This window comes from Rosa chinensis, chromosome 6 (assembly GCF_002994745.2).
Source record: "Rosa chinensis cultivar Old Blush chromosome 6, RchiOBHm-V2, whole genome shotgun sequence".
NCBI lineage: Eukaryota > Viridiplantae > Streptophyta > Magnoliopsida > Rosales > Rosaceae > Rosa > Rosa chinensis.
Genome location: NC_037093.1, coordinates 44615429 through 44687517, shown reverse-complemented (window position 1 = coordinate 44687517; position 72089 = coordinate 44615429). Strand labels below are relative to the sequence as shown.

Below are 72089 nucleotides of genomic sequence, written 5' to 3'. Positions count from 1 at the left end.
AAGGCACCAAGCCCTAGAAATGCTCGGTTTTGGTTTTCACCAAAGCCTAATCAAAACTAAGAACCTAGTGATGGATATGCACAAATGAGTGGAAAAGTTTAATGCTTGAGGGTTGATTTTAGATTAACAAAAAGATAATGAACGTAAAGCAATTAATAAAAATGCAAAGAAATTAATAAAAGTGTAACCAAATAAATGGGAATGTCGGGTGCTAGGGAGGTTCCTTTACCAAATTTCATGTGTCGGAAGCTAATCTAATGTAGATGCATATTTCCTATTTTGGCGGTAGTCGTATCCAAGGCGGTTCAAGGCTCAAGGACCTAAATTCCCTTTCATGGTATTCCTACTCCGGTTCAAGGGCCGTAGGGACTCACTTGGCATGAATTAGAGCCGGTTCAAGGGTCACTAATTCACATCAAGAGGCGTAGAGATCGAGGAATTAGACTACTAAACGACCCGCCCGCGCAATCACGCAACGGGTGTAAATCACCATGCTTATAACCCCTCGAATACGAAATTGAAGGTTTCTAGCTTAGGAATTAGAGGGAGTCAAGCCCCTAACTCCATCCTAGACATGCTCAAAATACACACCCTAGAGTTGACTAGGCTCCTAGACATGCATTTTAACCCAACAAAAATAGATATAAACATCCATCATATGAAAATTGCATCATTACATTAAATTAAACATCTTTTACACAAATTTTGGGTTAGGGACACAACCCTAAAACCCAACAAGAAAATTACTCACAACCCATAATTATAGACATCAAAACTACAAAATTCAAAGAGAAAAGAAAAGAGAAGTGTAGGAGAAAACAATGATAGCCACAATTAGCTAGAAAGCCAACATGACTACTCTTAAATTATAACTCCCACAATTACCCAAATCTTGAATCTTGTAGAGGTTGAGCCATTTGATAGAACCTTGAAGCTTTGTGTGAGAAATTCTATTAATACCCAAAAGAAAACTAAAACTATTATGAAAAATGGAGAAGGAGGAGGAGAGGAGAGAGAGCAGCCCAAAGGGGCTGCCTCTGTTTGGTATATGCGGCCACTGTTCTTGTTAGCTCGAGGAGAATAGGTCGTGGGCTATATATATACTCAAGAGAGAGGTGAGAATCGGTTAATAATTGAAGTGGCTGGTCTGTTTGATAAAGGAAGAGATGAGGTAGGCACGTGTCAATCAATGGGTGGATGGCTTCCTTGGTTTGCGACACGTGCAACCTAACAAGAAGCATAATTGGAAGCATAATTAGAAAGGCTGCAAAGCTGCTTCGTGCTTCCTTTATTTAATCAAACAAATGTTTAATTAAATAAATGTTTGATTAAATATATATATATATATATATATATATATATATTTTCTCCCCTTAGTGATCTCAGGACTTTCGCACACATCATCATACTCCCTAGATTGCATTGACCATGGTTGACAGTGTCGACAATTTAGCCCCTTTGTCGGAATACTTCAATTTACACAATTTCGCACCATTTTTTCTCGATTTCCGCAATTCCGCTTATTTTCTACAAAATAATAAAAATGGGTTAATTACATATTAATTAACTTGAGGATTAGCTTAATTCTAGTATTTAAAGTGCAATTATGCGTATAAAATGCATGTAATCAATAGCAATTGGATAGACTGGATCATGGAGTGCATCACTTCAGTTTCCTTTTCCGTTATTATTAATGGCAAACCCAAGGGTTATTTTTGCCCTACTAGGGGTGTAAGGCAGGGTGATCCTCTTTCCCCATACATCTTCATTCTTTGCATGGAACCCCTAATTAGGCATCTAAACAGACTGTCTGCCAATTCTAGCTCCCATGTTGGGATCCTTTCCTCTCCTCATGGGCTTAAGATTTCTAACCTTATGTTTGCAGATGATTGCCTTATTTTCTGTAGAGCTTCTAGTAAGGCTGCTAGAAACGTTTCGAAAATTCTAAATGATTTTTCCTCTGTTTCGGGACAAAAAATCAATTTTCATAAATCCTCTCTGTACTTCTCTCCTAAAGTCCTCTCGGGAACAAAACATGACATTGTTAATATCCTAAATATTCAACACAAAAGTACTATTGGCAAATATCTCGGGGTTCATAATATCATCTTTTGGAAAGATCCAATTAATGCTAAAGAATTGCTTTTGAAAATCTCCAATAAGCTTGCAGGTTGGAAAAAAGGTTCCCTTTCAAGAGCAGGGAGGCTCACCCTTATTCAAGCTAACCTTTCAGGTATGCCTAATCACATAATGTCTTGCTTTAAATGCCCTTCGAAATTAACAAATTCAATTGATAAAGCTTCTAGAAATTTCTTCTGGGGCTCCAACTCTAGTTTTAACCCTATTGCTTGGCACCAAGCTTGTACTCCAAAACGTATGGGAGGGTTAGGCATTAGACTTTCTGCTCTTTTTTTTTTTTTTTTTTTTTTTATGCTCATTTCAATAATGCGGCTATTGCCAAACTTGGCTGGAAAGTTCTCACCCATCCGAGTAACTGGTGGGTTAAGATTGTTACTAAAAAATATCTTAAAAATAGATCTTTCTTCCAAGCCAAGAAAAGGCAAAACTGCTCTTTAGCTTGGAAAGGCATCTTAGATAGTAGAAACATCATTCTCAATGGAATGAGATGGATTATTGATAATGGTCATACTGTTAATTTTTGGACTTTTAACTGGATTTTTCCCTTTCCTCTAGCTAACCTTCTTGATGAAAATCAAACTACTTCTATTAATTGGAATGAAACAGTTAGCGATTATATTTTGGACAATAAGTGGAATAGAGATAAATTGTTGTCTCATTTACAAACGGATGTTGTGGATCAAATTTGTGCATTGCATATTCCTATATATCCCCATGAAGATGCTTTTCTCTGGGGGCCCTCACCAAATGGCGCTTTTACTATTAAATCTGCCACATGGTTACAAAATGCAAATGTAGAGAGCCATGTTCAATCTCCTTTGCTCAGGAAACTCTGGAATTTGAACTTACCTCCTAAGGTGAAGGTCTTTGGTTGGCTTCTCTTACGAGGTAGACTTAAAACCAGAAGCAGATTGCACAGGTTTGGCCTCATTCACTCTAATTTATGTCCGTTATGCAATGCTAGTGAAGAAACTATTGACCATTTATTATGTCATTGCTCTATGTCAAGATTTGTTTGGAACCAGGCCAACTGCACTGTTTTACTTAATGCAAGTAGCCTGCACCAAAGATTAATTGATTTATTCATTGATGCTCCTTATGATGCCAATCTCTTTGCTAAGCTCATTTCTTTATGCTACCACATTTGGAAAGCAAGAAATAACAATGTTTTCAGGAATGAAGCTTTCTCCTCCCCTTCTATAGTGGCCATTGCGGCTTCCACTTCTCAAGATTTCCTTACTCATAATCCTCTTGTCAAGCGGCCTCCAGATCAGCGTGAGCACATCAAATGGAATCCTCCTCCTCCAGACCATGTTAAAATCAACTTTGACGGTTCAGTCATCCAACAAAATAACAATGCAGCTATTGGCTTTGTCATCAGAGACAGCTTTGGATGTCTTGTTATTAATTGTGCTAAACGCATTGGGAAAGCAAATGTCCCTCTGACTGAAGCTGTTGCTCTCCGGGAAAGCCTCCTAAAAGCTCAAGAGCTTAACTACACCAACCTGTTGATTGAAGGGGATTCCCAACTGGTCATTCACTGTGTTATTGGGAAGACCAACACTCCTTGGCATCTTCAATCTATCATCCAGGACATCAAACAGTTAGCATCCAACTTCAATTTAGTCGTTTTCACCCACACTTTCCGGGAAGCTAATTTTGTGGCAAATGCCCTTGCCTCCATAGGCCATGGATCGAACGAGCTCATTTCTTGGACTAGTCGCTTTCCCTCAAGTGTTAGATCATCTATTAGCTTTGATCTATTTGGCGCGGGTTGCTCTAGAGGAGCCTCCCTTTAGCTTGTTTTGTTAGTCTTTTCGTATAAAAAAAAAAAAAAAAAAAAAAACTGAGAACTAGGGCCAGCTGACAACCCCACACTCAAAAGATAAAGAAGTTTTCTTTACTTCAAAAAAACCTAACAATATATTAATGATAAAAGATTGATCTTTCCAAATCGTGTGTCAGTGAACGTACTCTCCTAGCTTAGCCTTCAAATATTATCGGCACCCAACACGGTTAGGAAATATGAGCTCAGTGATTTGGCCGGAAATGAAGCATGCACGTTGTTAATATCCGTAGCAACTGGCCAGTGGGAACTGCAAAGATTTATTTCGTATCAATCTCTTACTCTATCTACTCTTGTTATTATCAGAATCAAATTATATATACACCAGTCTTTGGACTGTTGAATTGTTCAAACCTATGTTTATGTTTTTAAATTCATACAGTCAAAGCTGTAAAGAATATATCTGAATACAACGGCCAAAAAACTGGAACAAAACGAAGAATAATTAACACTGCGCTCTAAACTTTTCTCCTAGAATCGGTAAATGTTTCAATTGCATCATCATTTTTCTTGTACTATCTCTGGAATCTGAAGCAGTGCTGCTTCAATTATAGAAAATAACAAGCAGACAAGAACAGGAAAACAAAGAAGTAGCTAGCTGCTAGAATCTTTGATTATTGGTATCCATGCCGATCTAGCAATCACTTGCATATAGTTCAGTTGATTTATAATATTGCAATTTGTAGTTTTCCATATAGCCCATATGAACAATTCAAACCATTGAGGCAGTAGACTGGGTAGAGAGTGGTTTAGAATTAATAATAATATATAGTGGGAGATTGGTTTGGATTTTGCGTTGTAAAACATAATCGATCTCCCTTGAACCAATTTTGATCAATTTCATTATTGACTTTCATTTCATATCTACACGTTTTAAGTTGCACATCAATGAAGCCAGGTATATCTATAATTTTTTATACACAATAATTTAATAAAAGTATATGAATATAAACGTGGTGATCGATCAAGATAATAGTTCAATATATTGTTTCCCTCAAAATCATCTTGGCCGAAATGAGGGCCGAGGGAGTTGTGGTTGAATCGTCATCCTTGAATGTCAACTCGCAGCCAAATGGCTAAGCGAGGTTCTAATATGTTTGCGCCTATAACTGACTTCTTAACAACTGATTGTAGGCCGAGGAAGGAACCCTCTCGGCCGTTAGGTTCTAATGCCTCTATTGCAAGGACTTCAGTTAGGTGTCAACCCTGACCGGGATCTTCGATCACGTTTACTTCTTGAGTGAATTCAAAGGTTCGGGTGACAAGCGAAAGATCTATCGGGTGAAGGTACTCGCAAATCACGGTGAAGACGCAGGTAAAATGGACTCGGTTGTCAAAGTGTTGTGAGGTCGTGTGTGTGAACAGCGAATCACATCGATCAGATCTGGATTGACAAGCATAGATCAATGGACGAGAATTCTACGTTACGAACTACTCCTAAGTGCAAAAAAATAAAGTGCATATAAAATAGAAAACAAAAAGTAAAGTGCTTGAGTGAAAGTAAGAGATTAGAAATGAAAATGAGTTATGAGAGTTGGATAGAAAGGCAAAGTACTTATGAGAATAGCAAGAGAAAAGTTTGAGTAAAAGTTGTATATTGATTTGTTTGTATGGTGCAGGACCTTTTACAATGAGTTACAAGCCAATATATATACAGATCAAAAACCCTAGCTAACTTGTCCTCTAAGACGTGGAAATTCAAGTAGGATTCATCTCCCTTTTCTGGATTGATCCATTCATAAATATTATGATTTGGCTGATATTTGGAATCTTCAAAATTGAAATTCTTAATTGACTCGAACTCTTTCCTTGTGAGGATTTCTTTCTTGAACGGACTCCACGACCGATGTTTGTCAGTTGGGTTTGGCCGAGCACATATATTTAAACTCCTTCTTGGCCCGTCTGTGTACTATGTCACTCATTTGAACTCTGATTTCCCAACCATGTAACCATGTGATCCACTTTCATCATCTTTTGGGTCATTCGACCCAAAATCTCAAACCTCGGCTGAGTAATTGAAGGATGCCTTTATGTCAGTCGTACAACTCAAAATTCTAATCTCAGTCGAGTGACCGAACAACGCCCAATCATATAACTCAAAACCTTATTCTCCGTCGAGTGACCAAGAATTTTGATTTCGGTCGTACGATCTAAACTCTATATTCTCGGTCGACCCAATACTTATTTGGCTAATTTTTTTATCTTAGTTAAATGACCAATTAATTCTATTCTCGGCCGAATGATCGAGTGACTTCATTCTTGGCCCTTACTTAATCTCGGCCAAAACTGTCTCTCATCCAAGAGCTAGAGCTTAGTGAGTCGACGTGGAAAAAACAGGTGCAAACATATATACTCTTATTTAAAACATTTGATTCGTGCCTTTTCTTTCTAAATGACCATTTAATCGATCATACATTCTGTATGACAAGGACAAAGAGATTTAATAAAATATCATAATTTATCTTTCTCAAAAGTTGCATTATTGAAGACAAGGACGGTGCTAATTAGGATTTATAACTGTAATGATTAAAAAACAATTAATAAATATACTGGCCTGGGGTCTAGTGATTTTAGTGCTCGTTCACTCCTGTACCATCGTAGGAATGAAGCATGTTTTGCTTATATCTATTACACTTCTATATACCAACTAATTAGTTATAGCTACAGTTACATTTTTCTTCACAATATTAGATCGGAGTTATGCAAGTTTATATATGACATCTCCAAATAAGGTAGAGACGCATGTAACGTCAATAGAAGAGCGGATCCAATACATATATGCTTAGTATACTAGCTAGCTGGTATCACATATAATTGAGGGGCATCGATGAATTTAGAGCTTGTTAGTCCTAGTAAAAGTAAATGCGCCAGCCAATTCAGACTATAGAGGCCGGGGTTGTTGGCTAACCACGAATAAGAAGCCATAGACTTTTCTTAGTGATTGTCGGATCATTTTAAAGACTTGCGCTTGGAAACTACGTTCAATGAATATATGTTTGACGATCCATGTAAACAATATAACATGTCATATTGTCATGTATCTGTTGCTCCACAGATATGTAATGAATTTAGTAGAAATTAGCTCTGCAAATTGCATGCATTAATTTCTTGTCTACTTTGATTTATGAGTCTGGCCAACAAGTGTCCGCGACTATTTTCAAACTATTCTTCTTTGGTTGGCTAGCTAGCTCACTCATCGGTCTCATCCGGCAATTTTTTAGGTTCACTAAAATTTCGCTCATCCAATTCTTTTTAGAAATAATATATTTTAATTATTTTTACACTATATATATATATATATATATAGGGAACTTCTATTCATACCTCCAAAATTGGCATTTGTACCTCTTTCTTTTTTCAAGTTATAATTGACTTTGTCAAATCATGTCAAATTACTAATAAAGATACAAACATTTCAAAAATAAAATAAAGAGTTTCTTCTTACCTTCAAGACAGTATGTAGTCTTCAACTTGGAGAAAATATTATTCTCCAACGTAAAATCTACAATATACATCAAACTCTATGGAAGAATGTGACGATTCAGTAATTGAGCATAACATCATTTTGGTGTCTTAGCACAAGGTATGGGTTTAGAAGTTTTATGTTCTTCTTTCACTATCTTGATTACAATGGGTCTATTTTTTTGAAAATCAAGACATCTTTAGCTTTTAGCGTTTTGCTTTCAGGCTATTGAGATATCCCAGATATAGACCCCATCTCTTTTCATCTCCCACGATTTTCTTGTTCTTTATTTTTGTTTTGTGCATGAATTCTTATATGTATTTCTACTATTGTGAAATTCATAAGATTTTTTTTATTGTCGTTAAGTGGGTGAAAGGTTAAGATTGGTGATATGAATAAAATCTTCCAAAACAATGGCTTTTATTGATTATATTGGACAGTGGGCATTTTAGGAAAATAAGGGAGGTGTAGATAGCATATTGGTTATTTGTAATAGCAAATTACCACTACCTACACTTTTTTTTTTCATAAATTACCATCAACAGGCCTGTTTTTTTAAATTCCCATGAGCTAGTGTGTCGGGCACATGCGCAAGCAATACCTGTCAGATTTATTTCATTTTTGAATTATTTCTATTGACAAGTAAATTACGAATCTGCCCTTGTGGGTTTGATAATGTGAATTAACAGTGTTGAATGTCAGTAGCATTATGAAAAAAATAATATTTCTAGAAACAATACATTTGAATAATAATTCCAAAAACTATTTATACATATTACAATATGAAACTTGAACACTATATCATTTATCTCTGGCTTTGCTGCATGCTTTCACATACAAGTTGCTTTGAATTTCACATCTTCTCATGGTGAAGAAGTTTCTCCAGCAGAATTTTCAAGAGTACTGACCCTCAGTAGTATACTGATCTCCAGTAGTATACTAGCCCTATCAGTAGTGTACTGATCCCCAGTAGTATACTATGGCCTTCTTGCATTTTCTCACATCAGCATTGCTTTCATTAGCTCCATCCTGCAAGTCAACCGGCAACATAGAACATAAGGGATGACAAAACACAAAACTAAAGCATTGCACAACACCAACAATCCCATAAGAAACTAACATAAACACAAAACTAAAGCTACTGACCCTCAATACAAAACTAATAATCATACTATAGCTACTGAACACACAATCCATTATAGCTTACCCATGCCAAAACATGTGACAACATGAGGTTGAAGGTACTGACCCTCAGAATTTCTCAACCAAAATTTCTCAGCTAAAGCTACAAATTTCTCTACTAACCTTCAATCCCTAGTATCGTAGAAGCCTCGCCTCAGGGGTCACGCCCTCGCTTCGTTGTCTACCTTCGCAGCCTCCCGTCGCCGGTTTCTTTGCAGCCTCCCTTCACCGGCTGCTTCGTAGGAGCTTGGCAGGCTGCTTCGTCACCTAGCTTCGCCTGAGCCCTAGATCAATTTAGGGAGGATCTAGATTTTGGGACGGTTTTGATTTTGGAATCTGGATTTTGGGACTGTTTGGATTTTGGATCTGTTCTGATTTTGGGAGAGTGGCATGTTTGGTAATTTTTGTAATATTTGAGTGTTTTTCTTTAGGATGGGCTAACAAGCTATTGCGGCCGCATGAGATATTAGTTTTAGACTTTGCTATTGGTAAATAATAGTGTCATTTTGTAGTTATTGGTAAAAAGCTCTATTTGTAAAAGTAAATTGGTGGTCTATTAAGTAGGGAGATCCAAATGTCAATTTTGGAGGTATGAATAGAAGCTCCCCATATATATATATATATATATATATATATATTTAAAAAACTTAATCGTTCATGTTTCAAATGTGTAATTGATTCTAAAATGTTACAATAAAATGATCTTTGACAAAAAAAAAATGAAAATAGTTTAACCATCAAATGAATGGTTCATCCTAATGAGTTTACGACCTTCAATTGATTGATTTCCTTCGTTATAATGATCTTTAAAGGATAATTTATCAAAAACAGTTTCAAATTATGAAAATGTGAAACTAATCTTAAATTAGAAATACATCAATTGTTGTTTCTAACTAAACTTACTCAAATAGAACTATGACGAATAATACAAGCACCAATTTATTTATCAAAACTTGTGCTATAAACCGATAATTGATATGGTTTGTCATATTATTTGTTATATGATCCTTAATTATTATTATTATTATTATTATTAGTGTGTGTGTATATATATATATATTTTGGTGCGGAGCTCTGCTTAAAATCTGAAAAGCTATACATTCATGCACTTCTAATCTAAAATCAAACTATATAGGAAAAAGATTAATCATCGATGAGGTACTAATCTCCTTAAAGATTTTTTTTTTTTTGGACAATAATCGATTAATCGTTATAAAAATTTATTATTAAAAACATTGGTAACACACTTTTAAAATGGACACTTGACTATAGGGGTCATCATGGGCCGGGCTAGGGCGGGCCCTACCCTAAATTTTAGGGCTTAGGGTCGGGCCGGGCCGGGCCGGGCCTAGTCAAAGTCAACAAAATTTAGGGCCGGGTAGGGTCGGGCCAGGGCTTAAATATGCTAACTCTTACCGGCCCGAAAAGCCCGATCCGTTAGGGCCGGGTCGGGCCGACCCTCAAATAGGGTCAAATAGGGCCGAAATGGGCCAAAAAAGGGCCTTATTTTGTTTAACAAAAAAAAAAACATTATTTTTTTCTTCTCAAAATATGGCTTAATGGTATATATTGGTAATAAAAGACTCATTGTTTTTTATTGAACATATTTAATACACACACACACACACACACACACACACACACACACACTTGTAACTTATAACATGACAATGCTCATATACATCTACAACAGTAGTAGGTATTGTGTAAACAAATTATGCCGATCTGCATTAAATAAGGCACCAAACGGAGCGGTCAACACTTTGTATAAGCAAACTTCCATAAGGGGAGCGGCACCTTTTGAGGACAAACATCCCCGTATTTTGACAGCAGGTGATAGACCCCCTCCCCATGAGAGTGTGGGAGCTGATAGATCAAAAAAAAAAAATTGCAAATTCTCGGTTATGAGCATATTTGTGTTAGGTTTTATTTAGAGTATGGAGTTGACCGGGTCGATAGAGACCCAACCGAAGGTGGAAGTCACTGAAATTTTTACCACTACCATATATTCATATACGGACGACATCCAACGGTGCATTTTAAAAAATTCCATTTCGTCTCTCATTTTGCTCATGGAGGATAACAAGCCTAATAAACGAGTTATACTACATTAATAGGCATATAAGGATTATATGTGATCCAAAAATTCTGAAATGGAAATCGACCAATCTGAAATTCTCATATGTTTATACAACATTGATAGGTAATTAGGTATTGTATAAAAAAATTAGGCCGATCTGCCATGAATAAGGCGCCCAACGTAGCGGTCAACGCTTTGCACAAGCAAACTTCCCTAAGGGGAGCGGCACCATGCGCGGACAAATGTTGCGGAATTTTGACATCCGTAAGCAGTGGCGGAGCCAGGAATTTAGATTCACTGGGGCACAGAAAAAAAAATACAAAATATTATTACAATGGTAATTGCCCTTGATGAGATTTCATATTTTGAAATCCTTGCATGATAGTCTCATTATCTATGCTAGTAAAAATGTTTTTCTCAATATATGAAATCAATCAAGCAATCATCAGGAAACTCGTGTGCTCGAGGTTGACAAGGACCTTTTTGAAGATAATATCTGCGTACTTCATTTTGAACATTAGGATGATAAGTTGAAATTGGAGGATGATTTCCATGATCAGAAGGATATTTTTCATTAATTTCGGGACAAGGCTTCTCTAAATTACTATCATTCTTCTTTGTTTTTTTGTTTTTTTTTTTTTTTGGGGGAGATGAATCTAATGAGGTATTTATACCCGACGACTCCTCTGCACCAGGATTTTCTTTTCGAAGTATCTTAATATATTTGAATGAAAAATAGAGTAGTAGTAAGAATCAAAAGAAGTGATTACAACAATACTCTTCACAAAAGAATTGATTGAGAATCGTCAAGTGATGATATATATATATACACACACACACACACACACATACATACATGTTATTGATGTAATAGAATATTTTTTTTCATCCTTTTTCTATTAGACTTAAAAAATCTATAAGTAATGAGGAAATAAGAATCATTAATTATAATCAATTTTATTGTTGATATCCAAAAAATTGGGAAAAGAAAAATATAAGATAAATCAAACATGGGGCCCATGTTTTCTTCCTCAAACAATCCCAACAATGAAAACAAAGAAGAGCACGTGAAGTGCTATCTGAAAGTGAAAAAAATAATATAAAATAATATATTAAAAACCTAATATTAATATAATACTAATATTATGTGTATATATATTTAACTTTTTGATGAAAATGTGAGTGGGGCACGGGACCCACTGGGCCCCTGCCTCCCTCCGCCTCTGTCCGTAAGTAGACCCCCTACCCATGAGAGTGTGGGAGCTGAAAGATCGAAAAAAGTGAATTGCCAAGGACCGGTTAAGAGCATATTTGTTTTATGTTCTATTTAGGGTATTGAGTTGACCGGGTAGATCGAGGTCCAACCGAATACGGAAATTGTTGAAATTTCTACCACTAACATATATTCATATGAAAACAACATCCAACGGTTCATTTTAAAAAATTCCATTTCGTCCCCCATTTTGTTCATGGAGGGTAACAAGCCTAATAAACTAGTTATACTACATTACAAGACATATAAGGATTATGTGCGATCCAAAAATTTTGAAATGAAAATCGATCAATCGGAAAATTCTTATATGTTTATACAATAGTGATAGGTATTGTGTAAAGAAATTAGGCCGATCCGCCGTGAATAAGGCACCTAACGGAGCGGTCAACGCTTTGCACAAGCAAACTTCCCTAAGGGGACCGGCACCATGCGCGGACAAACGTTGCGGAATTTTGCCATCCATAAGTAGACCCCCTACCCATGAGAGTGTGGGAGCTGAAAGATCGAAAAAAGTGAATTGCCAAGGACCGGTTAAGAGCATATTTGTTTTATGTTCTATTTAGGGTATTGAGTTGACCGGGTAGATCGAGGTCCAACCGAATGCGGAAATTGTTGAAATTTCTACCACTAACATATATTCATATGCAAATAACATCCAGCGGTTCATTTTAAAAAATTCCATTTCATCCCCCATTTTGCTCATGGAGCATAACAAGCCTAATAAACTAGTTATACTACATTACAAGACATATAAGGATTATGTGCGATCCAAAAATTTTGAAATGAAAATCGATCAATTGGAAAATTCTCATATGTTTATACAATAGTGATAGGTATTATGTAAAGAAATTAGGCCGATCTGCCGTGAATAAGGCACCTAACGGAGCGGTCAACGCTTTGCACAAGCAAACTTCCCTAAGAGGAGCGGCACCATGCGCGGACAAACGTTGCGGAATTTTGACATCCATAAGTAGACCCCCTACCCATGAGAGTGTGGGAGCTGAAAGATAGAAAAAAGTGAATTGCCAAGGACCGGTTAAGAGCATATTTGTTTTATGTTCTATTTAGGGTATTGAGTTGACCGGGTAGATCGAGGTCCAACCGAATGCGGAAATTGTTAAAATTTCTACCACTAACATATATTCATATGCAAACAACATCCAGCGGTTCATTTTAAAAAATTCCATTTCATCCCCCATTTTGCTCATTAAGAAGTTAACATTACATTGGTAAAAAGGTTTCAACTCGATCAATTGATTATTTTTAGTTATGTTGATTACTTGATTTATTTCAAAATTGGTATTACATGAATATATTGTCCAATTTGAAATAATAGCTTTGTAATTATTACAGTTAATTAGTTAACAGTAATTATTGGTAAATATTAAAATACCCGTAAGATTATATTAAAACGGCGGCGTTTTTGCCGAATTAACAGTTAATTCTTAAAAAAAAATTATTTTTTTCTTCTCAAAATATGGCTCAATTTAAAAGACTCATTTCCTAATATGGCAGATTGAAATAATTTTCTACACTTCCATAGTTTTATACATATAACACATGTAATAGAAAATAACAAAAATAAAATATAAATTTTAGGGCCGGGTTAGGGCCGGGACGGGCCTAGCCCTTACGGGCTCAATCGGGCCGGGCCGTAGGGTAGGGCCGGGCTTTATTTGTGTGACCCATACCCTACCCCAAATAAAAAAGGGTCGGGCCGGCCCGCCCTAATGGAAGGGCCGGGCCGGGCGGGCTTAGGGCCCAAGGGCCATATGATGAGGCCTACAGTACTCTCATGGAGGATAAAGATACTGTGAACAATCCACACTGCATATTGAGAGTGAGAAATTGCCAAGAAAGAGACTTCAGTAGGTGTATTCATTTGACTAATTTACTCATTCATCATACTGATAGTGATGATGACTGATCAATGGCCCTGTAGGCAGCTTCCCACAACACAACCAACACTATATATAAACATCGGTACCAGCTGTTTTCATTCACACTCAAACCCAACACAGGAAAACACAGATAAACGAGTTCAGTCTTTTTTCCAAAGCTCACTCCTTTCCCTCTTCTATCTCCTCCATCCGATCCCCCGGAGGGTTGTTTAGCATCTTCCTCATCCAAAACATAATGGACGTCAGAAAGCTATCCGCGATGGAGAACACCACCAAGGCAGGCAAGACCATGAAACAGAAAGTCAAGTTTGTCGTGGACGAGGAAGTGGCAAAGGTTTCAGACACCTTGCCTCTGCCTCTGTACATAACCAACGCCGTCTTCTTCGCTCTCTTCTTCTCCGTCGTCTACTTCTTGCTCACTAGCTGGCGTGAGAAGATCCGTACCAACACTCCTCTTCACAACATAGATCTCTCTGAGATTGTTGCCATCCTTGCTCTTATAGCCTCCTTCATCTATCTCCTCGGCTTCTTCGGCATCGATTTTGTTCAGTCCCTCTTTCTCCAGCCCAGTAATGACATCTGGGCCGCCGACGATGACGAGGAAGAGAATATTCTCAAGCAGGATGCTCGTAAATTTCCTTGTGGCCAGGCACTTGATTACTCGATCCCAAAAATGGCTCCAATTGCTTCTCCTAAATTCGTCCAAAAGGTGTTTGATGACAAGCCAGCGATCCAGACCCCTCCACCAACCGCAGAAGATGAGGAGATTATCAAGGCTGTCGTTGCTGGAACTATTGCTTCATATTCACTAGAGTCAAAGCTAGGCGACTGCAAGAGGGCAGCTTCTGTTAGGCGTGAGGCATTACAGAGAGTTACAGGCAAGTCTTTTGAGGGTCTGCCTTTGGAGGGCTTTGATTACGAATCCATTTTGGGTCAATGCTGTGAAATGCCGGTTGGGTATATTACCATTCCTGTTGGGATTGCCGGGCCTTTCATGCTTGATGGAAGAGAGTTCTCTGTCCCTATGGCCACAACTGAAGGTTGCTTGGTGGCTAGTACCAACCGTGGTTGCAAAGCTATTAACTTGTCCGGTGGAGCTACCAGTGTGCTATTGAAAGATGGAATGACCAGAGCACCTGTTGTCAGATTCAACTCTGCTGAAAGAGCTGCTGAGTTGAAGTTCTTCATGGAAGACCCTGCCAATTACGAAACCATTTCCATGATTTTCAACAAATCAAGCAGATTTGGTAGACTTCAGACAGTCAAGTGTGCAGTGGCTGGGAAGAACCTCTACATGAGATTCTGCTGCAGCACTGGTGATGCTATGGGGATGAACATGGTCTCTAAAGGTGTTCAAAATGTCCTTGACTTCCTTCAGAATGACTTCCCTGAAATGGATGTAATTGGCATCTCTAGTAACTACTGCTCAGACAAGAAGCCTGCTGCTGTGAACTGGATTGAAGGCCGTGGAAAATCTGTGGTTTGGGAGGCTGTAATCAAGGGAGACATAGTGAGTTAGGTGTTGAAAACCAACGTGGCGGCCTTGGTGGAGCTTAACATGCTCAAGAACCTTACTGGTTCCGCCATTGCTGGTGCTCTTGGTGGTTTCAATGCACATGCCAGTAACATTGTTTCAGCTGTGTACCTCGCCACTGGTCAAGACCCAGCTCAGAACATAGAGAGTTCTCACTGTATCACCATGATGGAAGCCATCAATGATGGCAAGGATCTTCACGTCTCGGTTACCATGCCTTCTATTGAGGTCGGTACAGTAGGAGGAGGTACCCAATTGGCATCGCAGTCGGCTTGCTTGAACTTGCTCGGAGTGAAGGGTGCCAACAGAGAGGCACCAGGATCAAACGCAAGGCAATTGGCCAGTGTTGTAGCTGGTTCTGTTCTTGCCGGAGAGCTTTCTCTCATGTCTGCTATTGCAGCTGGACAGCTCGTCAAGAGTCACATGAAGTATAACCGATCAAACAAAGATGTTACAACTGTTGCTTCATTTTAAGAGCTAGAAGAAACTTGTGACCCTCAAGAATTTTTGTCACATATATCTCTTTGTAAATTTCTTCCAAAATGTGGACAATTCTGAGGTTCATCCTCTGGTGAATGAGCATATTCACCATCTCTTACGATTAACGCATAATAATTTTATAATTTTATAATCCAACCACTCATGTTGTATAACACAATACAAAGATTAGCTCTGTAAAAAATTAATTAGATTGAAGACCTTTTAGTTATTCATTTCTATGAAATAAATGGACGGTTTATCATAATAGTAGTAAGTGTTGTTAGAATAATTCATTTATTTGATTCAATTAGATAACTAAATGATTTCCGATTCGATTGATTTTTTAGAGAGATGATCTTTAAAAACTGATTTAAGATATAGACCGTTGGATTATAAATTTATTAAGTAAAAGTATGTTAAGCGACAGTAGGGTGAATATGCTCGTTCACCCTAGGGGTGAACCTAAGAATTGTCCCAAAAATGTAATCTTCTGTCTCGTGTTAATGTCCAATTCTAGTGGGTTTGCACTCGTGTTTCAGACCATACCTATCAAGAGAACGCGCCTCACGCGCCAAAGAAAAAAGAGAGCAGATCTAAGGAGTTGGCCCTCCTGGCCGAGCGTAGCCGGCGATTCTGCCGCTGCGTCTCGGTCCGGGAGGGGTTTTTAGTTTTTTCTTAGTTCCTTCCGGAGTGCACGCCGTTTTGCTTCTATGCCGGCGGCTGTTTGCCTTAAAGGGTTGGTGCTGGTGTAGGAAGGAGGATAGAAGGGGTCGGTTTGCAGATCCATCATCGCCGGCGAGGGAGGGTCCAGATCGGGTTTGGAGATGTGTGTGGCTGGGGGTGTTTTCCCCGATCCGGTGTTTGTGTGTTCGGATCGGGCTTGTCTGGGTGCTCCTCCTTTGGCTTGGAGTTTCTTGGTGATCTGAGGTCAGATCGATCCGGCCGGGTTTTGGTGAGGTGTCCCAGGGGTTGTGTGGTTGCTTGGAGTGGTGGGGCTGTGGTTCTGGGGATGGTGACCTCGACGACGGTGGTTTGTGTAGACTGGTGGGACGTCTCGATCTGCAACAAGGGGAAGAACGGCGGAGGTGTTAGGGGATGGTGGTCACGGTGGTTGGGGGCAATAGTTGCTTGCCTCGTTCCTGGGGCGGCGATCGGCTTGATTTGATGCTGGCTACAGATTACGGGTCTGTGCTTCTTCGGATTTGAGTCTGATTTTGCTATGGCACAGGATGGCTGTTGCATCTCCGTTTTTCTAGTTGTTTTTTTAGTTTTGTGCTTTTTCTGTTTTGTCCGATCCTTTGTGGTCGATTGTTTATGTCTGTTGGTTTTTTTACAAGACACCACTGATGAGTGATGACAGTTTACGCCTACTTCCATCTCGTGCTTTCACTACTCAAGAGGAGGAGTTGACTCGACCATATGTTAATCCTTCTTGGGTTCAGAGTCACTACCCGGTTGGTATGCTGACGGCCCGTACCAATGTTGTTGGCAGTTTGTCGGTTTTTGAGTCATCTTGGTCTGTGTGATCATCGTTCCAGCCTCATGGTGTACCGGAGGTTTAGCTCCTTTCGGAAGTCCTTGTTCTGACCTGTTGGTCTGACGTTATTAGTGGGTCAATTGTGGCTCCTGTTTGTATCGTTCATACCACTTGTAACACTTCCGTATGAATGAAATCATTTGATCAAAAAAAAAAAAAAATTCTAGTGGGTTTATGCAGTACATCAATCTTTTTAAGGCAATAAGCCCTGTAAAAAAGATACCTAAACCTTGGAGAAAAACACAAAAAGATGGAGTTATGAAAATATTCACATTATCTTCCTCAAGCATAAGAGGTTGCAGCCCCGTCATAATTTTAAAAGAGAATAAAAGTAAAAATGTAAAACTTAAGTCCAAGATAAAGTCCAAAACTAAGGGAGAATATCACAAATAGTCACTCAACTTTTACCTGTTCGACACTTCGGTCACCCACTTTTTAAATATATTACTTTAGTCACTCAACTTTAACTCTGTTATTCACTTTAGTCACTTCGTTAATATTTTTTTTCATTAAAAAAAGTTATTTGCAACAATATAAAGGATTTTTTCGAGCAACCAATTGTGAAAAATTAAAAAATCTGAACTGGAATGAATGGGAGAGGTGATTAAAGTGAGATAAAATGCTCATTCGGTGACTAAAGTGATTGACAGAGTAATAGTTGAGTGATCAAAGTGATATATTTGAATATTAAGTAACCAAAGTGTCAAATGAGTTATAGTTGAGTGATTATTTGTGTAATTCTCCCCAAAACTAAAGCACAAAGTCTCGCCCAACTAACCACTTCCCCTAGAGTTTTGTTGTCACCGTTAAGAAACCCCAACATGGCTGCAAAATTAATAAGGATCTAGTATACGATCTCTACTATTGTCATAGAAAGACAAAGCTGCAATCGCTTCCACTTGCGATCGTCTAAGGGGGACTGCAGTTCCTGAAACCCTAGCAACTACTAGGTCAAAAAAAATATATTACTAGAGGTTCAATATTTTGGGACAATGTACCACTACAGTTCAATATTTTATGTACAATTTGTTAAAGATACAAGCTTTATCTGTTGAATCAAATGCTAGTTCACAATCCACACATATTAGCACACCCCAAATTGTTATTAACTTTTTTGCATAGAAAAGATAAAAAATTACTGGCGAACCTGTTACGACCAGTACCCAGAGTTACCTGCTTATTGGACACTTGGACTGTAAGTGAGCGAAATCTTTACTTTTACCTTTATTTCGAACATTTAGGAGGAGCTCCAAAGTTGATTTTTCTTTTGATTCATTTTTTAGCAAACTTCCTTCATAAAAATTATAGAGCACATTCAACCAAATTCGTAGACATTTGGCATGCAAAAATGGGTGTTCATAAGCAAAAGTTATGGTCGATAAAAGAAAATTGTACATCAGAGTTTTCAAGACTTTTATTGGGGACCACTTTGTATGGGATGGTACACCTAGATAGAGACGTTCTGACCCGACCCGAATAGAAACCTGGTAGGTTCCCCACCGTTCAATCACCCTCAGCCACCGCATCGGTTGGAAATTGACCTCCGCAACTCCGCTTCATGCTGCGCCATCCTATGCCCTAGGTTCACATCAATTCAAACTCGGGAAGAGAATTCGAATCCCTAAAGCAGCTGTAGACCTGCGACTGCTAACTCGACCAAAACTCCTGATTTCGCCCACCTCTAGCGAAGAGACCGCCTACATTTTGAAGCTTTTTTTTTTTTTTTTTAAGAATAAGGGATTAGGCGATATTAGCTCCTCGGAGGCAGACGATGTAGGGAACTTGTCCCACCCTCAAACCCGAAGGCGAAGGGTCTGCCCCACTCTGGGAACCCACCGCCCGTCCTCCTATTCAATTTATTAATAATAAAGAGAAAAAATACAAAGTCCAAATAAAGAAGAAAAAAGTCGACGAAAGAGGAGAGAAGGGGAACTTCCCCCTCATGTACAATTCTAAAAGAAAGAAACAGTCATGAAATTAAAAGGCTAGCATCCAAAATATGCCAAATTTTCCCTTGCAGCTTCATGTTGTTGATCATGTAGCTAACCTTGCGCACAACTTCCTAGAAATATAAGCCTTTGACAAGGCGTGAGCAATAATAACAAACCAACAGGATCATCTCGGCAACCATAATAACTTCCTTCATCATGCCACTTGCAGGCATTAAATAAGCAACCATTTAAAAACAATAATTTGGGAGTCCCAAAAAATCAGCTTGCAAGTACCTGTGAAGCTCAGTAGGAGGGCTAGCATACCAAGTAAACGAGTCACTTGAAACATCTAAATTTGCCATCTTGTCCGCTGTTGCATTCCCTTATCTAAAAATATGAGTTCTACGAAATTGCATTTGTTGAATTTTCTTCAAGCAGTTTTGCCATCTCACTCTCAAGTCCCATGGAGGAGAGAAAGACTTGGAGGAAATAGACGCTATCACACTAATAGAATCGCTTTCCAACCACAGAGTAAGCAACCTCTAGTGAAAGCAACTTCAATAGCCACAATAACCGCATAAAGTTCAGCATAAAAATATGAATTGCAACCTAGAGATTGGCAAAAACTCCCTAAAAAAACCCCAGATGCATCACGAAAAACTCCCCCACAAACTGCAGGACCAGGATTACCTTTCGCCAAACCATCGGTGTTAACTTTAACCCAAGGGAAGAGAGGAGGTTGCCATAGAACATGGTGAATCTTGGGCGCTTTACGGGGCTTGGGACACACCCCAAGGGAAGATAATAGTCGGGAATCAAGAACACCCCTATAGTAACCAGGAACAAGAGAACCAAATTGTCGAATCCATGCCATAATTGAACAACACAATGTAGAAAAAATAGGGGATCGATTATCAAACCTGAGCCTATTTTGCGCCTTCCAGAGTTCCATGAAAGTAAGAAAACCAGCTGCTAACCACAAATTATAAAGCTGAGGGGAAAAAGCCTTATGACAAAAATCAGCCCAGAAATCCAACAGAGAGCCACATATAGGAAGTGAGGTTCCAAATTGAGCTGCCAGCCATCCCCAAAGTCGTTGGGAAAAAGAACAATGTAAATTTTGAAGCTCTTTCAACATCTAGCAAACCTTTCAAATATCTTGCATCGATTTGAAGAGAGGAGATGAAATTGAACCTTTGAAATTCTAGGGTTTCTGATTTCTTTTTTATGTATTTCCGACAAATTATTAGCTTAGTTTTTGACTTTGCCGTCATTTGAGGAATGGTTGTGTGTGTTGAAACACTAGTATAAAAATTGAATCAGACGACGGCTAAAAACTGTCGTATGATACGGAGCTAACTGTCGTATATCTCGCTGCCGTCTGATGAAACATGATTTAGAGAACCGTCGTCTGAAGAACTCGGCATCCATGTCGACAGGCTCTCGACAGCATTAACTATTGTGTGAACTTTACTCAGACGACGGGCAACTTTAGCAGCCGCTGTGTGATTGCGATTAAGAGGTCGCTTTATTTTATAGCCGTTGTGTGACTTTTATTCAGACGACAGTTTTGTGATAGTATCAGTGATCATGACAGTTTTTATTTTGTGGCTATTGTGAACATTGTGTACATACGATAGCTTTGTGTGTGGTTATTGTTGTCCTAATAGAGTGATTCAATGCATTATATATGCTGGAACTGGAATAAAAAATGACCAAATTAACAGTAACTGATCAATATATAGAAGAAATTATTATAATCCACATCATGCTCCAAAATGGATTGTGCAAAGGTGATCTTTATCCACAAAAAGAGTACATCTAATAGTACTCTCCTAGCAATATACATCCAGTAATTTACTTAAAGGAGCTTTTTGCTTTTTACTCTCTTAGCACTAATTCTCTAGGAGCTTTTTTCTCTCAACCCAACGAGCATCCTCAGGCATCAAGTAGTTCACCCAGTGATGGGTACTTCCTGCGCTCATGAACTTGTCAAGCATTTGCATAATACTATCATGGAGAACCGTGGTATTGAACCTATCAGTTAGCTGCTTTCTGTATATGAAAGTCATCCAAGATAATTGGTAAAATTTCTAAAGCTTCTATATATTCCAGTATAATAAACTTATTGCCTATAGATTCAAAGCCCAGAAATTGACGACTATTAATGGTAGAACAAACCTTACCCATTAAGAACTTCTACTGCTGCTGCTTGGATATTCGAAATTAAAGCAGGCATGCCATAACTGGAGAGGTAATCAGAACTTGCTAGAAACTTCTGCTGGTCATCCCTATCAATTAGATAAGCATCCTCCTGTAAACATACATACAAAAATATCACATTAAATACGAGAGTAATTTCAGGTTCACTTTGTAGAATGCACTAGGCCAAAAAACCAAACAGACAACGGACCAAATTCGTTATGTGATTTGGACGATTTCCATTGTGTATCGGAGCGTTGTGTGATTAAAAATCGCACAACGGTGGAAACCCGTTGTGTGAATCACAAACAGACAACACTTATTTGGTTAAAACCGTTGTGCCTTCTCTCGGCAGATGGCAGCCATAGTTGCCGCGCAGTCATGCTGCACATGTCATTGGCATCATTCACACAACGAAAGTTATTTTCGAGCCGTTGTATGAAAGGCAATCAGACAACTGCATTTTATTTTATCTGTTGTATGAGTTATCCTCTCACTTCACTTTTGGAAATTTTATTGTTGTGTGTTAGTTTTAGATAACGTATTCTAGTTATTACAGTTGTGTGATTGTAAATCAGACAACGTATGTTTGTTAGAACCGTTGCATGTTATATAAGGATTCATTGTGTGAACATCCAAATTGTTACTTCAGACAACATTATTAACTTCAGAAATTCTGTTGTGTGATAATCGTCTTTTCTAGATTTTGTGCATTGATAATAATGCTCCATTTTACCTAATGAACAGTGACTAACTGTAAAGAAAAGACATTGGAATCTATAAAATAAGTAATCCAACTCATACTATTTGAAGAAACGCATTCAAATGTGAAAAGGGAGAATTTCTCAATCATCCAAGCCAACATTGAAAGAAGAAAAGCATTCAAATGCATGCCCATCTACTTGGGACATCAAAAGCTGATACAAAAACAAACTATTTGTTACAAAACATGCCACACAGTGCATGAATATTGTGCCAGCAGAGAAGCACAAAAATAATGCTTTCCTTCAGCAACAACCTACTTCCTCTTATGCTTTCCTTTAGCTCCTACACATACCCCTTCACGACATACTTTGCCCATTCATTTCGCATCATATCTATGTCTGCTTGAGTATATTGACTGTTGCCTCTCCTCTCCCACTGCATGGACATAAAAGAGTCAATATAAACCAAGTTAAAGTGACTACATTTATAAACTACACTTGTACCTTTCTTGGAAACAATGTTAGGTCTTTATCCTCAATGATGTCTCTCATGTAATTAGAATTTAACATAGGAAAATTTACCATAGTATTTACTCCGCATTACCACAGATTCAATTGGAAGAGAATCTCAAACCCAACTTCTACTTTTTTTTTGGCTAGAGTGACAACTTATTATACTGTTTTAACATGTCCTGTTACAGAGCAATTATAAACGACAATACAAACAGATGTGAGATACTTGATAAAGGTTCCCTATTTTAAAAGAGTGCAAGGAGAAGTGTCTCCAATTTGAAGCAACTAAATGTGCTTACTAAAGGCTCTGTCTTTATGTCCAGTGCACCATTCCTCAGAACCATCAATGAATCACAAGCATCGGGAAAACCCTTAAACAGCATCTGTGCAGATTACCACACCAATATTACACTAAGCGATAGTCAAAGTTAGAAAGCCGTTAAGTAACAAATTGAGTTAATTGCAGTGGTTGGTCCATGCATATTTGTTCTATCTATTAACCACCATGAAATGAGAAGAATAGACCGTCAAGGTCGGTGTCAATATATGAAAGCTTATAAGATGCCTAGGGTATATTATTAATTACCATCGATTAAAGGGAATAATACCGAAGACTAAAGATAATGCCTAAGGATGCCTTCCTATATAGAAAAAGCAGTCAAGAAACAAAGTTTTGTATTATAGATAATTAGATATCCAAAGACCAAATTACTAGGCTAAAGTTTCTAATATAGTGCATAAGCTAATCAAAAAAGATATTAAGAATTCCACTATACTACCTTCAGCTTAATGCACCATATGTGCAAGTTGGAGATGGCACAAGTATCAAGGTACAATGGAAAGCTGATCTATTTCACATTTAGAGCAGACAATACCTTTTGAAGAGATTTGTTCTCAGCAATGAAACATTCACCATAACGATCATCAATGACTCCTTCATAGACCCACCAATAAGAAGTTTCATTTCCAAACATTGAGATCAAACCCACCACAGATCAAATGTACCACATACAGAGCACAAAGAAGGTAAAGGTTGATAGAAGAAATTCTCAGTTTGTTTAATTTAAACAATAACAAGCATAAGATAGCAATTAATTGTCTAACCTGCAAATCCTCGGAAAGAGCCTCTGAAACTACAAGTGTAGCAAACGGTTCAACCAAGCAGAAATTGGAGAATAGAACTGTACAAGTGTTAATAGAATCATAAGAAACAAAAGATTGAGATATTTGACAAGACAAACAAAGCATATAGTAAATAAATAAATAAAAAAGAAAACAGATTGTTTGATGCAGATAATTGTTTACTTAACTAACTTTCTATCATAAAACTGTAAATTGGATGTGTTTGACTAGTCGCAAATCTATGAACTTAAGAAGTTTGGAACATGTGCACAATTATTGAAATATGAGGAATAACAAAAAGCAATATCACGGAGTTTCGGCTATTTGGCTCTTTCTAAATTATCTCAAATGAACCATATTTATCTTGCAAGTAGAAACCAGAAATCACAAGGTTATGATGACGCTTCATTCAACACTTCTAACAAATTCAAACGGAAAAGTTCAGAATCTTGCTCATATAGTACTACAGTCAAGAACACAAACATCTAACTTCATTTATTCGCAAGCAATCAATCATATAATGCTGGAAACAAATTATTCACTGGGACATCTAATAAAAACAACATCAAAACAAAGGTCATTTCCAATTAATCTTGGACTTGGACTATTTTCAAGAGCTGCCCAGCCACCAAATCAAAAGTCAAGTTCATTGGAGCTCATTTCGCAGCTTGGTAAAATGCCTAAGCCAACACCCAAATATGCTTAACACCTCAAACAACCAATTATTCAAACTTTGCAAACAAATCCCAGCTAAGAACAAGAACATGTTCAAGAATTAGTACTACCTTGACATTAGTGTTTATGAGCCTAATTGCTTCCTCAGCATTAGTAAGAGCATGTCTGTAATTACCAAGCTCCTTCGATAACATCAACACATCACAGGAAGTCAGGAACCACGCTACAATAACACAACCAAGTTGAACACACCCAGATAATAATAATCAATCACTGGAACAATCACTTCACCAAACACCATACAACTGTTCTAAGACAAAGTCAACTCAAATACACAAGCAACCCACATGGGAGACGCAACAAAGCATTTCAGTAATTCAAATCTCGGTACAAAAACCCAGAAATACAAACACGAAATAAAGAACATTACCTTGATGGAGACCTTGCTCTTCACTTGGGTTTCCAGAGCCTCACTCATAGACTAACGCAAACCCCCACAACCCCATCAGAAACAAAATTAATACACAAATAAAATATCAATTAATTCAAAAGGGCAAACCCAGTTCCGTAACACAACCAAATTCACATTCAACTCGTGTACTAACAATATGCCATTCAACTCTTAAGTCAATCAAACTCTAGGACATAATTAAATCAAAGAACAATTCCACCCAGAACCTCTAATTTTACCTTTGATGCTTGTCAAAAACCCAACTGAGTCTACAGCTTCTTCGACATCAAATTAACTCAATTTGAGCTAACAGAGATCTTGAACAAGCATAACTTGCAGCTACTATGCTCTGTGATCGTCGAGCAGAGCCCATCCAATTCCTCTTATTCAGTTCGGTATCTGAGCTCACCACTTTACTCAATTCAATGAATTGAGCTCCACTAGCCATCAATCGGTGTTCCACCACTTCAGAAACGAACCCAGCAGCCTAGACTCGCAGCCGGAAAACACCATGAACCGCCAGAAACAGGAAACTCCATTAAACCCCGAAAACACCCAAAACCAATTTATTCAAAATTCAATCAAAATCGAAAACTATGTACACCAACGTGTAGAGCGTGGAGAGGAGATCAATTTCTATACCTCAAGCATCGACAATTGTGACCAGAGTCGCCGGAAAAGCTTCAGGGTTTTGGGTTTCGAATCTCTCCCCACTATGTGTGCATGTATGTCCACCACCATAGGCATGTTGGCACTGAGAAGAGGAGTCGAACGCCGGTGGTGCGCCGCCGAGAGATGGCTGGACGGAGGAGTTATGGCCGGGTCTCCTTTTTCGAACTGAACCAGAACCTGAATGGCAAGCTCAGGACTGAGAGTCCCGTTCTGAACCATCTCATCCAAAGTCTCAGTCAGACACATTCTGACCTCATGTAGAGCTCAAATGTCACCATTTTCTTCGATCTGTCACGAAATTCACACAAAGAAATGAAATTGAGAACGAATTCGTTGAATCCCAAATCTGAAATTGTCGGGGATCTTTTAGGGCTTGGGATAAGATTAGGAGCAGAAGAAGAAATTTAGAGGGGAAAAGCAAAAGCAGATAAAGAATTGAAATTGAGAGTAAGGGGAATTAGAGTTACGGATTGGTGGCGACGCTGTAGAGGAGATTGTTGGGGGTCTGAGTCGAGCTCTCTGTGAATGTTGAGCTTCGGAAACTTTTCTAAACACAGGTTGGAGAAGGAGCTGAGGTCGGGGACGCGAAGGAGGAGGCAATCAAAGTGAGAGTCTATCGATTAGGGTTTGAAAGTTTCAGAAAAAGTGACCAAGTGTTGGGGGGAATTAAAACTTTAGACCCCGCGTTCCTCAAACTTTTTAACTTAGTCCCTCCAAGGAGGGAAAATTCCCGTGCAGCCGTGCTATGTACAATGGTTTTGGTGCTACTATAAACAAGTTTCATTCGGACAACAGAAATAAGGTTTTTACATTGTGGGATCCTCAAACCATGACCTATATAAGTTCTCCGAAAATGTACTTTTTGGGGTAGAAGGAGTAGCATTTGGGGGCACATCCAGAATTGCCAATAATATCTAATTTAATCATACAACACAAGTCAAAAACTGTTGTATGATAAATTGGAACCTCGTATCACACAACAGGTATAACCATGATGTTGTACAATGTAGTACATATTTGGACACAAATTTGTGTCAAGCTAGGCGGGAAATCTCCCACCCTTTTTTTAATCTTTCACACAACAGAATACTCTTGCCAGCGTTGTGGAATCACCTTCTCCATAAAAATATCAAAATTTTTATGGCCTTATACAACGTATGGTTCTTAGGGGGGTGTATTGTATATGGAATTACTGGCATTTTTAAAGAAGTCTATGGAATTTAAAAGTCCGGGTGTATTCAATACAGACTTTTAACAATCCATAAAAGTCTAGGTGTATTCAATCAGGATTTTAAAAAATCTTTATGAATTCCACCAAAGTCTAGGGGTATTCAATTAGGACTTTTAAAAATGAATAGAAGTTTAAGGGTATTCAAAATATCATTCATACATACGGAATTAGAAAATCATGGAAAATCATGGACTTTATAGTGTTTAGTATAAATACCAAACTCCAATATTTGTCCAGCCATCAGAGCAAAGATTTTGAGCGTGGAAAAGTCTATCAAAGTTCTGCTCTCTGCACGCGAAGAGGTTGGTCCTCCATCATCTCTCTTTCTTAAATTTTTTGTTGTCTTTTCTCTAATGTTTTGTGGTATCAACTTCTAATACCTAACATGTTCATTGTTGTTGTTGAATTTGATTTTTTTGTTTTTCAATTGTGATGCTTGGAACCCTAATAACCCAAATATTATCATCTACTCCTAAAACCCTAAACCCAAATTTGTCGTCTATACGTATATGCTTAATGCTTTTACGGTTTGATCATAGTCCTGCGTCTTGCACTATTGTTGTTATTGCAATTGTCATCCTTATTAGACTATTCTGAAAGAAGTCCCTTTTCTTCTGTTGGTTGCTGCGTCTATTTCTTTTTTTTTTTTTTTTTGGCGAATGAAGCACGCAAACTAACATGCCATGATCTCCCAGTTGGATTTTCAAGCTTCATGGTCTTCTCATTCATAAGACCTTTAGCTACACCGAGTTCTTTTGGAAACCCAATGTGATATTTTGAATGCTTTGTCAAAATTCTTTGAAAACATGAATTCTCCGATTTGAACAAGATGGATCCATCTGATGTTTCTTCTAAGTAACCATTAGCAGGTCTCTTTCCCGACATGACATCATTGCCTTTTTCACCCGCAACGACTGTTTGGGTAGATAAGCCGAATGGTATTTGTGTGTGTGTGTGTGGTTTGGGTAGGGATTTGAAATTGTATCTTGAGACTTGTCCATTGAAAATAAAGCTTAGTCCACAAGAAACTAAACATTTGCAGGCTCTCCCAATCCTTGCCTGGGCCATATTATAGAAAGTAGAAGAAGTCTTGGTCATGCTGTTTTGAGCTAAAGTCATTGTGTAGCCGAAGGGTGGTTGTCTCCATTATTTTCCTGGAAACTCCAGACTGCTTTTGGAATTGTCCAGGAAGAATAGTCACGCTCTTATATGTTAGACTAGGAAACTTCTAAAAGCTAGGAAACACAGGAGAAAGGAATATAGAGTCCTATATAATATCTATTCTATGATGGAGTTAGTACACTTTTTCACTGATGATCGAGTACCATTATATATCCGATTGTATAGAACTAGATCAGTACCACCTTCACTACTAATGTCAACTAGACAAACTTGAGCATTGTCTCCTATCAGAAAGCAATTCCCAATCATTTTATTGGAGGTGGATGTCTGCACAAAAATATCTGTCAACATATTCAAATTCTGCATTATTGGCTCACTGAACGAAATCTTATGCATAACTGCATAAACCCATGTTCAAAAGGATATGTTCATGGTTTTTCTCGACTAGTCTCATTCCTTTATAAAAAAGTGAAACAGCAGTCAATGTGCAAAATCTCCTGCTGGTTCAACTCACATAGTTGGCATGGGTATCCTTGAAAGGTTTCATGTGATTCCATGGATTTATTCAAATTTCTGATCTACAAACTGCACAGTTTAGATCAAGAAATAATAATTTTTCTGTCAAGAATGGACACAGCAATCTGCAACAGATATTCAGATCATACAAGCATTTTTTTTTTTTAATATCTCCTAGTTAAGCAATTGACAGATCCTGATAGTAGAAGAAAAGACTGTCTTTGAGGCCCAAAGCCCATTACCACATACACAAATGGTGGACAGAGCTCATCACTAGGTGGCAAAGCTACTGATAGACTTTTGATATTGATCATGTAACTCATAATTGGGGCTGCACCCAAATCCAACTAAACCATGCAATTTAAGGCATAAAGATAAACTTAATCAGATAAGCTTAGACAAGGTTGCAGTAAATTTCAATATATAACATGCTAGCCTTGCTTGACAAGTCTAAGATAAATAAGTTCCAGTGTCCACTCTAAACTAATCTCTAGTTTGTTTTCATTCTTATTTTTTAGATCGGACTCTAGGAACATATAACTACATATATTTTTCTTAATTCATAAGAAACAACAATTTATTGATACAAACAGAGGACACAGAAGTGGTCTTGTAATTTTTTTCCGGTCTATACTTCTCTTTTTTTTATATATATTATTATTGAAGACTCATTTTCTCATGGCTTCTGGTACTTCAAAGTTGTACATACATTGCTTTGAATTATAATGTTTTGATTGATAAAAGTTGCATGTATGATTACTTCTACACAATCGTATAGATGGGAGATTCACAAGGGAATGGTAAAAGAAAGGATTACAAAACTTGGAACACTGAAGAAAGCAACGTTTTGCTTCAACTTATGGTTGAAGGCTCCAAACTTGGATTTCGTGATATTAATGGTGTGATAAGCAAACAAACAGTAGAGGCGAAGCTACTTCCTAAACTTAAGGAAAAACTTGGTTATGAAATAACTTTTAGTCATTACCAAAGCAGAGTGAAATGGTTTAAGAAACAATACACCAATTACTCTCAGCTTATGGGCCATAGTTCTGGATTTGGGTGGGATCCCATCACAAAAAGATTCACTGCTGATGATGAAGTATGGGCAGATTATTTGAAGGTGAGCTTATTGCCTTTTCGTTTATTCTAATTTGGATTTATAATTACTTCAAATGTTTATCATCATATTGACAATTGTGTTTTTTTTTTTTCCTACTAGTCACATCCAACGCATGGGCACTTTCGGTCAGAAACTTTTCCAGACTATGAGGACTTGAAAATTGCAGTTGGAAATGGAACTGCAACTGGAATGGGCTCAATCAGTCTAGGTGATGATACAGATGCAACAACATTTGGAGCGGAGGAAAATGAATCTTGGGGAATTGGTGGCATAGATGGATTAGTTTTTGATCGAAATACTAACATGTTCGTACAAAGTGAAAATGAGTCATCACAACAACCTTCCCAAGGTACCAGTATAGATGCTCCAGCTCCACCACATAGCAGGACTCAAGGAAAACGGAGTAGAACTGACTATGAAAATAATAGTGGCTCAAAAGGGGCTACTGGTCAGGCTGAGGTTCTAGAAAACTTATCAAGTGGCATTGGTAAAATTGTCACAAGTTTTGATAAAATTTGTGGCTTAATGGAGAAGAGAGAATCAAGAGAGAGTGACCTTTTGGATGCTATGAAGGAGACTCCAGGATTAACTGATGAAGCTTGCTTTATGGCTCTTGATTTGCTTAATACTAAAGCAAAGCAAGATTTCTTCTTGAAGATGACTCCTGAACAGCGACTTAATTGGATCACCTATAAACAAATGCAATAGGTTTGGGTGAATCTCCACTAGCGACACCTAATAAGCAATAGGCTATGTTCTGTTATTAATTTTAAGTTATGGAGTTTGATTTTATTTTGTTTCGATTGCAGCTTGTTTTGAATGATTTTAAACTTGTGTGTGATGGATTACAACTTATTTTTTGTTTGAATATTTATGATATTTGATTTGCTTTTGAATGAATGTTAATATGAATAGTGACATTTTTATGTTTAGGTGCTTTCTCTATTAGCAATGTCTGAAATGGACATGTATGGAGCTGATGAAGAGGAAGAACAGTTTTACGAGGCTGTTAAGATATTATTAATGGCAATACAAGCAGTGGTTTATGTGTTATACGACCTTGTATTCAGCATACGTGGTGAACGTATTAGACGTCCACTGACTCGGCGACCAGTGACATCAAGTGGATACATATATATGCACAAAATATTAGACAAAGACCCTCAAATCTTTAGAGAGGTGTATAGAATGTATCCTGACGTTTTTCGAAAATTATGTAGCATCCTAAAAGTGAAAACACCTTTGCGAGATACAAGACACATTTGTGTTGAAGAAATGCTCGCAACCTTTCTACTTGTTGTCGGCCAAAACAATCGATACAGTGAAGCTCGGCTGATATTTGAGCGATCTCATTTCACTGTTAGCAAAAGTTTCAACAAAGTCTTGAAGGCCTTGAATACAATAGCACCGGAGTTTATGGCTAAACCTGAGTCCGTGCCACCTAACATAAGAGAAAGTACAAGGTTTTATCCTTACTTTAAGGTAAGCAATGTAACTTTTATGGATGGTTATTTATTTCATTGTACAGTAATGAAGATATTATTTCATTTTTCTTTTCAACTATTTTATATCTTTTTTCATTGTTTCAGGATTGCGTCGGAGCTATAGATGGCACACATATTCCAGCAACGGTAGTTGGACGTGAGGTTAGCAGATATCGAAATCGACATGGGAAGATATCACAAAATGTATTAGCAGCTTGTAACTTTGATTTACAGTTCACATATGTAATTAGTGGATGGGAGGGTTCCGCTCATGATTCAAAAGTATTGAATGATGCGATTTCTAGACGAAATGGACTCAAAGTGCCACCAGGTATAGTTTTACTTGCATTAAAAAAGTTCAGAACACTTATTACAATTTATGTCATATAACATGCTAATTGCATATATTTTTTTATTATTAGGTAAATATTACTTAGGGGACTGCGGATTTCCAAATCGACGCCGGTTTTTAGCTCCATTTCGAGGTACTTGATATCATCTCAAAGATTTTGGTGGTGAAGGAAACCATCCTGTCAATGCAATTGAGTTATTCAATCTTCGTCATGCTTCCTTGAGGAATGTAATTGAGAGAATATTTGGAATATTTAAGTCGCATTTCACAATCTTCAAATCAGCACCACCATTTTCATATAAGACACAAGCAGAGCTAGTTTTGGCTTGTGCAAGACTGCACAATTTTCTTCGACAGGAATGCCGTTCAGATGAATTTCCTCCCGAACCAGAAGAAGATCCGATAGACAATCACGAAGATAATTTTGAATGGGATGATTTTCAAACCCAAGATCAGCAGAGAGAAAATGCTAATGAATGGAGAATGAGTATTGCTACTCATATGTGGACAGATGCCCAACCAAATGCCAACAATAAAAACAATAACAATGAAGAAAGTGAAAATGAAGGAGAAGAATAAATCATATCATTGTTTCAGAGACGTCTGCTTCTTTAGCATGAAACTTTTTTTTTTCCCGTCTCTTATTTTTGGTACCTTTTGGTTGATTATATTTGGAGATTTTTCCTTTATTTTCTTATACGTTTGTTTCATAACATTATTTGAGCTTCTCTGATTTCTACGCTAATGGACGTTAGTTAACATAGCTACTGCATCGTATTCTATTCTCTGACTCATAAACTAGCTTTTTTTCTTTCTTTCTTTTTTGTAAATATTGTGAAATCTATAGAAGTCATTCATATAAAGTTTGTAGATTTTTATAAATCAGTAAAAAATCTATGCTAAAAGTCAATGGTTTTAAGAAATCAATAGAAGTCTATGAACTTTTTATAAAGTCCATGGACTTTTGAAAAAGTCTATCATTTAAAAAAAGTCCACATAAATCCAAATACAATACACCCCCCTTAGTCATGTTGTGTGATTGACTTTGCATCATCACACAACAAATTTTTTTTTTTCGTTGTGTAAAAAGTGTTGTATATTGAGGTTATTGGCCTAGTGATGCCTAATATAAGTGGTGTTACATATTAGCATAGATGTGACTTGGGAAAGAGTAATTTCATGTTTGATGCTATTTGACAAAATGAGAGCACATACATTAAACTAGAAAAGGAAAAATTCGATAGTTCAAATAAATAAGAATGTTTCGGGTGCATGGATATTAAGTAAGCATGTTCAATTGTGCTAGACTACTTAAGTTGAGAACACTCAGATGTTGAAATAACAAAATGACATCATGTGAGTCTGAAAATTTCGCACTTCAAAGTCAAGATGATGTTTAGGAAAATATAGGCTTCAAAACATCAAGGTATGTTTTAAGTAGAGTGCTTGCAGATGTTTCAAGTAAAAAGATTAAGCATGTTTGAGGTTATTGGGTTAGGGATAGTCACATCTTTTCCCCTCTTTTTGTGCAAGGAACAAGTTTGATATGAAGGATCTAAATAAACCACAAGTTAACAAGCACAGTAATGGTCAACTTCCATATAATACCTACTATCCACAGATCTCATGAGATCTTCGTGATACACGATCTGCTACAACGTCTTCCCCAAATGTTACAAAACCAAATTCTCTATGGCCAGTTCTTTTGGAATCCTAAAATGAGCATTAAAACATGTTAGGTTCCAAAATATTTCATGAATACAGCTAACTCAATTCATCTACAACTACATTGGAACCCCCACTTCATGAGTATCAGTCATTAAATTTTCCACAGAGTCTGCAATTAGAGAACAATTATCACTTTAGTATATATATTTTTTAATCACAAAATATATACACAATGAACCACAAACAAATATGATACAACCAACTCTCAGACACTACCCTCATTAAGCCAACTTGGTATATGCACAACAATGAAGACTTATAAAGATTGCCATATCGATATAAAACATGTTATTTACTATGTGAGAAAGCTATAAGAGTTAAGCTACATAAGCAATACAAGCTCTAAGGGGAGGAGAGCTTACGTTAAATTGAAAGTGTAAACAACTCCATTATGCACAATTTTAGCTGCAAGTCAAACATAAAAGTGAGATGATCTGACCTGCATTTTCAAAGGTAATAAACCCAATTCCTCGATGCATTTTTGAGCCTAGATCCTGAAGCAACAGATAAACAGAAATCACAGGACATCAAAACTTGAAAACATAAATGAGTGGTGAAGTACTTGTGTATCTTGATGGTATGTGCTTGTGTAACCAAGATAAAAAGATTATGAGAGTAGCATTTCAAAAATACTAATACACAAATTCTGAGAACCTTTGGGGTGGCCACTTTAACTTCCAACATTCTATAGCAATGAAAATGCTCACTTGATGACACACACTATAGCAAATAAAGATGTCAGCAATTAGGCATTTTGATATAGTGACAGTGGATCTAACCAGAACTGAAAATTGAACCTCACCTTGGCATCTTCAAATGATGCAAACTAGTGTATAGCAAGAATTGAATTATGTTAAACTGGGATCAGAACAATTAAATACCATAACATTTCTCCCATCAAGAAGGAGACTAGCACCACTTTTGACAATGCTCTCTGGACTAATCTACATATGCAATCCTTCACCATTATACTGCAATACAGGAATGGACTAGACTAATTAGCAATCAAAGGCTACTTCAACATAAATTTAGTATGTTCAAATGCAAGAAACAAAGGAACAACCGTAAGAACACATGTTCTCAATTGTGTTCTTGATCAAGGACCATTTCAATTTACTTTCCAATTGCAAATAGAGTTATTTGCTTATTGTACATACCTCCAACAATATGGAGTATTTACTACATCACCAAGCATAAGTAACACCCTCTTTGGAACACCCACAAGCCATGGTGAGGCCCAACCGAGACATGCATCTTGTAGCCTTATGTTCAAGCTACGCTACGGTATCCGGAAGTCGCACATCCGTCGCCAGGAAGCTACCTTTCCGGCCTTGCAAAGTTACCCTCACAACTAGGCTTTCTACACTAGAATAGTTATCTTTGCTTGTCTCACATCGAAAACCATGTAAAGGAGATGGCTTCCTTCACCTATAAAAGGAATGCCTCCTCCCACTTCAACAGGATCCAATCTCTCATTACATCTCTTGTAATCTTGTTGGGCCGCAAGGCTCGACACACTAGTACACATTCAAGTGAACGTAGTTTCCCGCTAAGGCGGGAGACGAACCACTATACATCTCGTGTTACTCTCTCTCTCTCTCTCTCTAAAGCTAACTAGAGATCCCCAACGGATTCAAACGTTAACATTGGCGCCGTCTGTGGGAAGCCAACACAAAGGCTTCGTCACCTACCACGAACTTTGACCCGAAAGTGTCGAGTCGACGCTCATTCAACATCAAATTGGAGCCGGTCAACGCCCGTAGGCAAGGTCAACGCCCATCAAGGCTTGATCAACTTTGGTCAACGCCCAACTCAAAAAAGTCAACGCTACCAAAAAAAAAAAAAAAACTTGGCGGCAAATCTTCTCTGGACACCCAGAAAACGTCTCTGGGCACCCAGGCTTCTTCTCTCGATCGATCGTCAACACCAACGGCCAGCGCCTCCGCTGAGCTCCATCATCACCGCTCCACCGCTGGGTCATCACCACCCAACTTCCTCCGCTCCGCTAGGCATCGCCACCAAGCTCTACTGCTACCGCCAGTAGGCCATCCTCCACCGGAAACGGATCGCTAGCCAACCTCCGACGGAAAATCTTCCGCCACACTGTACACCGCCAATCTTTGGTGCACCATCTGCAGAGCAGTCCACCGGCCATCTCCCGCTAGCAAATCACAGCGGCAAAACTTCGGCGGCGAACTTCGCCGGCCAAACTCGATTACCGCTGACCAGAGCTCCGTCAACGAGCTCCGCTAGCTGAGCTCTGCCGCGCACCACCGCTAGCTCCAGCAGAGATTACCGCTCACACCATCACTGGTCACACTGCTAGCGGACGTACCACCAGCAATCAACCGCTGGGCAAAGCCCCGTTCCCGCTGACAAGACCTCTCCGTTGAGCGTCAAAACCTCCGCTGGTATCAAAGCTCAGCTGGCCAACAGTTCCGCCGTCCAAGATCCTCTGGTGTCACAAAGCTCCACTCCGCTGACCATGATCATTTAGCCAACCTCCGCTAGGCACCTCCGCCGGACAACCCACTAGCTCCATCAACGACCTCCGCCGAACTCAAAACCTCCGCTGAGCTCCGAGTTCCGCCGTTCATGCTCCGTTGATGATCCAAAGCTCTAAAACCTCCGCTGAGCTCCGAGTTCCGCCGAACTCAAAACCTCCGCTAAGCTCCAACTTCCGCCGAACTCAAAACCTCCGCTAAGCTCCAACCTCCGCCGAACTCAAAACCTCCGCTGAGCTCCGAGTTCCTCCATCCATGCTCCACTGATGATTCAAAGCTCCATCATCACTGCCCTCCTCTGCTAGCCAAGAAAGCCTAAACCTCTGCTAGCCAAGAAAGCCGCTGACAAGCTCCACCGCTACCCAAACCCCACCGCCGACCTCCGTCCGGCAAAGCTGCAGCTGAGCTCCTTGTTTCCACCGAGCACCATGCTCCACTGGACATCACCACCCATCAACTCTGGGCATTCAAACATAAACGAGCGGCTTGGGGTTCATTCCTATATTCTCCGTGCATCCACTCTGAATCTCGCCGCTTGGCACTGTGGTTTCACCATGGATTTCATCTGCACTCACAGACCAAACGAGCTAAGTCCACTGATGCTCTGCTCTTCTCCGACCTTTATTGATAAGAATGCATTGGAATTATAGTTGTACACCACGTGCTTATATGTGAAAAAGCATGACTATTTTACTGCCACATATCAGCAACATGATGCACTAGGTTCTCCTTACCATGTGTTTATAGCGATGTACTTGTAGCTTGGAACACCACATATATGCCTCTGTCCCACACAAACAAATTATTATTTATGAGTACACCATGATACATACCATACTAGACATCATGATATGCTACCATGTGAAACATAATTAAGTGGCACGTGGCCCTGATTTCTCTTAGCTCAAGTGCATGCATCAACTTTATCTCTGCAGCAAAACCAAGCATCAACTTTATTTGACTAAACTATGTCAGATATACGCATGTACTCTTGCCTAAACTAACTAGGCTATATACATGGGCACCGACAATCCACCTATATAGCTAGATATTATATTTGCTCATCCCCCAGCAAAGTTTCGTAAACACGTTTAGTCGGTACTTGGCTCATTTGCCTCCATGATGCATATACCCAAATCACATTTGTCTGTTAGCATGTTTATTGATATTGATGGCAGCCCCACTTCCATTAACTCTCGCCACATATACATATATTGATTGAGATTGGTATATGGGTGCTTTCAAAATGGAATAATGCCAAAGATTATCTCAGTAGCTCACATGTGCACTACACTAGCTTGCAAAGCTCAGGCGGCATGTTTACACAGTCAACATGTTTCAATTGCCATTCTAGTTTAAATTATGCATGAGTTATGCATGTGGTTGTCAAAATATGTGTGCTTACTCCAAATATTCAAATATTATCTCACCATTGATAAATGGTCAAACTTTGAAAATGCATTTTTGCATAACTTTTGACCAATTTCATCAAGTGCTAGCATTCTAGCAACTGGGTATTCACTGATGCTTTGACGCAAATGCAGATGCATCTGATGCTTCTCATAATTCACCCCTTCATCTACACATGCTTATAAATGTCCATGTACTTAATGCCATGCATATATACAAAGCAACAAGATCACTATGGTTACCGGCCACCATGACATTCTAAAACATGCATGTGTACATTAAATATCTATGGTATATATATATATATATTTAATCAATTCAATTATATGGAAAGAGTACTAATCACTTACTCTATCTTATGTTAAGGAGATATAATCACCGATCACATTTCCAATTAGAGAAATCACCACCTTTCGACTAAGGTACTTTGTCGGAACAATGGAGCGTCATTCTCGGATAACTCCGCTAGCCTCCAAATCGACACAAGATAAGTCACTATATCTTATCTCTTACGCTTTTGCAATTAGAGCCTTTGCCATGACTATACATGCTTCCATAAACTTTTAAGCATGCCTACAACATTTCGTAGATTTGGCAACACTTTCTAGATCTCACATACTAGATATGTCATGCTTCACATACCGATCTCAACGATCTCTAAGCATTCCTACAAAAATACAAAATGTTATTAGCATCCACACTACAAGTACTGCCTGCACATGACATGCTTCTATTTAATTGCAAAATTAAATAAATGTGGGACACTCAAACAAAATTTTATTACTTGCTCTACTTTGTTTGCCATGTTTCATACAAGTACACACTGTATGAGTCTATGGTCACCGCCAAGCGGTAAGGCAACGCCTCATAATGACAATGACCGCTACGCGGCATTGCAGTCAAGCTTTTCTCCTTCGAGAAAACAGCAAGGGACTAGTTAACACAGCCCACGACAGCCATTGATCCGGCAGTTAACCCCGACGCTTGGGTATCTAAGATTGGGCTCGCTACCCAACACCCTCTGCTCCGCGCAGCTCCCCTCATCAAACAATTTTTCGACCATCCGGAGGTCTATAGCCAGGAGTGGGGGACTCCTCGCAGGGCCTAGCAGGGGCCCACCCGAAAGGGCAAAAGCGTTCGCTCCAACCAATTCTAGATGGATGACGCACTCGCACTAATTATGCTTGATATACGGCACAAAGCTATGCTTTGGTATCAACCCGCGAGCACACCCTCCTTGACTGGGGACTTCAGGGACTTGTACATACAGCCCAGCATAATTAGCAACGGTCACGCTCATGCCTCAGGGCATCACCTTCGAGCTACCCATTAAAGCCTCAGCGGCATCCTCGAGCTCTCACGCTCGTGCCTCAGCGGCACCGCCGACTTTCGCCCTCATGCCTTCCCGGCAACCCATTGAGCTTCCGCTCCTGCCTTCCCAGCACCCACGAGCTTCCGCTCACGAGCTTCCCGCTCATGCCTTCCCGGCACCCCGAGCTTCCGCTCATGCCTTCCCGGCAACCCATTGAGCTTCCGCTCCTGCCTTCCCAGCACCCACGAGCTTCCCGCTCATGCCATCCTGGCACCCCGAGCTTCCGCTCATGAGCTTCCCGCTCATGCCTTCCCGGCACCCCGAGCTTCCGCTCATGCCTTCCCGGCACCCACGAGCTTCCGCTCATGCCTTCCCGGCACCCCGAGCTTCCGCTCACGAGCTTCCCGCTCATGCCTTCCCGGCACCCCGAGCTTCCGCTCACGAGCTTCCCGCTCATGCCTTCCCGGCACCCCGAGCTTCCCGCTCATGCCTTCCCGGCACCCCGAGCTTCCGCTCATGCCTCCCCGGCAACCCACGAGCCTCCGCTCATGCCTCCCGCGCAACCCACGAGCTTCCGCTCATGCCTTCCTGGCAACGCCGAGTTTCCCGCTCACAAGCTTTCCGCTCATGCCTTCCCGGCAATCCTCGAGCTTTACGCTCATGTCTACTCGACACACCACACGTTAATGGAACATTGAATTCTTCTACCATTTGTCACTTATGACAAATTGAATTCTTTTCGCGTTCCATTAATACGAGCGACAACCAAGCAAACACAAGCGTTCACGTATTCATCATTCACGAATTACAAACGCTTACCTTCGCAGCGCTCATACAACTTACATTTATCATATGCAATCCATATGCTCACACGACCATACGCGCTCTCGAGTTTGTACGTCATAATTGACCGTACTCGGCGCCATTCGCATGTATACATCAACATGTATCACGCACCCCATACGTTCATATATGCCAACGCATATTATTGCAACTCACATTTGTTACCCAATGCAACGAGCATTCTACATATGCCTGTTTTTTGTCTTTGTTGTGCAGGTTAACGAGTCCCTTCTTGCTTACGGAGTTCGGGGACTTGTGGGGGCCCCGTGCTGCCCGGTTACTTATGCTTGATGACTTCGTGGTTATAACTCCCCAACCAAGAAGCTCCTCTTACTTGGGGACTTCGGGGACTTGTACATACCTCCAACAATATGGAGTATTTACTACATCACCAAGCATAAGTAACACCCTCTTTGGGACACCCACAAGTCATGGTGAGGCCCAACCGAGACATGCATCTTGTAGCCTTATGTTCAAGCTACGCTACGGTATCCGGAAATCGCACATCCGTCGCCGGGAAGCCACCTTTCCGGCCTTGCAAAGTTACCCTCACAACTAGGCTTTCTACACTAGAATAGTTATCTTTGCTTGTCCCACATCGAAAACCATATAAAGGAGATGGCTTCCTTCACCTATAAAAGGAATGCCTCCTCCCACTTCAACAGGATCCAATCTCTCATTACATCTCTTGTAATCTTGTTGGGCCGCAAGGCTCGACACACTAGTACACATTCAAATGGACGTAGTTTCCCGCTAAGGCGGGAGACGAACCACTACACATCTCGTGTTACTCTCTCTCTCTCTCTCTCTCTAAAGCTAACTAGAGATCCCCAACGGATCCAAACGTTAACACTTATCTCAAAGATAACTCATACCCCTGAACATCAGTTAATTCAATAAATCTATATGCACAGACACATGTTTTTCCTTCATTGAGGAACAACAATCCAAAACCAAGCATGACAATAGTAAACTGTGTAGAATATCTGAATATCGGCATTTCAAAGAATATAAGACTTCCAAGAACAAAGACAATATAAATTTGCTTATTTGACCATTCCAGCTTTCTGAATTTAGGATTGCATGACGTGTAACATACATAGATATGAAACCTGCAACATGAATTCTAGTTTAAGATGAAAGCTATATATTTAATAAGATGAACCTCTCCCCCTAAACATTTTACTCACATTGTGACCATTTCTCAATACTAATCTACTCAATTCCATCCTAGATAAGTAGAAACTCTCTATAGGAACTATTCCCCACAACACAAACAGAAACAACCAATCCAATAACTCAATTAAGTAATGCACTAAATATACTAAATAAACCAAAGAATCCAAATAAACAAAGATCACAAAAGGTTCCAACATCTTCTCGAACAACTCTAGTGCACTTGTTTACTTATCTTATTCAGCAAGATATAAACTTTACCCCAATATCAGTAACCCAACCTAAATTAAACAAACAAAACCTAAAATTCGCCTCAATTCAGAACCCAGTACCAATCGAAACAAACCCCAAAACAGTCGAATTAAAATTTCCAGAACCAATTACTAGGGTTAGGGTTAAGGATTCAAAAAATTGAACTTTCAATTAGAAATAGAAGTGCACCTCTGGAATTGAGCTCGACTCTCTGGGCCTCGAGTCGATTGAGATTGTGGGTCTTTTGGCGGACCTGGAGCTGGAGCTAGTGAATATGTTGGAGATAGTATGGTCAAAGCCCCTCACCAAGTGTGGAGGGGGTTTGTTACCAGTGAGATTGTTAGATTTGATGTTAGCCTGAGCGTAGTCAGAGTAGAGCTCGGAGTTGTTGGGGTCTTTGCGATGGCCTATGTGTAGAGGTTAACGGTGAGCTCAAAGTGGTCATTGATGAAGGCCTTCGTTATTCCCTGATCGAATAACCCATTAGGTTTTGGTCGGAGTTTGTCGAGGGGAGAGAGAGAGAGAGATAGAGCTTTCGTTGGGTTTGTCGAAGAACATATAAGGTTTGTCGAAGAGAGAGAGAGAGAGAGGTCGGGGTTTGTCGAAGAGGGAGAGCTTTGTCGAAGAACAGATACAGTTGAGGTTGCCAATGAATGCCCGAGTGTCGAGAACGAGGGTTTATGTCGACAGTGTTGATATGTTTTCGGTTGATATGTTTTGTTATTTTTTTGATCGAGTGCATTGACTTGGACAAGTGCTGTGAGGACTCACAAGGACAAGCCTGGCCTAATGCATCAGTTTTAAATTTGACTTCCCTCCTTAGGGAGAGAGAAAAATTATGGTGGGAAATCTCCCTCCATTCTGTCAAACATACTGATCAGACCACAGTTTTATTATTTTTAGTCGTATGATTAACACATGTTGGGGGAAATTTGGATTTTGAGATAGGGTTTGGCACCACTAACATGGTGGGAAACTTAGCGCTTAATTTTTTTTAATGTCACACAACAATTTTTATCATAAGTGCCTTCTGAACTAATTCTTAAGTCTCTATCAGACGACCGCTCTTACAAAAACGACGTCTGAAAAAAAAATTAATTACACGACAAATAATTGCATAGCGTCGTCTGAGAGTGTCGATCATCTGATTCAAGTTCTGTAGTAGTGTGTAAAATTGACCTAAAATCAACCAACAAAATGAAGCGAATTATTTCATTGCATATATCATCCAAAATATAATCCATCAGTTCCACAATTCTAAACCTAACATTGACATTATGATTGAGAGAACCAAAAAACACCATCTTATATCAATCATATACCTAAGCCGCTAAGACAAAAATCTGCAAGGTAAAGAGTAGTCATTTCACCATAACCACATTGCTCTTTCTTAACTAAAGAGTTCTATAACAAAAGTCTTAACAGTTCTAGCCAATATTTGAGCCTAGTCTTCATCACTTCAAAGCAACATGACTCTTTCAATAGAGAGATACGGATAGTAGAAACCCACAACAAGTTGCTCTAGAATGGCACCTAGCTGTTGTGAAGTTATTGTCGTTGATCTGGTTACTATTACCAAACTGTATAAAGTACATTATACATCTGCCTACTACCTGCAATAGCAAAGGTATATTCATCAGTTCCAAGCCGCTCTTATTCCATGGTTTTTACAATGTATAGTGAGCAGTATAGCAATGTGTATTTGCTAATAAAATATTGGACAAAACTAACCTGAAATACCTAATTTCGTGAATCTGGGGATTCTGTATAATAAGTGAGCTCAGCTTTGCTATACGACATGATTTGCACACTGCATATAGAAAATACCCAACATTATCAATTGAAGTTATGGCTCCAATTGTCATCAAGGAAAAAGAACAGGGTATCAACCACAACTACTTTGATCCAAGCAACTAATATTCACAACTAGACATCATAATTGAGTAGCAATGATTGCATGAGTTGAACAATTTAAGGTGCAATAATTGCAGGTAATAAAGTCTAGTTGACAAAGTTAATAGAATGAAAAATTGATGTGGGTACAAGCATAACCTCAAATTACAATTGAGAAGCAAGGAGGCTAAGTAATTATCCCACCAGCTACGACTAAACGTACAAAGCTAAAATACCAATCAACAATTCAGCAAACAGTTAATAGCCGCATAAAGTTCGAGCATATTACAACATAATAAATTAGCTCAAATTGATATCTAGCAAACAATGTGATTATTTAGAATTTCAACCAAATAAGTACCAATCTAGCTAAAGCTAACATTTCAAAAATAACATGATGTTCCGTTCATGAAAATCAACTATAAGTAATGAAGCCCAGCTGACAAAGTTAATAGAATGGAATTCAATGTTGGGACAAGTATAACATCAATTGCACATTAACAGCAAAGGAGGTTGAGTGTCCCCTCAGTTTTTCACAACCAAAACCCTAAACACAAATAAACATATTCAATTAGGAAAAGAGCCTCACTTTCTGCAAATCATCTTCTCCTGATTGTACTTGTGAGCCAAAGCCATCAAAGAAGGTTCAAGAATGAAAAGTCAACTCTAGAACCCACAAAAATCAATCCAATCAGTTTCAAAATAAAATCCAATCGTCTAAAAAATTCACAAACACAGAAGCAAGGTGAAAGAGAAAGCAGACGATTTTGAGCTGCTATCCAGTAAGGTTTGAAATCCACTCAAATCGAACAAATACATATACACACAGAGAGTCCTGTTAGTAGTACCAAAGAATCCAAATCAAGAAATACAAGACTTGAATCTAAACAGAAGAGACTCACTAATCTTTCCGATCTTGGAGCTCACCATAAACGACTCGTTTTGTTTGTGGTGAGAGTCAAGACTGGGCTGAGTAGCGCCTTGCTTGTTTGAGACCACTATGCAACCCAAGTCCAAGCAGCCAAGGTCCATGGCAGGTCGATATTACTAAGACCCAAATTTAATTTCAAAGGAAATTAACAAAACCCCCAAATCAATATCCAAGGAAACCCTAAAACCCAAAACAAATTAAAGTCGAAACCATAAGACGAAGAAAGAGGCTTACCGTGCAACAACAGTGAATCAAGACTTTGGACTCGTTCTTGAATCGAAGAACTGCACCAACAGTGTCATGTTAACCTAGCTAGGGGAGAGGTTGAGGAGACTCTTCTGTATCAAAAACCTAGATAGGGGAGAGGTTTTTTTTGCATAGATCGGGGGAGAAGAACCATAATTGGGAAAGAGAAAGAATGTCACATAGATGGCTAGCTGATTGCAAGAGAAGAACCATAATGGGGAGCTGTAGTTACTCTAAGTTAGGAGAGGGAAAGAATGCTTTTGTTTTTTTAACCAAGTGTTTGGAAAACTTGGGGTCTAGCTCACTTAAGTTTTAGTTCAGTGATTACACGTATTTTTATGCATGTAATTATATCTAAAATACTATAATTAAGTTAATCCTCAAGTCAATTATTATGTAACTAATTCACTTTTATTTATTTTGTAGGAAATAAGCGGAATTGCGGAAACCGAGAGAAAATGATGGAAAATTGAGCAAAGTGGAGTTTTCGACAAAAGGATGAAAAGTCAACGCCAAGTCAACCATGATCGATGACATCAAAGAAGCGGAATCCGATTACCTCCAATAATATACGTGAAAGGAAACCGACATGAGAAAAAGAAAAAGAAAAAAAGAATGAAAGAAGATACATAGCTTGATTAATTAAGATAATTAATCAATTAATCAAGTGATTAATTATCTTAATTAAGTAAGCAAAAAGGAGCGGCATGCATTACCACCACCCACGTGGTGCATGTGATGTGTGTCCAAATTATGAAAGAAAAAAAGGAAAAGTTTCACCCAATCAGAAGCTAGCATTCCCTATCCCTCCTCACCAACTAGCACGTGCAGACTCTCAATTATCCTCACATATACCCTCTCATATCTCACCCTAGGAGTAACAGTAGCCGCACCAGAAACCACCAAAACAGTCTCTCCTCCTTCTCCTCCATTTTTTCTCTTTTCTTTCTATTTTATTTTGAGATTTGAAGGACTACTCACACAAGCTTCAAGGATCTATCAAATGGCTCAACCTCTACAAGATTCAATATTTGGGTATTTTGTAGGAGTTGTAATTCAAGGCTAGTCATAATAGCTTTTTAGCTATTTGTGATTATCCTTATTTTCTCCCACACTTCTCTACTATTTGCTATTTGAATTTTGTAATCTTGATGTCTATACTTATGGGTTGTGAGTAATTCCTTGTTAGGGGTTAGGGTTGTGTGCCTTAGCCCAAATTTTGTGTAAAAGATGTTTAATTTAATGTAATGATGCAATTTTCATATGATAGATGCTTATATCTATTTTTGTTGGGTTAAAATGCATGTCTAGGAGCCTAGTCAACTCTAGGTTGTGTATTTTGAGCATGCCTAGGACGGAGTTAGAGGCTTGACCCCCCTCTAATTCCTAAGCTAGAAACCTTCAATTTTGTATTCGAGGGGTTATAAGTATGGTGATTTACACCCGTTGTGTGATTGCGCGGGCGGGTTGCTTAGTAATCTAATTCCTCGATCACTACGCCTCTTGATGTGAATTAGTGACCCTTGAACCGGCTCTAATTCATGCCAAGTGAGTTCCTACGACCCTTGAACCAGAGTAGGAATACCATGAAAGGGAATTTTGGTCCTTGAGCCTTGAACCGCCTTAGATACGACTACCGCCAAAGTAGGAGATTTGCATCTACATTATTTTAGCTTCCGACACATAAAATTTAGGTGAAGGAACCTCCCTAACACCCGACATTCCCATTTATTTGGTTACACTTTTATTAATTTATTTTCATTTTTATTAATTGCTTTACATTTCATTACATTTTATTAATCTAAAATCGATCAACTCTCAAAATATTGAACTCTAACTCATTGTAAATATTCATCACTAGGCTCTTAGTTTTGATTCGGCTTTGGGGAAAATCAAAGCCGAGCATTGCCAAGGCTTGGTGCCATAGATTAACATTTTTATTTATTTTTTTTTTTTTCTTTGTTTGCTAAGTGTCTTTATTTCCGATTACCCAAGGATTGTGGGTTAGCCACTAATCCCCGTAGCATGATAAACTTTGGGCATAATATTTTCCTATCTTGACAATTGATTTATGTGCTTAAATGCAACTTACTCCAATAAGGGCAGAGTTATCAAAGAAGTGGGAAATATTTGAACCCGAAATTATCATACCACAGGGATTGAAAAGCAAACTTTAATCCTTGGTTATGCCGATTACTAAGTCACCAACAATTTAACAAACAAAACCTAGAAAAATAGCACCAAACTATTTACATGCCCGGCTCGGAACAACCAAGCCTAAAATTGGTCAAGAGAACCACAAATAAATGCGGAAACTCACAACCAAATGGGATGGACAATGAAAGTGGTTTGTGAAATTTGATTTTTTTAATTGCGAAGAAAATAAAATTAACAATTGAAAATTAAAATTAAAATTAAAATTAAAGATAATAGAAACTAATCAAGAAATGGAAATTAGGTCACTAGGGTATCCTCCTAGCCAAATTTAATGCACAAATATGCTGCGACAATGGTCATTCAATTCATAATGGCATTAAGAACCGTACCCAAGGCTTTTCAAGACTCATGGGTCATTAGATTCCTTAAAGGGTATTCCTACTCCGGATCAAGGGTCGTAGAAACTCAATTGGGACAATCTAGAGCCTTGTTAGGGCCTCTAATTGCACCAAAAGGCGAAGAGTCCTAGAATCAAGGTTCCCAAGCTAGCCAATACGGCAATCGAAATTGGTATTGTAGCTAACCATGTTCTAAACAAGTGTCCTAGCCATAAATTAGAGAAGTGATTAGGTCCTCTAATTTGTTCTAGACATGCTCATCTACACATTCAAGAGCTAATCAAGTTCCTAAGCATGCATCTAAGCCAAATATTATAGAATAGAACATATGCCAAACATGAAATTGAAAACCATTAAATCAAAATATATTTATTACATTAAATTCATGCTAGGGCTCAAACCCTAGCTTCCTAAATAGACTACTCACAACCCATCTACAAATCAACAACAATATTCATCAATTAATTAAAGAGGTAAAGGTGAAGAAGAGTGAAAAGTAATAAGAACAAGTTACAAATTGCTATGGAGCAATTATGATAAGCCTTGATTTATGGCTTCCCACTATACCCAATCTCAAGTCTTGATGTAGATGAGATCCCTTGAAACTCCTTGAAATCCCTTTGAGAAATTGATGAGGATTTGATGGAATTTTGGTGAGGTGGATCTTGATGAGGTGAAGAATAGATCTTGGTGAGGAGAAAAATAGATGTTGGTGAGGAGAAGAAATGGTGTGGAGGGGTGGTTTTGGGTGTGTTGGAGAAGAAGAGAGAGAGAAGGGTGATGATATAAAAAATGGGGAGTGTCGCAGGTCTCTTGGTGTTCTCCCCCAAAAACGAGAGAGAGTATAGGGTTTGATGGGATATATGAGGGAATGGGATCATTAGAATCGGTTTGTGTTAGGGCTGGGCTCAGGTCAGGTCGGGCTCAAAAATCAGTAAGACCGAGTCCGAGACCGAAACTTTCGGTTCAGGCCTGTTAGGGCCGGTTCGGGCTTTTTTAGAAATAAAGACCGACAAAAACCAAACCCATTCTGGCCGGTTCGGTCTTTCGGGCCCAATTTCCAGTTCGACAAGATTTGCCTGTTTTCCCTATTTTCCAAATGTTTTCCAAACTGCAGTTCTGCAGTTCTGTGATCGACTGAGAGGGAGGGTGATCGACTGAGAGAGAGGGACCGAGGGACGAAGAGAGAGAGAAGGGTGATCGACTGAGAGGGAGGGTGATCGACTGAGAGGGAGGGATTGACTGAGATCGAGGTACTTCACTTCTTCTGTTTGTACTCCACTCTCTCACCTTCCTATCTACTCCACTTTCTTCTTCTTCTTCTTCTCTTCCAAACCCATAAACTCCAGTTTTGGGTCGGTTTGGGCTTTCGGGCCCTGAAAATATGAAGCCCGAGACCAAACCGATTATATGAAATCGGGTCGGGCTTTAGACCGAACTGAAAATTCCTATATGAAAACCGAACCGAATCGGGCTTTTTTCCTCTATTCGGGTCGGGTCCTCGGTCTTTCGGGTCCAGACGCCCAGCCCTAGTTTGTGTGGCTGCAAGAGGAAGAGAAAATGACATGTGGCAGCAAGTGATAGGAAGAAAGGAAAAAGAAAAAAATAAAGAGAAAAGGGAAGAAATGGTGAAGGAGCACGTGGGAGGGGGGGGGGGGGGGAAGGTTGTTGACTCTGATGCTGACGTCAGCAAAGGCTTTTTTTTGCCCTTTTCCTTTCCCTTTTTTTTTTTCCTTGTCTTGTCTTCTCTTTTCTTCTTTCTTCTTTATTCTCCCTTCTCAATTCATTTCCGCAAATACTATAAGAGACAATTAGATTCTGTTCCCTTGATTGGCATTGATCACGGTTGATCCGCATTGACTATTTTGTCATTTTGTCAGAAACTTCAATTTGCTCTAATTTTCCACAATTTTTCCTTGATTCTTCAATTCCGCTTATTTTCTACAAAATAATAAAAAAGGATTAATTACATTATAATTGACTTGAGAATTAGTTTATTTATAGTGTTTTAGATATAATTACACGCATATAAATGCGTATAATCAACAATGATACATACGCTTGCGTAAATGTGTATCCCAGTCATTCAGCCAAAAACTTTTTTTGTCCAGACAAGGAGAAATAATTTCTCCATTAACTCAGACAACAGAATTTAGTTAGAGCTATTGTATGAGTTTTCTAAATTATAGCAAACTTGAAAAGGTTGAACTAGTATTGATTTTGATACCATTTAGACAATAGAAATAGTTAAAACTATTGTCTAAAGACGTTCAAAAAAATCAGACAACAGAAGAAAAAAAAAACGTCTTCTATCATCTGAGGAGGTCTGAAGCATTTTTTGACGTAGTGGCAGCTACTTTAAGGAGACAACTCTGCTACAACTTCACACACTAAACCAAATGATCAAGATAGGAGCAGCCTGGTCTAACCTACACTGCATGTAATACCCGAGGTATTTAAAATAAATAAATATTACGAGGGAGTTCTTGGTATTTTTCTTGACAAACAAATAGAGGAAGTTTGAAGGTAAAGACATAAAGTAAACAACAAAAAGAAGGAAAAAATGGTAGATCTGGGCCATTAAAGTGAGTCGCGGAAATATTAAACGAGCTAAGGTGAGAGTGTTCGATAATTATTTTATGATCTCGGTGGTCTTGGGGTGTTCGGGAGTACTTTTTATTTTAAATCTTCTTGAGGTACCGATTGTAGACTTATAATAATGTGCATGATGCGACAAGTCCGTGAGAATTTTCAGAAAATTTTTCGAACGATCGAGCTATTTATTATGATCTTTAGAAGTTTTAGAATCATGGGAATTATTTTAAGGAAAAAAAATAAAGAAATTTGTGCATTGCAATCTTGACCATAGAATTATATACCGCTTAATCAGGACCTTTAAAAATCAATTTACATGGGAGCATTGTCCCTATCTCTGGAACCCTCTTGTGAAATCCCTCTTTCTCTCTCTTCTCTTGCACGCAATTTTCTTCTTTCTTTACATCACTAGTAAATAACATAGCACGGTCATAGAATTGGAGATCAATTATCAATCCAATTAAAATTTTGTGAAGGGAAGCTTCACGTCAATTTAGCAAAGCGACACGATTTTCTTCTTTACTTGGTCTCTCTCATTGCTGACATAGATTATTGCCAAGACTAGCATTATCATCTCTGATTCTCGTGAAGAACTTGTCAGCTAAGTCATGGATTGATGAGGAAACATTGAGGTCCACATTCCCTTCTTTTCAACTCGAAGGAGACATGCAAGAGCAAAGGCTCTATTGAATTCAGTTTGATCAAAAATTTGTTGAAATTCTAGGTTGTGGTGAATTCAATTTGGGTTCAGGATGTTACATTACATCAGTCCAAACTCATCAAAATATCTTGTACTACCTATCTAGGCTCCATACATTTTAGGGTTGATGTGTTGCACAATGTAAACCATTCATTCTAGAGTTCTAGACTCATCTAGACTTGTATAAAAGGCAACATACAAATCATACAGTAAGTGTGGGGAATACAAGACAAATTTTCAATCCATCATTCTTTGTCTTTCTATCATCTTTTATGTTCAATATCAAGTTTCATTAGTCAATTGCAAAGAAAAAAAAAATTTGATTATTGTACATTCCTTTACTGTGCCATTCAATCTTTATTTTATGTTTAAAATTTATTCCATTTTATTAATTATTAAATTAATTAATAAATTTAAAATTAAGACTCTACTCTACAGCTCTACTTACTCTAAGTTTGATTCAAAGGAAAGAAAGCATGTAGTCGAAATAATTCACTCAGAACGCCCTTTAAAGGATTACATGGTATGATTGGATCGAATAAGCCCTTATGGAATAAATATTCAACCACTTGTGAATCCTTGGGTACTGCCTGATTCAATGTTTGTTCAATTACTCTTTTACCCACAAATGCGATGTAAGCGTTGGGTTTAGCAATAATGATATCTCCCAACATACCAAAACTAGTCGTTACCCACCTGTGGTAGAGGATGTAAGGATTGCAACATAAAATAACTTTTTATTTGATTGATAATCGTATAAAGCGGAAAATATTTTAGCCATTTGCATCAAGCTCAAACTTCCTTCTTCCATGTGTGCTGCTCTAGAAGCACACACTAGAATAAGAGGTAAAAGGTTATTGGTAGCATACTCAGCCAAACGTCCGAATGAAATTGAATGAAATCCAGAGAGACCATGTCTTCATTCATAGAATCCCAAGTACTTGGATCAATCAAAGTTTCGATTCTATCGGAACTACTCATTTTCAAAAGACATCCACACTGTTCAGTGTTCACAGACATATATATAATAATTTTTTATATAGATTAATTAAAAAAATAAGCTAATGTATTGACAGGTGTTGAGGATGGTGAATTTATGATCGCATGCCACTCCTGTGCTTGCTTGTTTGACTGCTAAACCGACAGTGTTACTTTCGAAGTTCTCTTTTGAAAAATTTGTTTGGATAATACATGTAATGATCCTTCCTTTAGCACATTATTGCTCACTTTCTAATGCACATGCTTATGAATTTTTCAAATCTAGTCAAGTTATATCACGCTCCCTTTCAATAACATTTAGTTTTCATTTTTTCTTTTCATTTCTATTTTGAGTCAAGAAATAGAAAGTAGACACGTCTTATCGGATTAATAAAGATTTGCAAATCTGGTTAAGATATATCATGCTCCTTTTCTTTTTTTCTTTTTTTGAAAGGGGTTTGGAACCCAGCCAGACTGGGAGGCTCATCCCCACGCCCGTCTTATTGAATTAAAAACTATGCATCGAGGGGGACGTAGAGCCTTGACCTCGAGTGCAATTACAAAGATCCTCATAGAGGACATCCTGAATAATAACAGGAGCCTCCTCTAACCATACATCATTAAGAAACTTAGACCTAGCAAGATGAGCTAATCGATTAGCTACACCATTTGCTTCCCGGAAGACATGAGAGATCTTAATTGAGTGTAATGATGTCAAATATGACTTACAATCATCGATAATGCGCCCAACTTCAGATCGGTCCTCCAAATTCTGATTCAATGCAGCCACCATCAGTGAGCAATCACTCTCAAGTATGAATTCGTCCCATTCTTGGTAAATAGCCAAGAGAAGACCTGCCCGGCAGGCCTCTGCCTCCATATGGAAAGCAGAAAGGACATTAGGAAAATACCGCGCCATAGTTGCCCTGCACGAACCTTTGTCATCACGTATCACTACACCAATACCACCATCACCAGACTCGGGCCTGTAACTGCCATCTATGTTGATCTTAAGTCTACCTGTAGGAGGGTTTTCCCACTTAGCTCGTGTCCTTCCCGACTTCTTCTGCCGTGTTGGATGGACTTGTTGATACTCACCAAGAAACTTGGACGCCCATTGTGCAGCATTGTACGCATTGAAGACACTACCATTCCATACCAAGTTGTTTCGCTCTGACCATATAACCCACAAGTAGACAAAGAAAAGGTTACGGTGGTGCTCAGTAATTACATCAATTACATTCTTCACCCATTCTTCCAAACTTGCAGCCATAACATCAACAACTTTCAAGTCCAGCTCTCCAAGAGCCCAAAAGCATGCAATATAGCTACAATCTCTAAATAGATGTAGGCCATGCTCACCAGCACCATGACAAAAGACACACTCAAAGTCTGGGAGTGCCACCTTTTTGCATAGCTCATGCTTTGTGGGAAGAATACCTTTTAACAATCTCCAAATAAACATCCGAACTTTGGGAGGAATCCGAGCATGCCAAACAAGCTTCCAATATTTTCCATTTAACCCAACTGGACCAGTAGAACATGATGCACGTTCAGTCGCACCGTCCACAATTCTAGCAATATGGTAACCACTTTTAACATCATACATACCCTTTTTATCATGATGCCAGACCCACCTATCCACTGGCCTCCGCAAACTTAGAGGAATACTTGCTATCAAATTCACCTCCAGAGGCATGAAAAGCTCCTGTAACAAGAACATATGCCACTCATTCTCCTCTTGATCAATAAGCTCATCCACCCTAAGTGTCTCCAAACCCTCCTTAGGCGTTGAGATGGGCCTGAAGGAATGGGGTAAAGGCAACCATGGATCTGTCCACACTGCAATCTGACTACCGTTTCCCACCTGTAGCCTAAGTCCCTTACGTAGCAATTCCCTTCCAAACAAAATACTCTTCCATGCATAAGAAGACCCACTACTTGCCTCAGCTTTCATGAAATCACAATTCGGAAAATACTTCGCCTTGTATAGTCTAGCTAACAAAGAGTTAGGGTTTTGGATGATTCTCCAACCTTGCTTCGCAAGTAGAGCTTGATTGAACTGCACCATGTTTCGGAAACCAAGCCCACCTTCAGCCTTTGGAACACACAACTTCTCCCAAGCAAGCCAATGTATCTTTTTATCATTACTTTTATCTCCCCACCAAAACTGTGCCATCAGACGATGCATCTCCAAGCACAAATGTTTTGGTAGTTCAAAACAGCTCATAACATAGGTTGGGATAGATTGCGCAACCTCTTTGATCATGATCTCCTTGCCAGCAGCACTTAAAGTCTTCGCTCTCCAACCTTGAGTGCGTTTTCTAACCTTTTCAGATAGAAAATTAAAAGCCTCGGATTTGGAATAGCTAATTTCCGTAGGTAAACCCAAGTACTTGTCATGTTTGTCCACACGCAGAACCCTAAGACTTGCAACCAGCTCATCTTGCTTTGCTCTTTTGACATTCTTACTAAAGGAAACACAACTCTTGTCAAAGTTTATCATCTGACCAGACGCTTTTTCATACTGCTCAAACATTCTCTTTAGAACATCACATTCATCTGTTTCTGCCTTGAAGAAAATGAAGGAGTCATCAGCAAAGAAAAGATGAGAAATAGGGGGTGCACCTGTGCAAATTCTTACGCCATGAATGCTGCCCATGTCTTCTGCCTTTAGGATCAACCTGGATAAAGTCTCTGCACAAATAAGGAAAAGATAGGGCGAGATGGAGTCTCCTTGCCTTAGTCCCCGGGATGGGACCACACGTCCCCTAGGAGTCCCGTTCACTATAAAAGAATAGGAGACAGTCGTCACACATCGCATCACCCAACCACGCCATTTAGGGCAAAAACCAAGCTGCTGCATAACCCTATCCAAGAAACCCCACTCAACTCGATCATAGGCTTTGCTCATGTCGAGTTTTAAAGCCCCATAGCCAACATGTCCTCTTCTCCTCCTCTTCAAGAAATGAGAGATCTCGAAAGCAGCTAGAGAATTATCAGAGATTAGCCTCCCAGGTACGAATGCACTTTGATCATGCTCCTTTTCAATAACATTTAGTTTTCAATTTTTTTTCTTTATTTCTATTGGGTAGTTCTATTCAGACCTCCAAGTTCATTATTTAGACTTCTCTCTTTTTTTGAAAAAATTTAATCTCAATTATACCACTAAATAAAATTTTAAAAAAAATTCAATTTCAACTGCGTCATTACTGTCTCTTCGCATATCACTCAATTCTCTTTCTTTCTCTCATCATCTTTGCACATCAAGTTAATGAAATCTCTTGTAGGTAGTTAGCCCCTTCATTTGGCTTTTGCGATTATTGTAATTTGATTTTCCTTTTGGTTCCTTGGTTTATGGTGGATGTTGCTGGCTATAATTCATTATTTATATTGTATATTAGATAACTGAATAAATCTCTAATCCTTGACTCTGTGAATAATTGTTCTACTGAACAACTATACAAAATCCAGTATTTACAGGTTACAATATGGGTTTTCTATCATTTCTTCTCATGATAAGCTGATGAGCTTGGAAATTCCTTTATGTCCTAAAAAGTGATAGAGATCCAACGACTGAATTTTCTAAAACTTGGTTTGTACTATGGTTTCCTTAATGCCAGTTCATCAGGAGCCGATTTTGTTTGCCCGGGAGAGTCTGATCAAAGTTCATCTTCCTCAAGTTTGGCATCATCAATAATCACAGAGGTTAGGTCGCAAAGATAGGACAAGGGGTGGGAAGAGAAAACGGAAAGGGATGGGGTCGAATATGGGTAAAATTGGAAATTTGATGTACAAAAATATTAAAGAAGGTCCAAAATAGCAAATTAGGAGGTATGAATAGAGCCACCCATTTCTATTTTGAGTCGAGAAATAGAAAAGTAGACATCTTATTGCATTGATAAGGACCTTCGTTGTGACTGAGGTGGTCAAAGACCAAAATATAAGTCATTATTACTAGCCCAACATTTCTATTACATCTGATCACTTGTTTCTTGTAAAGAATTAACCTTTTTCGTAAAGAGAGGAGAAAGCTAAAATTTTCAAAAAATTATAGAAAGAAGGTATTTTTTTTAATGGAAAGACAACAATCTGTATTAAATAGAACTAAGGAATATATGGGGCGATGTAAAAGCATAAAAAAATAAACAATAAAACATAATAAGATGCACAAATGCATCTAAACATAAATATAACCAGGATGTTGGTGAGATGGCGGTGGCGTGGCAGCAGCACTGCAGCAGGCTTTCACTTAGACATGGGCTCGGTGATGATTGGGCCTGGGCTTTGGCTCATGGCCCTTGTGGTTTTTATCTTGTATTTTTGTGTTATTGTTTTTTATGTTTAATTAGCTATGGCTTTCTGCCGGCAATAAATTTCTATCCCTTGTGGATAGGGCGAAGTGGGCTTGGTCCCGGTATGCACTCTCATAGTGCCTTGACTGGCCTAGCGAGGCGGCGAGCTATTTGCTTGATCAAATGGACGCAACCTCCTAGTGGCAGGATGAAATTGAGTGTCGCCAGATATATTTCCATGCGGCAACGTAGTGGGAAAGCTGTGCTATTTGTAATGATGCTTATTCGTTATAGAGTTATCTTTCCGGTATGTCATCGCTATGTCAAAACAAATTGAGTAGCTATTTATGCACTCTTTACTAATTGGTGCTTGTTAGAATACATAGATCTTATGGAGAGTCTTGGTATTATTTCAGGATATTCTCTCTATGCTTATTGTAATCTGGGGTTTAGGCTTTACGTCCCCCCTTGTATTATGCAATTTCATTAATCAAGGCTTAAGGGCAGCCGCACCAGCCCATTTTCAAAATATATATATATATATATATATATATATATAACCAGGATGAGACTTGATGCCATAAAGTATCGTACATTGCACTACATATGTCACTGAAGCAGTATAAATAAAAGAGTAATTGTAACCGTAACCCTAAGAGATTGATTCTCTCACCAGGAGATCGAAAGCCACCGAGGGTGTCAAAACAGGAACGTTAGTAGACGAACTCCCAAGAACCAGAACAAAATGAGCAACCGTCGCATATCCAAGATCCGAATATGGATACACCCCTGGTCCCAAATTCGGCCCGGATTCAAAATTAAAACTACTACAACCAAGGTTTTAAATTTCTCCGAAACTGCCGAAATTTCCATCGAAATTTCCGTAATTTTGAAGTACCAAAACGAAATTCATATGCTATATCATTTCCGTCAGAAGTTTCCAGAAATCTTCCGTACATTTCCACGAAATTCTTAATTTCTGAAATATCTACGCACACAATATATATTTAAAAATTCACACCGAAATTTTGTCCGAAATTTCTCTAAAATTTCTGCTAAATTTTTATGTCACCTACAATGAATTTTTACTTCATACTTTTTTAGAGAAAATATGAAATTATGATTTTTTTTTTTTGCAATCAAGTTGAATACAACAAAACACCTTTTTGTTTTTATCTGCTACAAAGTTGAATGCTCCAACCATAACATGATTTTGTTTTTGCTTCGTCTCAAATATTGTATGCTTCATACACTGTAACATCATATTAGGTAATTCCACAATATCCGATATGTGGATTGCATGTGGAAAGGGAACAACACGTACACATACAATAACCATGTGATGAAGTACGAAAATCATTTCCAAAATTCATATACTTGGGAGCAGTATTGTATGATACTAAATGAAAGCAGTTCAACCAGCTAGATCGAACTACATCATAGTAGCTTTTATATTCCATTTGTTATACTTGTTCATTTTCATTAACGGAGTTTTGGTTTTACGTGCCCCGCCCCACCCCCTTATAATTTTCTAATTATTAAAAAAAGTAAATCATATTTACATTATCAATATACAACACATTATCAATACACATAGATAAAAATACTAGTTTAGCAACCTACTACAGTACTAGTTAATTACTCGTCCATATAAAATATCATAATTCTATTATAAATGTATAATTTTAGAGATGTTACATTGTAAATAGGTTTATTATAGGTTAGTTTAGTCCATGTAAAAGTTTCATTCAAAAATATCATTTTATAAATGCAATTAATTTGATTTCTTTATTTTTAACCGAAATTTCCACCGACATCGAAACTTTCTCCGAAATTTCCTTAAATTTGAAGTACCGAAATTTGAAACCTTGACTACAACAAAACACTGGATTAACTATAATCTTACTTCACTACTCAAAACCGAAAGAAGACTTTCACCTCCAACATTAACTCAAATGTTACGCACTTTATTTTTTTTATTTTTTTTTAGTGCTAAACCTTGGTGTCAATCAAAAGTTCAAAACATTAAACAATAATGCAACAACAGTAGGATAAATATGTTTTGTGAAAGTGTCTAACATGTATGAAGTATCAAAAATATGAAAAAAGATAAATCAATAGAAAAATCTAAAAGACCAAGAATTTATGTGGTTCAGCCCAAAATCAAAGCGTTACATCCACAGGCAAAAATAGTGAGATTCCACTAATATCAAAAGGAGATTATGAGGTGTTTAACACTCAAACCCAAAATCCCAATTACACCCGAATAGGCGAATACACTTACGGAAAGAGAAATACCAAATAACAACTACCTCGAATATATAAATTGTCGCTCACAAGAACAAAAGCAACAAACCAAAAGTTAATTGTTCTATAGAACCCAAAACTGCGGCTATTTCTCAATAACCTTAAGCTGCGGCTTTTTCTTTTCTCTCTCACACCTTAATTGGTGACACATATATTTATATTTTGCTTCTAAAAACTAATAGAATTAGGTTAAATATGTGGGCTTAATCCAAAAGATAATTTATGGGCTTATTAATTTAAGCCACAAACCAACAAAATATACATTCTCACAAATTTAAGATACAGTGGTGAGTCATTCTCAAAAAAAAAGATACGGTTGTGAGCGAGGGTGAAAATCTAGAAAGCTATTCGAATTTACGTGGTCGGTTGGCGGGATGAAGATGGAGCATTAGAGTGAGAGAGAGCCGGGAAGGAGACAACCATCATAAAATAGGTCTGTTCATTTCACTATTAGCCGTGTGTTAAAAGTTTAAAACGTGCCTGACCCAAATATAGTAATACTGCAACTCAACACTAGTGAGACTGTAGGTGCCTTCCTACATCGCAACCAGCCCCATCTATATATATTGCAACCCCCAACACCACAGAGTTCAGACTCAAACCAAAACAAGCAATTCGAATTCAATCCTTGCTCACTCCTCTCCTCTGATCACCGGCGGCTTGTTTAGCACCTCTCACATCCAATGGAGCACGGAGGAAAGCCCATGAAAATGAAAGTCAAGTTTGTCGACGATCAAGTCCCGAAGGCCTCAGACTCAGATCCTCTCTACATCACCAACGCTGGGTTTTTCACCCTCTTCTTCTCCGTTGTCTACTTCTTGCTCGCTAGCTGGCGCGAGAAGATCCGTACCAATACTCCCTTTCACGTGATTGATCTCTCTGAGATTGTTGCCATCCTTGCTCTTGTAGCCTCCTTCATCTATCTCCTCGGCTTCTTCGGCATCGATTTTGTTCGGTCCCTCTTTCTCCAGCCCAGTAATGACATCTGGGCCGCCGACGATGACGAAGATGAGATTATTCTCAAGAAGGATGCTCGTAAATTTCCTTGTGGCCAGGCCCCTGATCGCTCTATTCCAAAAATGGCTCCGATTGCTTCACCTAAAGTTGCCCAGAAAGTGTTGGATGAAAAGCCAGCGATCAAGACCCCACCACCAACCGAAGAAGACGAAGAGATTATCAAGGCTGTGGTGGCTGGAACCATTCCTTCATACTCACTCGAATCAAAGCTCGGTGATTGCAAGAAGGCAGCTTCTATTAGACGTGAGGCTTTGCAGAGAGTAACGGGCAAGTCTCTTGAGGGTTTGCCATTGGAGGGCTTCGATTACGAATCCATTTTGGGTCAATGCTGTGAAATGCCAGTTGGGTATATCACCATTCCTGTTGGGATTGCTGGGCCTCTTATACTTGATGGAAAAGAGTTCTCCGTCCCCATGGCCACAACTGAAGGTTGCTTGGTGGCTAGTACTAACCGTGGTTGCAAAGCTATTAACTTGTCCGGTGGAGCTACCAGTGTGCTATTGAAAGATGGAATGACCAGAGCACCTGTTGTGAGATTCAACTCTGCTAAAAGAGCTGCTGAATTGAAGCTTTTCATGGAAAACCCTGCCAATTACCAAACCATTTCCATGGTCTTCAACAAATCAAGCAGATTTGGTAGACTTCAAACTGTGAAGTGTGCAGTTGCTGGGAAGAACCTGTACATGAGATTCTGCTGCAGCACCGGCGATGCTATGGGGATGAACATGGTCTCCAAAGGTGTTCAAAATGTCGTCGACTTCCTTCAGAATGACTTCCCTGACATGGATGTAATTGGCATCTCTGGTAACTACTGCTCAGACAAGAAGCCTGCTGCTGTCAACTGGATCGAAGGCCGTGGCAAATCTGTGGTGTGTGAGGCTGTGATCAAGGGAGACATAGTAAGTAAGGTGTTGAAAACCAACGTGGCGGCCCTGGTGGAGCTTAACATGCTCAAGAACCTTACTGGTTCTGCCATGGCTGGTGCTCTTGGTGGGTTCAATGCTCATGCCAGTAACATTGTTTCAGCTGTCTACCTCGCAACTGGCCAAGACCCTGCTCAGAACATCGAGAGTTCTCACTGCGTCACCATGATGGAAGCCATCAATGATGGAAAGGATCTTCACGTCTCAGTGACCATGCCTTCTATTGAGGTCGGCACTGTAGGAGGAGGTACCCAACTTGAATCGCAGTCCGCTTGTTTGAACTTACTTGGAGTGAAAGGAGCTAACAGAGAAGCACCCGGATCAAACGCAAGGCAGTTGGCCAGTGTTGTAGCTGGTTCTGTTCTTGCTGGAGAACTATCTCTCATGTCTGCCATTGCAGCTGGACAGCTCGTCAAGAGTCACATGAAGTACAACCGATCGAACAAAGATGTTACAGCTGTTACTTCTGCTTAAGAGAGCTTGAAACCCTTTGACCTCGAGAACTTTTTGTATACTGAGCCTCCTGTAAATTTCTTCAGAAATGTAATCATCTAGTGTCTTTTGAGAAAATTGGCTCATTAACTAGAGTACTTTTGTTCAATTCGATTCTTTGCTATTAGCTTGTTACATAGTCACCTTGCTTCCAGTTACTTTTTCTCTTGCATAGTTGGCACTGGTGAGCCAGAACAATAACTGATACATCGAGCTTTCTATTACGTACATGAGCAAGAGAGACATAAGTTTCGTACTCGATTACAAAATTTTGATAATAAATATGCAGAGATTTAATGGTGGAAGTGAAATGTTAAATTGTCTTCTTATTTCCAGTCCAATATGCCATGCGCAGTTTTAGTACCTGGTGTATGGTACACAATGCAAGGAGGGCATCCGTTGGTCATCTTTTACAGAAACCCAGATTAATTGGTTACTAGCTAGGTTCTCTAAATGCTAGCGGTACCCTAATTAAACCTCAGGTATCCAAGCTAAATGATTTACCGAGTCACATATTTAATTTGAATGAAGAAGAGTAGTCAATTTTCACTTATCTACAAACAAAGAACTGCGATGTTTATAATCCTAGTCTCAAAGAATTGCCTTGCTCACATATGCCAAAAGGTTAATCCCATCTGTTTTCTTAAGCCTGGAAAGAGGAAAATATGAGATACATCCGAAATGGAATAAAGGATAACGAATCCGTTCGTTTGCTTGTGTAATATTGTATGCTTTCACGTATTTTTCTCTGTATGATTACTGATTACAACTCTGTAAACCAGTTGAAAGTTTTGGTCTGAACTTCTGTAATGTTAAACCTTGTTCTTCACTTGGGCTTTACTAAATTGCATCTTGGTCCTTAAACAAGATCCTTACAATTGATATAGTTGTCTCCTCTATGGGATTTTTTGAACTCTAGATCAGCGTACGTGTAAAACAAAACACTAGCATTTTGTAGGAACAAGTAACCAGGTGATTTGGCTAGTAATTTGTCCTGACATCAAATTATATTGATAGGCAATAAGTCGATATCAGAACATTTTACGGGGCACAAATATTGCAGATCGATCAACTTTTGGGGCACGGAGATAACACAGCAAGGCCATTCCTTCTCTATATAAACTCAGCAGTAGACCCTTCATTATATACCTTCCCATTAATTCATATACTTCATCATATCGTAGCCTGTGATGGAGTTCATCAACCACAGCAAATGTATCTGTTTGGCCATGATCCTCATGTTGGGGGCGTGGTCTTCTGAAGCCACTTCTCGCAGCCTGCAAGATGCATTAGTGTATGGGAGATATGAGCAGTGGATGACTCGTTACGGACGCGTATACAGTGACAATGATGAGAAGGAGAAGCGCTTCAAGATATTCAAGGAAAATGTAGCATTTATAGAATCTTCCAATGACGAAGCAAACAAACCTTACAAACTAAGTGTGAATGGATTTGCAGACCTTACAAATGAAGAGTTCACAGCCTCAAGAAATCGATTTAAGGCTCATGAATGCTCCACAAAGACCACTTCTTTCAAATATGAAAATGCTACTGTGCCAGCAACAATGGACTGGAGACAGAAAGGAGCTGTTACCCCAATCAAGGACCAAGGCCAATGTGGTAATTATGAATCTTCTAATGATTTTTACATCGAGATCAGGCTCTACAACTCCCCTTATAGACTTTAAATGGTTTCTATTCTGAATCTCTGACTGCCATCAATTTGCTACAGGTTGCTGTTGGGCGTTCTCAGCAGTGGCAGCCATGGAAGGAATTACTCAACTCACAACTGGTAAATTGATTTCCTTGTCCGAGCAAGAGCTGGTTGACTGTGATGTTAATGGTGAAGACCAAGGCTGTGAGGGTGGCCTCATGGATGATGCCTTTCAGTTCATCAATCAAAACCACGGACTAAGTACCGAGGCCAATTATCCCTACACAGGTGTTGATGGTACATGCAATGCTAAGAAGGAAGCAAACCATGCAGCCTCGATAACTGGCCACGAAGATGTGCCTGCAAACAGTGAAAGCGCCCTACTTAATGCTGTTGCTAATCAACCTATTTCTGTTGCCATTGACGCCAGCGGATCTGATTTCCAATTCTATTCAAGTGGTGTTTTCACAGGAACATGCGGAACGAGCCTGGACCATGGTGTTACCGCTGTTGGTTATGGTGTCAGCGATGATGGGACTAAGTATTGGCTGGTGAAGAACTCATGGGGAGCAGAATGGGGTGAACAAGGGTACATAAGAATGCAAAGAGATGTTGATGCACCGGAAGGCCTCTGTGGTATTGCTATGGAAGCCTCTTATCCCACTGCATAACATACCAACAAATGAGATCATTGCCTAGTACCCTTCTAGGTATACATTATGATATTTATATGAACTTGTGCTTGTAATTAATATGTATGTACGTAAAACTACCATATTTGTAAGATATTAGCACGTCTTATTCAGACAAAAATGGTGGACCTTTTCTCTATTTTGTTGAATTATACATCATATGTCGGTGAGCTATAACATGTTGGTAAGTTATAATTCAAAAATTGTAAAGGTCATGAGTTCGATTCTCATTGACATATGTAAGGATGAGGTGGGCTAAGTTTTTTTTTTTTTTTTAAATTATACAGCTTCCTGTTAGACAAATACGCATTACAACGGTAACCAAAAGTATCAGGTATACATATGGAGAATAATTCTTTTGTGCAGCTAGAAGTAAAAGTTCCATACGGTTTGTCATTTTGAAAAGATAACAATGAAATAAGGGTCATCTATACCGTATACTAATACATCAAGTAGATTAGTTTAGTTAAAAGGTAGACTAACTCCATCATTGCTAGTATGGAGAATAATTCTTTTTTGCAACTTTAAGTAAAAGTTCCATGCATTTTGTCATCTTGAAAAGATAACAATGAAATAAGGGTCGTCTACACCGTATACTGATACATCAAGTAGATTAGTTTAGTTAAAAGGTAGACTAACTCCATCATTGCTAGACTAGTTTGAGACTACTCTGCTGTTCTTCTATATCAAACTTGCATGTCTATCTCTGTATCTAACTAAATCTACTTAATGTATGAGTACACTAATGTACCATAAAACTTCTCATTAAACAATCATAAAGATTCAAGATAACAATGTGTAGGGCCTATTAAAAACTTATTCATCTCGCTATCAAACTCTGTGGGTCATTCCCTAGCTAGGCCTATATTACCTAACCGAATGAGCCCCAAAGTTTCATTTAAAAAAATATTTAAAAAAATAAAAATAAAAATAAAAAAATCTTGACACAGTATGATGATGACAAATATGTAGGCAAAAGTTTCTGAAAACATAATAAAAATTAAAATGATTTCTCAAGAAGTATTTGAAGGAAAAATCCACCCATTTAAGATAAGAACAGATGTACCTTTTAAGAAAAAAAACCCTCCCATTTGGAAGAGAGAATCTTGCGTGGGGCAGCCGCACGGACACGTGGTGGGGCGGACCAATCACTGTCCAGCAGGGGGGTGTTTTGGGTATTGCACTTTAGGAAGCAGGGGCAGTTTCGAAAAAAAGAGAAAATTTCATTTTTTCTGATTGGGTGGCCCTAAAGCCACGTGGTGGGGAAACCCACCTACAAATTTCTCCATTTGGAAAGGGATACATAGTAGTGCCAACCGAATCTTCATCGACTAAAATCTCCCATAAAAATAAATAAAATACAAAGGCATACACCTTTACCGATTACTATTTCTTCGTCGAAAGCCACCCATAAAGTATATAAAAGTTGACACACCTTTACCAACAAAATGCTCGTTCATACAAGAGTTGGAAACCAATTCAGTTAGACTCTCTCTAAACCTTAGCTGCTACTGGCAAGGGTCTCCATGGCGGTGTTTATCACAAACCAAAGCCTCTATCAGCGCCAATTCTTTGCTTGAGAAAAGGATCGTGCGCTGCCCAGTCGGCGTCAAGATTTGGTCTTCAGGGACAAGACTTGTTCGCCGCTCTTCAAATGGATCTAGTCTCCAATCTGCTACCCCTTCCAGTGGACCATGTAGGTGGGCAGCAAAATCTTATGCTGTCTCCTGTGATCTCTCGGGGAGGAGACAGATGGTTAGAGCCTTGGCTCTCCACCGATCTACGCTTACGGAGAAGGGAGGTTTTCTTGATTATGGGTGGATCAGACAACCTAGGGGACACCTCAAGATCATTCTGTGGTGTCTATGCAGTCCGTCAAACCACATTCTGATCTGCTTCTTTCTTGTTGGTTAGCGGTGGTCATGGCACAGTCTTGAAGAAACCGACAAGGTGGTGGTGTGAACTGCTGGACTAGCACAGGCGAGGTCGTGGAACGGCGGCACAATAGGGGTACCCAAATCATTTTGGAGTCCCAATTCAATTTGGTGGCCCAGATTTGACTGGGTGCTGAAATTTGATAAGATTTCGGTGCCAAAAACACTTGGATGTATTCGTTGGATTTGGGTCCATTTATGGATCAAACTAATAGACTCTGGCTCTATAGGGTTTCGTATTTGGGATCCCGGATGACTGATCCAACTACATACTCTTATGGGGATCATTGGAGAAAGTTTGAGATTCTAGTGTCTAGCCTGAAGAACGAAGGTTTGTTCCTTACATCTGTATTGATAGTTTCTAGCGCTTGGCAAAAGAAACTTTCATACACTATTATCTTTTATTTCAAATAGATTTAGTTCTACTAGGATTCTGAATAAAGGAGCGGAAATTTTTAAATGTAATGGTACGTGAATTATCCCACCAGGGGATCTATATGCCATTCTATCCTGAGTTATTATATATGAATCGAGTACTACTTATTTCAAAAAACAAAAATAAAATGCTCGTTCATAAAATGCACCCATAAGAAAAATAAATAAATAAAAAGTGACACAATTATGCGGACGAAATCTTCATCAGTAAAAGTCACTCATAAAAATTACATATAAACACACTCACTTTTGCCAATGAATATTTTGTCGTCAAACGTCACCCATAAAACATATAAAAAAGAACACACTTTAGCCCATGAAATGTTCGTTAGTAAAATCCTCCCATAAAAAGATGAAATGAAAAATGATGTACCTTGAATGATGAGTAATTTGTTATGGGTGGTTCTAATTAGACCTCCAAATTTACTCTTTGGACCTCCATTTTTTTTCAATTGTTTTTTGACTTTGTCAACTTATATGAAAAGATAAAGGGAGCTTCTATTCATACCTCTAAAATTGTTATTTGGACCTCCCCACTTAATAGACCTCAAACTTATTTTTACAAAATACCAATATGCTATCTACACCTCCCTAATTTTCCCAAAATGCCTATTGTCCAATAAAATCAATAAAAATCCTTTTTTTTTTTTTTTTTTTTGTAGATTCTATTCATACCTCCAAAATTGGTAATGGACCTCCAAATTTTGAACATTTCACAATCCTATTTTACCTTTGAAAAAAAAAATCTCTAGGTGGTAGTCTCTTTCTTTCGCATAATTTTGTCGCTTCTATTTTGTTTCTTTCATCCATATGTATTTTTTAGTCTTTCTTCTAAAATTCTAACTATCATAGTTTGACTTTTGTTTCAGTTTGGTTTATGTTACTGTTATGCTTTCTTGCTTTGTTTTTCTCTTTTTGACCTTCTGGCCTTTGTGTACTGCTATTGTATTACAAAAACAAAAAACAAAAAAAGTCTACCATGCTATCAAGTCTATGAAACTTTAGTACAAGAGAATTGAAGTGAAAACAAAGAAATCCAACAATCAGATAGTTAGATAGCATAATAGCACCAACCTTTTAGGCCATACCAAGTTAATCGAAAAGCCTACAATTATAGAAGAGTAATTAAATAAAAGGCCATTCAAAGTAAGATCAAACACAATTAGGTCCTGGACTCTCTAAGGACAAATACTAATCATTCTTCCCAATGGCCTGCACAAAAAAACATGGTGCCAAATCGAACCATTTAATCAAACCAAGAACCAAAATTCCAAGTTTATGAAGTGGATGCTTCTAGTTTTGAGTACAGTAGTATTAATTGAGAACATCATACCATGTAATCAAGATGCAAAACCAAAATTTCAATTTTCTCAAGTGGATGCTTCTAGGTTTTAGTAGTACTAATCGAGAAACCAGAGTGTTAGACATTGGTGCAATACAATGGTCAGTGATTTTAGAGTCACATAAATAAGGTTTTCTCCAAGTTGAAAACTACTAGATATAAGAAGAGGACTTTTTTTTCTCTTTTATGTCCTTATTGGTAATTTGACATGAGTTGACAAAGTCAACTATTACTTGGAAAAAGAGAGAGGTCTAAATATTAATTTTGGAGGTATGAATAGAAGCTCCCAAAGATAAATAAGGACACAGAGAGAAAGAAAAAAAGAAAGAGAGAAAATAAAAAATCAGCAAAAAAAAAATACTATTCTTACCTCCTCTACAAATCTCTTCAATTTTCTTTTCACTTTCAATGTATATTCTCCCTTCTATCTTTCATGCTTATATTTTTTCTTAATCAGATGTTAATAAAGCGTTTCATACTTTTCAGATTAAATTGTCTCCAGGACATCTTTTGTCGAGAATTGTACCAAACTAAGAGAGGAATGCATACACTAAAGTTATACAATTGTATTCTAGATATTAGAACCGTCTATAGCAATACAAAGAGTGTTGTCCTATTACCATAATTTTGGAGATTTTTACACTTGATGATTGAAATTTGAACATTTAATTAAATTGTTATTGAAGAATACAGGTAGACAAAAGTACATAAATATCTCAAAGAGCTTTACAAAAGAAGCCTTACATGCTATCTGTTACAAAAGAAATGCAGCACCCAGTGTAATTGAATGTAAGCAAAATTCTTCTCTGCATGTTGAAGGCACTGAGGCAGATGACAACTTTGTTTTAGAATTCATCATGTAATGAAAATTTGCAAGAACAAAGAGTTTAAATAGAAATTTATAATATCACGGAGCATATGTTTAAACAAAAAAAAATAAGGCCTATAAACAAAGCTTTGGAGCAGAGCTTAACATTGGCAAGCCACCATCGTACATACTGAGTCAATGAATGAATTGTATGATCAACAACTGAAACCTAAACCCATGAGAAGCTGAAGTATTTAGTACTATTAGGCAATAATAGTATGATATCTCATAAGCTTGTAATGAAATCCACAAAGCTGTTGACCAAAACATAAACTTAACTACTTATGCATGCATTTAACCATGCACTTTCCCTATATTTAATCATGGAAAGTATGAAACCATTGAAATTTGACCAAATCAGGGTAGATGTACCCAAAAAAAAGAAGCAAGAAAGTACCAATTTGATAGCTTCTGAGTACAAAAGTTGATTCCGTTCTTCAAGCAAAACTGGAGATGAAGACAATAACAATGAATGGTTCATTACTAAGGAGGTTTTCACCAACACGCACAAATAAGCAGACATATACAAAAGAAGCACTATTGAACTACTCAAAGATTAGAGAAATCACAATTTAAAAGAATCAAAATTTAATTGAAATTTGGCCAAAATTCAAAATTCCAATTCAAAATTCAAAACTAAGAGATAGATGCAAACCTGTATTCCTTGTAGCGATCAAAGGAGTCGCCGCTCCAGCCCTGAGTTCTATTAGCGGCCATAACTAAGAACAAAATCAAGCACCGCACCAACTCGCTAGTCCTAAATCATAGAGCCGCCGCCTTCACAACATGGTCTCTCCTTAAGGGCCGCCTCGCCGCGCTCGATCTTCAAACCTAAAACCCTTGAAATCCTTCTTTTAGCGAATCCAAAAGGATTCCAGCAACATATCAAGGATCAAGAACCAACCCTCTGAGTAATTTTGGTTGAGAAGAGCTACCATGTGATTTTGATTCATTCTTCTTCTCGTGGTTGAAGATATAGATAAAAAGTAGAGTCTGATCGTTGTATCTCACGTTCAAGGGTGTTTTGGTAACACTACAGAGGTCTACTTAGCATTTTAAGTATTCTAAAAAGAAAATTAGAGGTGTACTAAGTAGGGGAGATCTAAATAGCAAATTTGGAGGTTCAACTAGAACCACCCATTTGTTATCAAGATCCTCTCATTGAAAAAAAAAATGGTAAACTCTTACCATCTACATGCAGTGTAGCACTATACCACTTCACCTAGTAGCACGACATTTGTATTGCTTTCCCACAATCTCATTTTTCACAGGTTAGGTTGCTTCCATTTTACTCAACCATAGAAGACAAAAATTCATATACGGAGCAAAATGATTCGAAGCTCTAGTTTCACCTTCTTTATTAGCTTATATTGAAATAAAAAGTTAATTTTTTTGACGAAACAAGAGAAACTGTATTCATCAAACATGATTGAGATCGTACAAGAGGGCATCCGACAAGAAATCTAGAGCATGATTGAACCATTCAGTTTTGATATCAGAATCAAAACTGATGTTTGCTAGCCTATGAGCTACCCTATTAGCTTGTCTACTGACATGAACTAAAATAAATAAGGGCCAAGTTTGCGGTATATCTTTGATGTCTACTATCAAATTACTCAAACCTGATAGATCTTCAAATGGGGATGAAATAGCATGAACAGCAACTAAACAATCAGTCTCTATTATTGCACTGTTCACTTCCAAACCTAGAAGCAAGAGCAGCCCATGTTTTAAGGCTAGCAATTCTCATGAAGAGGAGAAGTCCCAAAGGATTCCCTGATACAAAAGGCAGCCAAGAAAGCAGCTTGATCATTATGAAGAACACCCCCTACACCACCATAAGTAACATTAGGGAGAGAAGACCCATCAATCATTATCACAAAAGTGGGCTTTGAATACCATTTTACCCCCACGTTTTGGTTAATGGTGACAGCAACCAAGTTTTATCTCACTAATCCTCCCAAACATGTGTACCGAAAAGAAAATCTTGCTCACCATGGGGTCAATATACTGTTGAAATGTCACCAATGTTAGAAAGTTCTATTGCCCCATTAAAGATTATCTTTCTTTTTCTTTCCTATGCGGTGTTAACCGTAAACTCTCTCCCTCCCTCTCTCTGCCCTATTGTTTCTCCATCTCTCAAGTGCTGAAGAGAGCAACAATCTCTTAAAATCAGACATGGTCTTCAAGACGGATTACCTTCAATTATCTATCGAGGATGAAGAATCAGTTTGCTGATGCATTGGCCACACTAGTTTCCATGATCAGTAGACGGTATTGGTATCCGAGTCGACGAATCGGATTGAAATCAGTTACAAGGGTTGGGTTGAAGAGAAATAGGAAAGGTTCGGTTTATCAAGTTTATGTGGTAGATCTGATATAACATTTGTGATTTTGCATTATGGATTTGATGTAAGATTTTCTATTTTCTTGTACTTTGATGGGGTGGGAAGGGAAAAAGAAGAGGAGAGATTCAGCTGTTGCTGAAATTTTCATCGATTTTGGGAGAAAGTTTTGAGGAGAAGCACAGGTATGTGTTCGACTTGGGTTTCTTGTTGGTAGCGGAGGCACCGTCTCTAGGGTTGGACAGTATCTCAAATCTCAAAACCTTGATTGTAAGGTAAAAATCTCTTAAGGTAACATTATCCATATATTCATTTATTCGCCATCACTGCTTAACGCAATTACCTAATCGATCACTTTTTAATTTCCATTAACTATGTGGGGATACGGACTAGGGTCATCCCATTTGCACAGAAGAGTTTTCAGGTTTGCACCGCTGTTCAAGTCGAAAGAACAACTCTCCTCTAAGTAAATTTTGTTGATTCTCCTCATTTAGTTTATGGGTTTGGTGATTTGGATTGGATTCTACACTAAAGTTTCAGTCTCGAATTCAATTGGGTACTTTAGCTTTTGTTCTTTGATTCCTGCTAATTTATACAATTGGGTTATATAGCACAACAAGTTTGGCAATGCTTATGCTTTAAAGAAAGTCTGGAAAGGGGTGGAGTTAATAAGAGAGCGCTTGCCCAGATTTAGCATGGGTGTTAGTTTGTTTAGTATGTTGGGGAAGTTATAGTTAGGGAATTAGTATGTAATAGTTTGGGATAAAATGAGCAATGAGATTACTGTTTTCATGCTCCTTTTTAACTCTTGACATGATTTCAGGTGATAGAGCCTGATAATGTTATGGGCTCAAGTAGGGTTGATGAAGATGCTGAACCCATTTTACAATATGGACACAGGTAGAAGCCTGTTGCTTTCAATTTCTATAATTTAAGGTCTTCAGCTTATCCAAATTGGTATAACTGTGTTGTTAGAAGTTGAGTCTCACTTTCAGCAGGTAACATTCGCTCTTTCCTCTTTTATGTTTTTGTAATGTTGTTTTTATTCTCTAGGTTGTGCTCATCACTTATTTCGTCTCTGTTTCTGTTCTCTGATTTGTGTAAAATATATGTTGTTATTTGATGGTTGAGTTTGCTCTTCTTCTTTTTTGTATGTGCATGAGCTTATGCTATGGTTTTCTCTGGCCCTTTATTTATATACACATATACTGTACACACACATACAAAATGTAATCTGGATAGTGTTTTAAAATTGCAGAAATCACAAAGGTTTGCTGATATAATGCACGTGAGTTTCAAAATGACTCATTTACTTATTCTCGGCAAATGTTTTGGTCTCTATAACTTTTAAGTCTCTATAAGTTTGAATTATATCCTTTCACTGTTTTATTTATCATTTGTTTATCATCCTGTGTAGTTGTTTGAATGTTTCTTCAGTTGAATTGTATCATCGCAAAATAGGATAATCCTTTGTTTTAATCAAAGAATAGAGAATCCAGGGATGAATCAAAGTTATCTTTTATGAGAGTTGTGAACAGAAAAGATTTAGTTATATTTAAAGTTGAATAGATTTAGTTATATTTATTTGCTTCCCCAAAAGTAGACAAATACAGTATATCTGTATATGGTATTCATCATTCATAAAATTTCTCAATGTATGAGAACTGTACATAAATTTTTTTTAACGGCAATTGATGTCTGTGTATAAACTGTATTAATTGTTTCTCTATGCTAACTGGAACTTGCATGTATTTCTCTAACTTTTGTTTTAGATGAATTCTATTTATGGTAGTCTGCTGCTTGGTCTCATGCCCTTTATAATTCTGTAGTGGTATTAAATCAATTGAAAGTAGTTCTGCTGTTTAGTATCAAGTTGCAGAAATTGAAGAAAGCAATGGTCCAGCTCTTGCTATAGTTCCACATTGAAGGCTCAAATGCTTGGGATTGAAGAAATGTAAGCTTCTTAATTTTTAAAGAATTTTCGACTGTCTGTTAAGGTACCTTATGAACTAATATCAGTTCCAGTATTCTACAGGTTGAGAGACTGGAGCATTCGTCTCTATAAGAGCAATTGGTCGCATTAATTTGCATCAAATTTGTGCAGGTGAGCAGGGGGGAGCTGGACTGGGATATATGATATTCTGTCATAAAGTTACTCATACATGTAATTATTCTATTACAGGGGAAGAATCACCACTGGGTTTGCCTTTGATGGGTCGATCGTTTATCACAAGGTCTTACTCTCAATAAATTTGTACCAAGAACTATATTTAAAATGTGAAATGACTTATTACTTCCCCCACTATAGTTTGTTTTAGTAGTCTCTATTCTCTGACAATGTGTAGGTTTGTCTTTGCAGCATTTCCAGGAAAAAAGGTTTATCATGAGCTAAATTTGATGGTTTAATGGGTTTGAGCTGTTAAACAAGCAGTACAATCTTTGCAAAGTAAGGTTCTTAAGTGGTTTATGTCATATATTCTACAGACTTTGCTGACTTCTTTTTATGTCATATATCAAACCATTTAGGAGTTCAAAAAGGTTTACTGAGATGGTTCAAAGGATATCATTTGTTTTAAAGTTTATGAGCTGTGTAACATTCTTTATATTGTTTTCATTTTATGTGATGTAGTTGTCCATTGAGGAGTAGAGGAGAACGCAAACATCATGCTTAGAATTAAGGTCTTTGCAGAATTTTCTTTTCTCATTAAGTGGTTTGATTAGAATTACTGTTATTGTATATTAATTTTAATTTTTTTTAAATTTGAAATATTGTCTGTCACTAATTTTCAGATTGGTGAGTGTATTGATATATACAATAAATACATCAGATTGCTTTTTAGTTGTGGGACCCACAATTTGTAAGTCACCAAAAGAGTAATAGTGGCATCTTGGGTAATGTCACGGCAACCATGGGCACCATTCAATAAATGGTAACTACAGGGGTGTCTATTGCTCTTCAACACCATTGATTGGTGTCTATAGATTCAATACACACCATTGTTAATGGTGTTGTTAGGTCAGTTTTGTGGTAGCGAATATTCAACTTCACAGTCTCAGGCCTAGGAGGACACCAAGATTTGGCTACAGGCCTTATTGGTGTAGAAGGAACTAAGCCAAAAGGAACGTTGGCTT

General features: G+C 38.4%; 4 protein-coding genes, 1 long non-coding RNA gene and 1 pseudogene across 8 annotated transcripts; 5 read left to right on the top strand and 1 right to left on the bottom strand.

Annotated features, from left to right (window-relative positions):
• Window positions 1-3140: 3140 nt before the first annotated feature.
• LOC112171402 lies at window positions 3141-3938 on the top strand. The gene has a single exon (XM_024308593.1). It carries the CDS (start codon window positions 3141-3143, stop codon window positions 3936-3938), a length of 798 nt encoding a protein of 265 aa, XP_024164361.1.
• Window positions 3939-13966: 10028 nt separating this feature from the next.
• LOC112172925 lies at window positions 13967-15994 on the top strand (annotated as a pseudogene).
• A 10881-nt stretch (window positions 15995-26875) lies between these two features.
• Window positions 26876-31713, top strand: LOC112171401 (uncharacterized protein At2g29880). 3 transcript variants are annotated; one of them, XR_005801313.1, is made up of 6 exons: window positions 26876-27238; window positions 29353-29694; window positions 29794-30402; window positions 30628-31176; window positions 31284-31509; window positions 31601-31713. XR_005801313.1 is itself a non-coding variant. In XM_024308591.2 (4 exons), the coding sequence occupies exons 2-4, from the start codon at window positions 30646-30648 to the stop codon at window positions 31669-31671; spliced, it is 828 nt and encodes a 275-aa protein (XP_024164359.1). In that variant the 5' UTR covers window positions 26876-27238; window positions 30628-30645; the 3' UTR covers window positions 31672-31713. The 3 variants fall into 3 exon arrangements, 2 of the variants coding, with proteins under 2 accessions (XP_024164359.1, XP_024168393.2); XM_024308591.2 differs by lacking the exons at window positions 29353-29694; window positions 29794-30402; XM_024312625.2 differs by lacking the exons at window positions 30628-31176; window positions 31284-31509; window positions 31601-31713 and having other exon boundaries at window positions 29794-30546.
• A 10222-nt stretch (window positions 31714-41935) lies between these two features.
• LOC112174090 lies at window positions 41936-44140 on the bottom strand. Of its 2 annotated transcripts, XR_002925849.2 has the most exons (5): window positions 43814-44140; window positions 43551-43695; window positions 43238-43314; window positions 42487-42565; window positions 41936-42368 (listed from the first exon to the last, which is right to left on the bottom strand). It is a non-coding gene; the product is annotated as an uncharacterized LOC112174090 (long non-coding RNA). The 2 variants fall into 2 exon arrangements; XR_005802102.1 differs by lacking the exon at window positions 43238-43314.
• A 13673-nt stretch (window positions 44141-57813) lies between these two features.
• On the top strand, window positions 57814-59796 carry LOC112173409 (3-hydroxy-3-methylglutaryl-coenzyme A reductase 1). Its single transcript, XM_024311026.2, has one exon. It carries the CDS (start codon window positions 57939-57941, stop codon window positions 59667-59669), a length of 1731 nt encoding a protein of 576 aa, XP_024166794.1. The 5' UTR covers window positions 57814-57938; the 3' UTR covers window positions 59670-59796.
• A 1081-nt stretch (window positions 59797-60877) lies between these two features.
• On the top strand, window positions 60878-62161 carry LOC112173787 (senescence-specific cysteine protease SAG39). The gene is made up of 2 exons (XM_024311473.2): window positions 60878-61307; window positions 61420-62161. The coding sequence occupies exons 1-2, from the start codon at window positions 60878-60880 to the stop codon at window positions 62010-62012; spliced, it is 1023 nt and encodes a 340-aa protein (XP_024167241.1). The 3' UTR covers window positions 62013-62161.
• The last annotated feature ends 9928 nt before the right edge of the window (window positions 62162-72089 follow it).

Bases quoted from the DNA above. Each gene is read 5' to 3' on its own strand.
- LOC112171402 (XM_024308593.1), top strand. From the start codon at position 3,141: ATGTCAAGATTTGTTTGGAACCAGGCCAACTGCACTGTTTTACTTAAT.
- LOC112171401 (XM_024312625.2), top strand. From the start codon at position 29,353: ATGGGAGATTCACAAGGGAATGGTAAAAGAAAGGATTACAAAACTTGG. The intron at 29,695-29,793 runs GTGAGCTTATTG...TTTTCCTACTAG, and splicing joins TATGGGCAGATTATTTGAAG to TCACATCCAACGCATGGGCA.
- LOC112173409 (XM_024311026.2), top strand. From the start codon at position 57,939: ATGGAGCACGGAGGAAAGCCCATGAAAATGAAAGTCAAGTTTGTCGAC.
- LOC112173787 (XM_024311473.2), top strand. From the start codon at position 60,878: ATGGAGTTCATCAACCACAGCAAATGTATCTGTTTGGCCATGATCCTC. The intron at 61,308-61,419 runs GTAATTATGAAT...AATTTGCTACAG, and splicing joins CAAGGACCAAGGCCAATGTG to GTTGCTGTTGGGCGTTCTCA.